Source organism: Coptis chinensis, chromosome 7, assembly GCF_015680905.1.
Source record: "Coptis chinensis isolate HL-2020 chromosome 7, ASM1568090v1, whole genome shotgun sequence".
NCBI classification, from domain to species: Eukaryota; Viridiplantae; Streptophyta; class Magnoliopsida; order Ranunculales; family Ranunculaceae; genus Coptis; species Coptis chinensis.
The window spans coordinates 58,373,030-58,445,118 of record NC_141462.1 but is presented as its reverse complement, the minus strand read 5'-3'; the positions used below and the strand labels follow the sequence as shown (position 1 = coordinate 58,445,118).

At 36.7% G+C, this 72,089-nt stretch overlaps 2 protein-coding genes and 1 long non-coding RNA gene across 3 annotated transcripts; 2 read left to right on the top strand and 1 right to left on the bottom strand.

Moving 5' to 3' along the window:
- Positions 1-22,799: 22,799 nt before the first annotated feature.
- On the top strand, positions 22,800-23,252 carry LOC147488147 (two-component response regulator ORR21-like). The gene is made up of 2 exons (XM_086574279.1): positions 22,800-22,935; positions 23,029-23,252. Exons 1-2 carry the CDS (start codon positions 22,800-22,802, stop codon positions 23,250-23,252), a joined length of 360 nt encoding a protein of 119 aa, XP_086430405.1.
- A 1,289-nt stretch (positions 23,253-24,541) lies between these two features.
- LOC147488146 (uncharacterized) lies at positions 24,542-29,222 on the bottom strand. Its single transcript, XR_015203173.1, has 4 exons — positions 29,105-29,222; positions 28,927-29,015; positions 28,538-28,604; positions 24,542-24,780 (listed from the first exon to the last, which is right to left on the bottom strand). It is a non-coding gene; the product is annotated as an uncharacterized LOC147488146 (long non-coding RNA).
- Positions 29,223-30,803: 1,581 nt separating this feature from the next.
- LOC147488145 (uncharacterized) lies at positions 30,804-31,295 on the top strand. The gene has a single exon (XM_086574278.1). The coding sequence runs from the start codon at positions 30,804-30,806 to the stop codon at positions 31,293-31,295; it is 492 nt and encodes a 163-aa protein (XP_086430404.1).
- Positions 31,296-72,089: the final 40,794 nt, after the last annotated feature.

Sequence of the window (72,089 nt, the reverse complement as noted above, 5' to 3'; positions counted from 1 at the left end):
CATACAGTTAAAATTAAAATCAAAGATTGCATCTTTCAAAAACAGATTAGTTAAAGGCCTAGCTATTTTCGAAAAGTCTTTAATAAACCGCCTATAAAAACCTGCATGGCCTAGAAAGGCTCTAATATCACGGACAGTCCGTGGTTTAGGTAGAGTCGCTATCTTATCTAGTTTGGCCTTATCTACTTCGATGCCATCACTAGATACAATGTGACCTAATACTATGCCCTTTTTCACCATAAAATGACACTTTTCCCAGTTTAAAACGAGGCTCTTTTCTTCACACCGTGTCAAAACCTTAGACAGGTTAGACAAACAGTCTGTGAAGGAGTCTCCATAGATAGAAAAATCATCCATGAAAACTTCTATAAAGCACTCTACCATGTCACTAAATATATGAAGCATATACCGCTGGAAGGTACCAGAAGCATTACAAAGGCCAAAAGGCATTCGTTTATAAGCATACGTTCCAAAGGGACATGTGAAGGTAGTCTTTTCTTGGTCATCAATATCAATAATAATCTGAAAACAGCCTGAGTAGCCATCCAGAAAACAATAAAAAGCATGACCAGCTAGGCGTTCGAGCATTTGATCTATAAAAGGTAAAGGAAAGTGATCCTTTTGTGTCATAGCATTTAAACGTCTATAATGAATACAGATCCTCCATTTCATAGGACCTTGTGTGACAACATAGTCACCCTTTCCATTACGTACCATGGTAACTCCCGATTTCTTAGGAACTACATGAATGGGGCTTACCCATTCGCTATCAGAGATTGGGTATATGATACCCACATCGAGTAATCGTAAGACTTCTTCCCTAACCACCTCTTTCATGGCAGGGTTCAAGCGACGTTAAGGTTCACGAGAAGTCTTCGCGTTATCCTCCAAATGGATACGATGAGTGCAAACATTAGGGTCAATTCCCTTAATGTCGGCTAGGGACCAACCAATCGCAGACCGATGTTCCCTAATCACCCGGATTAAACGTGTCTCTTCATTCTTAGATAACAGAGAAGATATAATTACCGGATGACTACCATCCGGATCAAGTTGAATATATTTTAACTCCGGGGGAAGAGGTTTAAGCACTGGGGTGGAAGGAAAATCAATAGATATTTCGTCGGGGTCCTCATTTTACATAATGAATACTTGCTTAGGTAGCAAGTCTTCATACTCAATATATGGAGCAACTGAAGGGTCTACAATTGGTGTGGACTCAAGGACGGTGTTGACTTCCTTTAAGTAGGAGTCATTTACAAAATCTGAAGTTCCAAAAGAAAGGAATTTGTACATATTGTTTTCGGGAAACGTGTTGTTAAAATAATCTTGAGCTAAGCTCTCGATCATGCTAACCTCCCCATCTATAGAGGAATCTGGTAACTGTTTCATCATTTTAAAAACATTTACCTCAACAGTAAGATGGCCAAAAGATAAGGACATATTACCATCGCTGCAATTTATAAGTGCGTTGGCAGTTGCCAAGAAGGGATGCCCCAAGATGATTGGTACAGAGTCGTTACCGACTTCTGTATCGAGTATAACAAAATCCGCAGGATAGTAGAAATCCTGAACCTTAACAAGCACGTTTTCCACGACACCCTTAGGATACTTAATTGACCTGTCCGCTAATTGCAACGTTATTTTTGTAGGTTGCATTTCCTGTATACCTATTTGTTTATACAAATAATACGGAGTAAGTTAACACTTCGCCCCGTGTCTAATAAAGCGGTCGTCGTGTGGGAATCTCCTAAGGTGCATTTTTACTGATGGATGGGGCGACCGGGTCCCTGTACTTTAATAATTCCATTATTTTCGGATAAAGTTGGGAACTATTCAGTTAGAAAGGCGTCTTTAGGTATGTTGGTCTTCGCGCTAGTAGTGCACAACTCTTTAAGAAACTTAAGCGTGGTTAGGTAGCTTTTAATAGCTTCGAAAAAGGAAGGTTTATCGTTAGATTCTTGAAAAACGTTCCTAATCTCCTCAAAGTTTGTATCCCCGGTTAGCATGGCTAATTTTTTAGGGAACGGTGGTTTCGCTCTATATTTTTCGTGTATGGCTCGACTTGATGTGTAACGCGTTGGGTTTCGGGTTTCTTAGGTTGTGGTTTAACCGGGTCCCTCTACGGTGGTAGGCTCTTGAGTTTCTATTTTGGGTATCTAGTTCGATATCCGTGTGTAGGAATCTTGATGGGGTAACTATAGGCATAGTTACTTTGTTATCAACCACTCTTCTTCGAGAGAGGGTGATGGCATTTAGGTCACCTACTATTGTAGTTTCCGTACTAGTATTACCGTTTACCTCAAAGGCTGTGTTTGTTGTTTTAGGGTTTGGTATCGCTTGTCCTGGAAACACGCCTTTTGGTTGGGCTTTCTCTTGGGCTAACTGTTGTATGCCCTGATTTATGGATTGTAAGATCTGTTGGTTTGATTGAGTCATTGATTGGAAAAGTTGTTGGGTAACCTGTATAAAGGCGTCGATACGATCCGGTTGTGTAGGTGTAGTTGTCACAGGTGGTGCGACTGGAACTATCTCACGTTGATTATTTATGGGTGGGTTGTGATAGTTACTATTGTTAACCGGAACGATACCTCTATTGGTATTATAACTATTATAATTACCCTGACCTTGTGCTAGACCTTGTCGGTTCAGGCTTTGGTTGTTATAATTATTATAATTTCCACGACTTTGTCCCCGTCCCCAGCCTAGGTGGAGCTTTGGTTATAGTTGTTTGCTTTGCCTAACATTTTGGTTATTAAACCACGGAGGTGTAACTTGTTGATTGTTTCTCCAACTAAAGTTGGGATGTTGTCTCCATGGGGCATTAGGAATAGGATAGCTATTAATGGAGCAAACATTATCTTGCTCGATTGTTGTTGTTCATAGGCTAGAGGACAATAGGAGTCGGGTGCTCGGGACTCAAACAAAAATTAATTGGGTTGGAGTTTACATTCATGGACGGGATAGGTTTTTGTTGAACGAAAATAGCCTCAACCTTTTATTTAGAGATTCGATTAAATTTTTAAGTTCGGATCGGATTTCATCTCAAACATACCGGGCGGCCTTAACCTGTTGAAGAAGAACTAGCAGAGGCGGGGGATATCATCACTACCCCCAATTGTTATTAGCGTTTAGTTTGATCTTCTAAAATTTGTAAGCCTCCTCAGGCTCGTTTACTTAGGAAACTACCCCATTCATTATGTCAAGGACTTCTTTATGGTGATGTTGAAGTCCTTTGAAAAAGCCGCGAACTAACGTGTCTTTTGCTAGGTTATGGTGTGGACACTCTATAAGCGGTCGGTGAAACGATTCCAAGCCTCGAGAAAATGATTCATGATGATTTTGTCGGAAAAATGAATCTTGGAAAGTATCTCATCCGTCTTTAGGGGTGGGTAAAATGTTCCATAAACAAATGAACAAGTTTAGCCCACGAGTCCACAGAGTTAGTGACGCTTGGGCGCTTAACCAAGATGTCTGCCTTATCGGGCTAAGGTGAAGGGAAATACCGTCGGTTTAATTTGTTCCGCACCAACCGTAGGATGATGGAATGTTGTAAGGACTTGTTCAATCCGGCGATGTGTTGATAAGGTTTTTCATGGTCTAAACCATGGAAAACGGATAACAAATTAAATATGTTTGGGGAATTCAAAATCCCCACCGGTTCTCGCTAGAACGATGCAAGATTTAGGGCTATCGCTCAAGGCTTTGTAAAAGTTGGAGAGAGGAGTCTCTCTTTCTTCAGCCATTATGTCGGTGTGGTTGGTGGAATAGTAGCTAGAGGTGTAGTGATTGGTATACTTTCGATAGATTTGTTTGTTGGCGTTGGACGGTTAATTACGTTCGGTGTTTTTCTCCGACCGGACCTTAATCTCATGCAAGTCTAAGTCTAAACACGACAACACTCCAAACAATCTTGATATTTTAGTATAAACCTCTAACCGGAGATCACGAGGTATGGAAGAAAGGAATACGATAAGCGTCCTTGCTTCGCTTATGAATGAATAGCGTCTTGTTTACGGCGTGTTCGATTATAAATAACAAGTTAGAACACTGAAAAAACTTAAAAATCGAAGTTCAAAACAAACTTGTAGAAATCCGGAAAATTTAGCTTAGGGCGCGGGTGCGCTCGCTTAGGGCGTGGTCGCACTCCGTGTAACTCCAAGTTACAGTGTTTTAGGGCGGTCGTCGGGTTCCAGCGTTTGAAGCGTATGTAAAGCTCAGCAGAGGGCGATGGTCGCTCAGGTGTCATTTTTCGCGGAACTTTTCAACGCTTAAACGGACAACCACAGTATGAATCAAACAAGGGTGGGTGGGTTTAATGGGACTTAAAAATGACTAATTATACTATGAAAACAATGCTAAAGTGAAACTAAGATGGCAGCGGCGCCATTTGATAAAACATAAAATGATAATTTACCTACGAAATGAAGTCCAAAGTCAAAGATTTAAACTATAACAAATGAAGTTTTTATTTATCAAAGTTTCTACTCTCAATTCTATCAAAATAGAGTGGAGTAACAAATTCGTTCCACTCCTAGTTCTCTAGCATGGAATGTTTTCTATGTCTAATTAATCGGTCTTAAGTCTAATGAGAGCTTTACGAAGGGTGTTATACTACGATACAATATGAAATTGATTATGTTGAATTTAAACTACGAATGCTATGGAAATATGATTGTTTTTTAATCTAGATAAAGGATTAGTGGGGAATTGAATCCACCTCGAATCCAACTTAATAACCTAGCATAGATTCTTGTATCTCGATTCTCACGTTCTTACGGTAAGAATTTCGAGTTCTAATCCCTAGTGTTCATGGCATTTCTACCAAATACTAACTAGCATGTGAGGTCGTCCACCCATTCTCATGGCGAATCACGACCTTCTAGAGTGGAATAGATTCTACAACGCTTCTACACTATACCACTAAGTTTTCATCAAAGCTTCATCAACCCCTCTAATGGAGGTTTTAGCCTTGAGTCATCAACCCATCATTTCCCATTGAATTATAACTACACCTCATATTAAAATTCTAACTTAACTAATTTAACTAACAATGTTTCAATCTACTTAAACTATGAAATGATAATCAACAAGAATTAAAACTAGATCTATAAATTGAAATAACAAAAATCAAAATTAATAAAATAACTATTTTATTTATCTAATCAATCAAGAACAATGATTCAAAGACTTAATCTAAAACAAGAATTTAAAATGGAACTTAAACTTAATTAATTTACTGAAAACTAGATCTAGAATTATATATATTTTTAGGTCTAACTAGGTACCATTAACAAAGAGCTAAGCTTTTGTTTTTATATGTTCAGATCCAAAAATCGTGCATGGGCATGGATCCATGTTTCGGGCCAGAGAATCAGGCCCAAAATCCAATACTTTCAGTCCAAAAAGGCCTCTTCAGCTGCAGTTGACTTTGACAGACTTTTCAACCACTTCTGCTCCTCTGATTGGGTCAAAGATTGGACCATTGAAAAGCTCTTTCCGAGCCGGTCATTTTGACGTAAGGTAGGCCCAATTCCAAGGTCTGAGTCCAAAGATATGGTCTTCGGAAGTTCTGCTAACTTTGTACACTGTTTCTGCCCACGTGGACTTTGACTTTTCATCTTTTGACCGGGCTTTACAGAGGTTTTGTCTTCTTGAAAATTGGCCTTTAATCACAGAACTCCTTAGCAACCGACCTTTGTTCCTTTATCTCGATAAAGTGGCACATTTCTGCACATAATGGACTTTGAAGCCTGAAATGCATAAAAACAAGTAATCAGTGTTAACTCTTAATTATTACTCACATAATTGGTCTAATAGTATGACTGTTACAGGGTTAAAACTACAGTTTTGGGCTCTTATCACATATCTTTAAGAGTTACCTTTTAGATCTAATCTTCCCATAGACAATGAGATATTATGACCAACAAGGAAAGCTACCTCTTATAAGAAATGGTCCAGATTTAGACTTCCATAAGGAGAGGATTCCTAATAGGAAGGTAGAGTCCAAAGATGGAAGGGAACTCACAAGCGGTGAGGTTAACCCTAACCCTAGGACTCTCAAGGTTCTTCCTATATAAACCATAGGAATTCACTTTTAGGCACTACACAAAATAGGGTTTGATTCTTCTAAATAAACAAAGAGATACGTAGGCAGCCGCCAAGTGGTTCAACCTTGAACATTAAATCATCTCATCCCTTCTCCATCAAGAAAAAGGTTCTGAATCACAAGGCACAGAGGAGGATCAGGGGATACTCAGAAAAACCCCTACATCTTTTGGCGCCGTCTGTGGGGACAAAAGCAGGTAAACTTTTGTTTTAAAGGACTAATTTAGTTTAAAAACTCTTACCATTGTGATGGCAGGAACTAAGAAAACAAAAGGTGGCACTACTACCCGCAGCATCGCTGTTAGAGAAGAAGAGCATGAGATGCCTGGGGGAGAATGTCGATCATCATAATGCGAATAATTCCCTTCAAGGACAGGTGACTAGCACCGGCAGACCAGTTGCTCCGAGTGCAGGCCCTAAAACTAACACTCATGGAGAACATCAAAATGGTGAGAATGTTGTTCTTACCATCCCAGAGTCTGTTCAGGCGAACCAGGTGGTACAGGCTCTGGAACAGCAAAGAAGCAACCTTGAGCGAGAGGTACAGCTGCTGAGGCACTTGTATCAATCTGACACAGGGAAGGAGTTGCTCATCGATCTTGATGATGACGGCCTTCCAAAGGGCGGTCGTGTTAGGAACCCAAGGTTTGGGGATCCAGTTCAACGCAAACTATCAGAGTCAGAATCTAGTAATTCGGATGAGGACTCGGATACGACATCAGAGTCGAAGTTAACTGACCAGGATTCATCAGATGCACAGGATGACTAGTAAAGGGAGAAAAATACAAGACTCCCTCGTTCAGTCCGCTATAATGGGCAGGCATATCTCCTTTCTCATCACGAGTAATGAGAAAGCCCTATCCCCGCAGCTACAGACAACCAAAGTTCAGTATCTTCAGTGGCAAGTCAGATCTAGTGGATCACGTATTCAGATATCGTGCCACCATGGGACAGTATGAAAGGTATGACCACGCCATGTGCCAAGAGTTCAAAGCTTCCCTGTCAGGGTCCACACTCTAGTGGTACCACATGTTACCTGAGCGGCAGATCAGGTCCTCAGAAGAGCTGTTTAGGACCTTCATTGATAGGTACTCGTGCAACAAGCACCAACTAAAATGGATCAATGCACTGTTCAACATTAAGAAAAAGGACGGAGAGGCACTGAGGTCCTACATGCAATGGTTTATTGAAATTTCAATCCTGATAGAATCTTGTGACGAATAGACTGCTATAATAGCTTTCAAACAAGGATTGGATGAAAACAACACCTTATTCGGGTCCCTCTCTAGGAAACCACCCCGTTATTTGGAGGAACTCCTAGACAGGGTTGAAACTCATGCATGGTAGGAGGAGGATGTTCTGAACAGACGTCAGGAAGCAAAGAAGACTAATTGGACAACCCCTATGGTCCCACGAGAGGGGAACGGGAACTCTTCACCTCAAAAGTCAAAGAGAGACTGTCATCGTGGTCGCCAAAGGGCTTAATCCCCATTAAAGGGACGTATGCCCAGAGGGCAGTACCAAAATACAGCCAACAATGGAGATGGAAAACCACAAAAGAAGCCACGGATGGAAGTAGCTGAAGAAGTTCTTCCCTCGATGGACAAGAACTTTGCCCCTCTGAACAAAATGCCAGACGAGGTCCTGGACTCTATCAAGAACCAGAGCTACCTCAAATGGCCAGCTCCATTCAAGCCAGGTTCCTTAGGTACCAGAGACCAGAGGACCTACTGCAAATTCTACAAGAGTAAGGGTCACAGTACTAGGGCTTGTAGGACCTTGAAAAATGAACTACAGGATCTTATTGAAAGGGGATATTTGAAGCAGTTTATAGCACACGAGCAGGCGAATGCAGTACAACCTGAGGAGATCAATACATCAGTTCAGGATCCCCCATGTACTGGGCCACTCAATGGCTGGGTCTAGATAAACATGATTTCAGGAAAGGCAAACACCTGAAGTGGGCAGGTCACAAAAAAAGGTGCGCAATACCAAATGCGCGTTGCTGATAAAATGATATAAGTTGAATATAATTCTACTCCGAATAAATAATGAATATCAAACATAAGTAAAACTAAGACTTTATACGTAACAGTTCTTATCAAAGATTTCTACTCTCGATACTATTGAAGTAAATTTGGAATAGAAGATTCGTTCCACTCCTAGTTCTTTAGTATTCAAGTTTTCTACGGCTATCAATCCTACCAAAGTCAATGAGAGTTTTACGAATTATACTACGATGCAATTTATACTAACAAGATAATGGGATTATAATGATTCAACAACGAAATACTACGGAATACTAAAGTTTGAATCTAGAATAAGAATTAGGGGGGAATTGAATCCACCTTGAATCCAACTTAATAAACTAGCATAGATTGTTGTAATCCAATTCTTACGTTCTTACGGTAAGAATTGGTCATTCTAATCTCTAATTATACATGGCATCTCTACCAATTCATAACTAGCATGTGAGGAAGTCCAACCCATTCTCATGGCGAATCAACGACCTTCTAGAGTGGAATAGACTCTTACAACGATTCTACACTACACAATCAAGTTTTCATCAAGGTTTCATCAAACCCCTCTAATGGAGGTTTAGCCTTAATTCATCAAACCCCTCTTATGCCAGTCATTTTGACATAAGGTACACCCAATTTTGAGGCCTGAGTCCAAAGATACGGTCTTCAAAAGTTCTACTGACTTTTGTGTGTTGTTTCTGCCCGCGTTGACTCTGACTTTTCAGCTTCTGACCGGGCTTTACAAAGGCTTTTTTCTCCTTGAATCTTGGCATTTAATCACAGAACTTCTTAGCAACCAACCCTTGCTCCTTTATATCGCCAAAGTGGCATATTTCTGCACATAATTGACTTTAATGCCTAGAATACATAAAAACACGTAATTTGCATTAACTCTTATTTATTACTCGCATAATTGGTCTAAAAGTATTATTGTTAAGGGGTTAAAACTACAGTTATGGGCTCTTATCAAACCAATCCTAAATAGTATTTTGCTTGTCCTCAAGCAAATATGAGAAATTAGCATAAGAAGATGGAAAACGTCTCGAAGTGCGTGTATGACTTAAGTTATGCGAACGAATGAACTCTAATTTCATAGATAATGTCAACCTGAATCGAAATACAATTAAACGACCTAAACAACACAACTAGAAAGTTGAACAATCCAGGACGGAAATAAACACCCCACCCCCAAACAAATTTTAGACACATAGTTTAGAAAATTTGTTTTAAAAATGGGTCTTTTAAAGTCAGATTTCCGAGACTTCCTAAATTACTATGTTTGTGATTTTAACAATTTTTATTTTTTTTTATGAAAAATATTTAATATAAGAAAAACAAGAAAACAATAATTGTATAATTCACACCATAGAGGAACATGACTCAAAATCCGAGAAAACATGCAAGAGTGGAAAAACTGAATTATGTTTAACGTGGACTTATGATCCGGTACTTACAGCCACACACTCCATAGGGAAGGCCCGATTACCTGGATGGTGCACTTACCAATATATGGAAATAAAAGGAAGTACACCAATGAAAAGGTCAGTCCGCATAAATAGGGTCCTGTAAAAGGACTTCCTCTACATCAGGAGACAAAACCTCGTGAAAATGTTTCAACCGTTGGCCATTTACTTGAAAGGTACTGTTGTCCTTGGGATTTACCAAGGTGATTGCCCCGTGAGCGGTGACTTCAGTAACCAGAAAAGGACCAGACCAACAGGTTTTTAATTTCCCTAGAAAAATATATAGACGGGAGTTGTAAAGTAAGACCTTTTGACCTACCACAAACTCTTTGCACAAGATTTGCTTATCATGAACACATTTCATATTAGCTTTATAATCCTTCGCGAGATCATAAGAATCGCTACGGATTTCTTCAAGCTTATTCAATTGCAACTTGCGCTTGACACCCACCTCATCAAAATTAAAGTTAAGGCTTTTTATAGCCCACATAGCGCAGTGCTCCAATTCATCGGGCAAATGACAAGGTTTCCCAAATACAAGTCTAAAGGGAGGCATACCTATAAGAGTTTTGAAAGCAGTCATATATGCCCATAAGGCATCAGATAGACGCATTGACCAGTGTTTCTTATCAGGATTTACAGTTATTTCTAATAGCTTTTTGATTTCCCTATTAGAAACTTCTATTTGTCCGCTAGTTTGTGGATGATATGGAGTTGCTACTTTATGTGTAATTCCATACTTTTTCACGAGAGATGCAACAACTCTATTGCAAAAATGTGTTCCGCCATCACTAATGATGACTTTGGAAATGCCAAATCGATAGAAAATATACTCTTTAACAAAAAACACAACTGTCATATGGTCATTGTTACGACAACTAGAATATAAATGAAACTGTGGGAAACTAGAAAGGGACCCATGAAATCAATGCCCCATACATCAAAAATTTCTACCACTATGATTGGATTTAATGGCATCATATTACGCTTCGTGATTCACCCAAGTTGTTAGCAACGAATGCACGTCTTGCAATGCACTTGGGCATCTTTAAAGAGAGTAGGCCAATAAAACCCACATTGAAGAATTTTAGCAGCTGTTTTCATACCACTAAAATGGCCACCACACTCTTTGTCATGGCAGAATGAGAGAACCACATTATATTCCCATTATAATGACGAATAATCTGATCCGCACAATACTTGAAAAGGTAAGGCTCATCCCAGTAGTATAGCTTAACTCTGGCCAAGAACTTCTTACATTCGTTTCTTGACTAATCATAAGGAATAACATCAGACGCTAAATAATTCACAATGTTAGCATACCATGGTGCAAAAAAAAATAGCATACAGACGCTCATCAGGAAAAGAGTCCGGTATGGACTCAGAATCACTATCATCGTCGTTTGTAAGTCTAGATAAGTGGTCGGCAACTACATTTTCGACCCCTCGTTTGTCCTTTATTTCAAATGTGAATTCTTACAGGAGAAGAATCCATCGGATTAATCTCTGCTTAGCATCCTTCTTTGCGAGAAGGTACCTAAGGGCTGCATGGTCCGTATAAACTAGAGTCTTAGAACCAACCAAATAAGGATGAAACTTATCTAAAGCATAAACGATAGCTAATAATTCTTTTTTCAGTAGTTGTATAATTCCTTTGAGCATCGTTTAGAGTTTTACTAGCATAATAAATAACAATGGATTTATTATCTAATTTATGTCCCAAGATAGCACCAACTGCAAGCATCACACATGAGTTCGAAAGGTTTAGACCAATCGGGAGGCTGTATAATAGGTGCAGAAGTTAAGGCGGCTTTTAAAGTTTCAAAAGCCTGTTTACAGTTAAAATTAAAATCAAATATGGCATCCTTTAAGAGCAGATTAGTTAACGGCCTAACTATTTTCTAAAAATCTTTGATAAAGAGCCTATAAAAACCTGTATGGCCTAAAAAGGCTCTAATATCACGGACAGTCCGTGGTATAGGTAGAGTCGCTATCTTATCTAGTTTGGCCTTATCTACTTCGATGCCATCACTAGATACGATGTGACCTAGTACTATGCCTTTTTTCACCATAAAGTGACATTTTTCCCAATTTAAAATGAGACTCTTCTATTCACATCGTGTCAAAACTTTATATAGGTTAGACAGGCATTTAGTGAAAAAGTCTCTATAGATAGAAAAATCATCCATGAATACTTCCATGAAACGCTCTACCATGTCACTAAATATATGAAGCATACACTGCTGGAAGGTACTAAGAGCATTACAAAGGCCAAAGGCATTCGTTTATAGGCGTATGTTCCAAAAGGACATGTAAAGGTAGTCTTTTCTTGGTCATCAATATCAATAATAATTTGGAAATAGCCAGAGTAGCCATCCAAAAAACAATAAAAAGCATGACCAGTTAGATGTTCAAGCATCTGATCTATAAAGGGTAAAGAAAAATGAGCCTTACGTGTCAGGGCATTTAAACGTCTGTAATCAATACAGATCCTCCATTTCATAGGACCATGCATGGCAACATATTCACCTTTGGCATTACGTACCATGGTAATCCCTGATTTCTTTGGAACTACATGAATGGGACTTACTCATTCGATATCAGAGATTGGGTATATGATACCCGCATCGAGTAACCGTAAGACCTCTTCCCTGACCACCTCTTTCATGGCAGGGTTCAAGCAACACTGAGGTTCGCGAGAAGTCTTTGCGTTATCCTCCAAATGGATACGATGAGTGCATACATTAGGGTCAATTCCCTTAATGTCGGCTAGGGACCAACCAAATGCAGAACGATGTTCCCTAATCACCCTGATCAACCGTGTCTCTTCCTCCTTAGATAACAAAGAAGATATAATTATCGGATGACTACCATCCGGATCAAGTTGAATATACTTTAACTCAGGAGGAAGAGGTTTAAGCACCTGGGTGGAAGGAATATCGATAAATGCTTCTGGAGGGTCCTCATCTTAAGTAATGAATACTTGCTTAGGCAGCATGTCTTCAAACTATGTATATGGAGCAACTGAAGGGTCTACGATTTGTGTAGACTCGAAGATGGTGTTGACTTCCTCTACATAGAAGTCATCAACAAAATCTAAACTTCCAAAAGAAAGGAATTTATGCATATGGTTTTCTGGAAACGTGTTATTAAAGTAATCTTGAGCTATGCTCTCGATCATGCTAACCTCCCCATCTATAGACGAATCTGGTAACTGTTTCATCATTTTAAAAACATTTACCTCAACCGAAAGATGGGCAAAAGACAAGGACATCGAACCATCGCGGTAGTTTATAAGCGCGTTGGCAGTCGCCAAGAAGGGACGACCTAAGATGATCGGAACAGAGTCGTTAGCGACTTCTGTATCGAGGATAACAAAATCAGCAGGATAGTAGAAATCCTGGACCTTAACAAGCACGTTTTCAACCACACCCTTAGGGTACTTAATAGATCGATCTGCTAATTGCAACGTCATTTTAGTAGGTTGCATCTCTTGTAGACCTATTTGTTTGTATAGATAATATGGGAGTAAGTTAACACTCGCTCCCAGGTCTAGTAAAGCAGTCGTCGTGTAGGAATCTCCTAAGGTGCATTGTACAGTGGGACGACCAGGGTCCTTGTACTTAACGATTCCATTGTGTTCCGTTAAAGTTGGAAATTATTCAGTTAAAAAGGCGTCTTTAGGAATATTTGTCTTACGCCTTTTAGTGCACAACTCTTTGAGAAACTTAGCATGGTGAGGTAATTTTTTAATTGCGTCCAGAAAAGGTAAGTTTATCGTTAGATTTTTAAAAACTTCCCTAATCTCGTCAAAGTTTGTATCCCTGTTTAACATAGATAATTTCTGGGGAAACGGTGGTTTCTCTTTATATTTAGCGTATGGATCAACTGGATGTCTAACCTTTGCTTTATGTTTCTTAGGTTGTGGTTTAACTGGTACCTCTACAGGGGTAGGCTCTTCAGTTTCTATTACGGTATCTAGTTCAATCTCCGGTGTAGGAACAACTGGTGGGGTAACTATGAGCATAGTTACTTTGTTATCAACCACTCTCCCAGAACGGAGAGTGGTGATGGCATTTAGCTCACCTACATTTGTATTTTCCGTACTAGTATTACCATTCACCTCAAAGGCTGTGTTTGTTGTTTTAGGATTAGCTATCGCTTGACCTGGAAACACACCTTTGGGTTGTACTTTCTCTTGAGCTAACTGCTGTAAGGAAAGTTGGATGGCTTGTAAAATCTGTTATTGAGATTGCATAAAGGTATCGAAACGATCCTGTTGTGGCGGAGTGTTAGCTATAGGTTGTGTGATAGGAACTATGTCACGTTGATTATTAATTGGTGGATTTTGATAGGTATTATTTACCGGAACGATACCTCTATTAGTATTATAATTATTATTGTTATAATTATTATAATTACCCTGACTTTGTCCTTATCGTGGTTGAGCTTGGTTGCTATAATTATAATTACCCTAACCTTGTCGTGGTGGGCCTTGGTTATAATTGTTTGCTGGCCTAACATTTTGATTAATAAACCCTAGAGGTGTGACTTGTTGATTATTTCTCCAACTGAAGTTGGGATGTTGTCTCCAAGGGGCGTTAGGAATAGGATAACTATTAATCGAGCAAACATTATCTTGTTGTGATTGCTGTTGTTCATAGGCGAGGGGACAATAGGAGTCAGGATCTCTGGACTCAAACAAAAATTACATGGATTGGTGTTGACATTCATGACGGGGATATGTGTTTATTGAATAGAAATAGCCTCTACCTTTTTAGTTAGAGATTCGATTAAATTTTTATGTTCCGGATCAGGTTTCATCTCAAACATACCGGTGGCTTTAACTGTTGTAGAAAAACTAGCGGAACAGGAGAAATCGTCACTACCCCCCCCCAGTTATTATTACGCTTAGTTTGATCTTCTAAAAATTTATAAGCCTCTGAGGCTCCCTTACTTAGGAAACTACCCCCATTCATTATGTCAAGGACTTCTTTATGGTGGTGTAGAAGTCCTTTGAAAAAGGCACGAACTAGCGTGTCTTTTGCGAGGTTATGGTGTGGACACTCTATAAGAAGATCGGTTAAACGATTCCAAGCCTTTGAAAATGATTCATGAGGATTCTATCGAAAGAAATGAATCTTGGAAAGCATTTCATCTGTCTTCAGTAGTGGGTAAAAATGTTCCATAAATTGTTGAACAAGTTTGGCCCATGAGTCCACAGAATTAGGCGCCTGGGCAGTTAACCAAGACGCCGCCTTATCGGCTAAGGTGGAAGGAAACACCCTTAGTTTAATTTGTTCAGCACCAACCGTAGGATGGTGGAATGTGGTAAGGACTTGTTCAATCCTACGCATGTGCTGATAAGGTTTTTTATGGTCTAACCTATGAAAAACGGGTAAAAAATTAAATATATTTGGGGGGATTCGGAAATCTCCTACTGGGTCTGCAAGAACGATGCAAAATTTTGGGCAGTCGTTCAAGGCTTTGAAAAAGTCAGAGAGAGGAGACTCTCTTTCTTTAGCCATTATATCAGGTGTGGTGTGTGGTATATTAGCTAGAGGTGTAGTAAGTGGTATACTAGAAAGGCGTGTTTGTTGACGTTGCCGGTTAATTACGTTAGGCGTTTTTCTTCTACCTGACCTTAATCTCATGCAAGGCTAAGACCAATCTTAACCAAATATGCCAACACTCAAAACAATCCTGATATGCTAGTATAAACCTCTAATAGGAGATGTGAGGAGTGGAAGAAAGAAGTACCTGAATGCCTCCTTGCTTCGCTTATGAATAACGTCTTGTATACGCGAGCGCAATGTGTGTAACAAGTTAGAAACACTGAATAACTTGAAGTAATGGAAGTTTGAACTAACCAGTGAAAATCGAGCTTGTCCAGAAGAGGGCATGGGTCGCGCTTAGGTCTAACTCGAGTTCTAGGCACTTTAGCATTGCGCGGGGGGGGGGGCTCAAACTAGCTTTTGTAGAGCGCGGGTCGCAGTCAAGTCCAATTCGAGTTCCAGGCACTCGAAGTTAGCCTTGTATGGGCGCGGGTCATGCTCAGGCTTGTTCTTTGAAATTTTTTAGTTTCTGAACCAAACAATCACTGTTAAAAAGAAACAAGTGTGGGTGGGTTTAATGGGAGTTTTGGGAAGACTAACAATACTAATGAAAACAATTTTAAACGGAACTAAGCCGGCAGCGGCGCCATTTGATAAAATGTAAAACGATAGTTTTACCTATGAATAAGCGACGAAACTCAAACGCAAGTAAAAGTAAAACTATTTTGTGATTATGTTATCAAAGTTTTCTACTCTCGATGCTATTGCAATATAGTTGCAATAGAAGATTCGTTTCACTCCTAGTTCTTTACAATTCTTAGTTAACTACGATTATCAGTCTATCAAAAATCAATGAGAGTAATGACAGAAATATACTGCGATTGGAAACTACTACTCAATATACGAATAACGAAATGACGGAATTCAAATACTAACTTGACAATATAGAATGAATTAGGGGAATTCGATTCCAGCTTGATTCAACTTAATCACCTAACAAAGAAATGTCGTAATCCAAATTTCAATGCTTTCGCATAACAAATTGGTATTTCTAATCCCTAATTATTCATGACAATCTCTACCAAATAATAACTAGCATATGAAGCAATCAAACTCATTCTCATGGTGAACTAATTACTTTCTAGAATTGAATAAATTATCACGACGATTTCTAAGCTAACAAAATCAAGTTTTCATCAAGGCTTCCTCAAACCCCTCTAATGGAGGTTTTAGCCTTGAGTCATTGAACTATTATTTCTATATGAATTTAAGCAGAACATAATATAAAGATTATAAATTTACTATATTGATCTAATCAAGAATTTAAAATTAAATTAACAACTAAGAAATTATTAATAACTAAATGATCGAAATTAGGTCTAAATGATTTATTAATTAAAACTAGATTATGAGTAACAAACTAAATTTATTGATCTAATGAAATAAAAGAGTATTGATTCAACAACTGAATTAAAAACAAGTTCATAAAACTAATTAATGGAGTCTAAGCTAATTTATTTTCTAATCTCGGTCTAGCTTATTAGTCTGCCTCCTCTCTTCTTTTCAACAAGAGAAAGAGATCCCCAATTTCGTGCATGGGCCTAGAGCCATGTTTTGGGCCGAAAAATCGAGCCCAAAACCCAATTTCTACAGTCCACAGAGGCCTTTTCAGCTGGATTTGACTTCAGTAGCCTTTTCGTCCACTTTTCCTCCTCTGATTGGGTCGAGGCTTCAACCATTGGAAAGTTGTTTCCAAGACGGTCGTTTTGACATAAGGTAGGCCCAATTATGAGGTCTGAGTCAAATGATACGGTCTTCGAATGTTCTACTGACTTTTACTTTTCAGCTTTGACCGGGCTTTAAAAAGGCTTTCTTTTCCTTGAATCTTGGCCTCTAATCACAGAACTTCTTAGCAACCAACCCTTACTTCTTTATCTTGCCAAAGTGACACATTTCTGCACATAATTTATTCCAATGCCTGAAATATATAAAAGCACGTAATCAGCATTAACTCTTATTTATTACTAGCATAATTAGTCTAAAAGTATTATTATTAAAAAACTATAGTTTTGGGCTCTTATCACACCGTATGAAATTGTATTTTATATTCCACGCCACTTTAAGTGGAGCCGTTTGGGTTTTTACAACCACGCTATTTCAACTCGCATGGAATGCACTCTTCATTCCTCAATAATACTCTCTATATATAGAGAGTTATATAGAGATAAGAGAAAACCACCGCAACTCCCACCAATTTTAAGAGAATACAGAGCCATTGCACCCAGCCTTATAAAATATATATTGCTTGTCTACCAAGAGAGATACAGCGAATTCCATGAGTGTTGAAAAAAAGACCATCCAATTATGAGACGGACACATTCCTTATGAGAACTTACTTAGGCACGCTACCCAAAAGTTTCAGAAAAAGACCTGCCATTACATTTCATAGCATAGTTCATTGTATAGTTGTTTATCTTGAGATAATTTGATTATTATGCATGTATTAATTTAGGAGTTAGATTAATGATCCTTGTTTAAATGCTAGTGAGATGTAAAGATATCTGAGATAAATTAGGGGACAATTACTTTTATTTCTTAGTCGTTGTAGTATAAATGAAGTTTGTGAGTATCTTCTCTAGAAAACTCTCACAAGGCTATAACTCATCCAGTAGGGAATTTATAGTAGTTTAAGGCCTTATTGCATATGTTCAAACGAGAATAGTTAGGACCACATTTTTTGCCACTTATCTATTTATTTCTCATATTTGGTCGAGGACAAACAAAATGTTGTTTAGGGGTGGTGTGATAAGCACCAAAAACTGTAGTTTAAACCCCTTAATAGTATTATATTTAGGCTAATAATTATGTTTATAATAAATAAGAGTTCGTATTGTTTACGTATTTTTTTGTATTTCAGGTCTTGAAGCTGTTTATGTGCTTAAAGACGCCATTTTGCATGGAAAATGAGTCAAGATGATTGCTAGAATAGTTTTATGTTTAGAGCCCAAGAATCAAGAAGAAAAAACTTTTTCAAGCTCAGTCAAAGCTGGGAAGTCAAAATCAATTCGTGTAGAAAAAAGGCAAAAAGCAATTAGAACTTTAAAAGGGCGTATCTTTGGACTCAGACCTTGGAATTGGGCCTACGTTATGTCAAAACAACTGGCTCAGAATAAGCTTTCCAATGGACCTAGAATGGCTCCCCAATCAGAGCTGTAAAAGTGGATGAAAAGGGCACTGAAGTAATTTCCAGCAGAATTGGCCCTTTTAGACTAAACCTAATGGACTTTGGGCTCACATTAGAGGCCCAAAGTCTAGCCTCCAAACCTATGCACGAAAATATAACCCTAATCTTCTCCTATATAAAGAGGATTAATGTTACACTTAACTTTGTTACTCCCTTATTAGTTTAGTTTTAGTTAGGTCTCTCTCTCTTTCCCCTTTCTTTAGTTTAGTATAGTTTAGAATTAGGGTTTGTAGCCACCATTAAAACCTTTCAATAAAAGCATTAATTATTATTCAATTTTTTTTTACTTTTATGTCTTTATTTTGTTGTTCTAGTTTAATAAGTCCAATGAATCAAAGCTAAACTCCCATTAGAAGGAGGTTAGTGAAGCTTTAAAAGGACTTTATTTGTTTAGCATAGATTTGTTGTTTAGGATTTAAAGTTTGGACTTTTCTTGACTTAGAGATAATAATAGAAATATTTAAACTAGAAGATTGTGAGTTTTGCTATGAGAATGGAAAACAAACCTTTCTCTCATGCTAATTTGATTATGACTAGAGATGGTATAATTGAATTAGGGATCATAAAAGTCTAAGATTTATATTTAAGTTTTTAGTGAGAATATAAAGATTAGGGTTTCTCAACATATATGCTTTCAATATTAAGGAATCATAAAGTGGATTTTATTCTCTCTCTAATTTCCATCATATTTGATTCATACCATTATATTAGTACTTAATTTAGTATTAAGACTAAATTCGTAGAATAATCATATTAGTATATTTCACATCATAATTATTACTCTCATGTGTTCTTCCCTTAGATTTAATCTAGTTGAAGTCATATTTGTTCTTGATAGTTAAGAGTGGAATGAACTTGTTACTCATAGTATATTACATGATGATATATTGAGAGAAAGGAAATAGAATTGATAACATAAGAACGGTAATATTACGTGTTATTGTTATTTAGCATTAATATTAGTGTTTTACTGTTTTTATGTTTATCATTGGTGCTCCGGTAAGTTGGAGGTCTAGTTTGCAGTCTACAGTTGCATTGTTTACGATAGAGGCAAAATATATAGTAGTGACTATGAAAGAGGTTATTTGGTTGCAGGGTTTGTTGGATGACTTTGGTATTGTGCAGGATCAACTTGAGATTCACTGTGATAACATGAGTGCTATATATTTGGCTAATAACTAGGTTCATCATGCCCATACGAAACACATTGATGGGCATTTTCACTTTGTCAAAGAAATTTTTGAAGAGTATGATATCTTTCTCACTAAGATAGACACCAAGGAGAACCCAGCTGATATGTTAACCAAAGTAGTCTCTAGAATCAAGTTTCAACATTGTTTGGACTTGATTCATATCCTTCATTTGAGATGATTTGGCCCTTAGAGGACATTAGTGAACTACGGTCGGCTTAATCATTTTACAAGGGCACATAGGCAACCACTACGTGGTACAGTCGTGTTTGGTCCTTCGGACATTTGTGCATTGAAGAGGAGATTTGCCATTCGGTTGATTGGCTCAGATTTGTGAATTCTTCACCAAGGTGGATAATTGTTGATTCAAGGACATGGTTGGGAACACTGGTTATGAATTTGGTAAAGTCCAAACTCACAATTGGAAAGAAGTTAAGCACAACTCACTTGTTTATTTCGATACAGGAAACTAACTCGAGATTCACACATGGTTATGTTTCTAACTTGGCCTTTTAGAAACCAATTAGAATTCCAATTTGATACCCACAACCTCTATAAATATGAGATCGGTTTGTGGGATTTGTTAAGCTTAAATTAGTTATGCTTAAGTTTGTAAGCTAGGAGTTCTACAGTAGTTTAGTTTGTGATAGATATTTATGAATTCTTTGGGATTCATTTGTGACTTGTACTCTATTGGTTTCTCTCTTGATTAGTAAAGTTCTCCATTTTTGCTTGGTGGATTAGGCTAATGCCAAACCACATAAATATCATCTCCACTTCTATTGGTTATTCGCTTTGCATTGGTAATGTGTGTACATATTTTAGCAAATAAATATGTGACACGTGGCAACATCTTCTTCACGCTCGGGTATGGTCTTAGTGTGGGTAGGAAGTACCATAACACACTTTAAGTCCATCTCCTGACTAACTCACTTCCTAGGTTCGGGAGTCAGTTAAGAAGAGGAGGTTCGGAATTGGTTGGAGTAGTAGGTTCGGATTGCTAACTCCAAATCCAGAACTACCAAGTTTGGAACTCCAACTCAACTCCAACTCCAAATTCGAACCTTAACATGTTTCCTTGTTGTTCAAGTCAATAAAGAAGACTTATTGATTTAGGAAACATAAGCTTCTAGAAGAGTCTGGATAAGACTTGACAAGAGATTGTTTTCTAGTTAAACACTAATTACTTAATTCACAAGTCTCTTTATATATATTATATCTCTCCCTTCCTCAATTGAGTAAGCATTGCTAGAGTGTCCACGTGTCCATACTAATTACGATAAATCAGGAGGAAAAAACTACGAACCCCACAAATAAGATTCTAAACCCCACGAGTCCCCCAAAACCTTCTTTCTCCATCTTTGAATTCACGTAGAAAAGCACAGCTAAAACTCTAAGACTGAAAATTAACACCCCTGACTGACGCAGTTTTTTTTCCGGATTTTGCGTGAGTAAAAAAATACGTAGACATTACAATTCCAGAGTAAGAATTGAGTCCACCTCTCCAATGTGTGCATTTTCTCTTATCGACACTTTGGATCATTGACAAAATTAAGAACTCACAACCACGTATGCCTTAAACTCTTAATCAATTTCTCCAAATTCTTTCCACTTAATTTATTGGTTTGGATTTTTTTTATTGAACCTTTACCCCATTTTGGATTTCAACGATTTCAAATCTAAGATTCATTTTACGTTCGCATTGTTCTTGCTGAATTAATTGGTATCATCATGGTGTTATTATTTGTTGTTATATAAAATGAATTGAATGCATTCTATTGACCACCGTGTGACTCAAATCAATCGAACATGGACAACTCTTCACATACAAACGATCGTGTCAACACTCGGGTATGACAATAATAGCAACAGCGACAAAGAATCCCATCACATGACTAAAGAACAACTCTCTTTGCGCAGAGAACACAACCCTGTTCGTCAACAAGCTAGGAAACAACAAATGGCTGATGAATAACGAGCCCTCGAACGAGAACAAAATCGCAAACGAATACGTGCTTACTATCGGCATCGAAGGAACATTGTTGCTGGTTAGCAGGTTCGTTAAACATCATAATGTGATTTCTCACATGTTCATAATTGTGGTTTTCAGTTCACTACCCCAGTTAGTTGGTGGAACCCGCAATAGATTTTTCAATAAGCCCCAATAAGCATGTATGCACAGACACCAATTTTGGTAACTGAATTTTGTGTAAAGTTTGTGTGTGGAGTTGGCAGAAAGTGGGTTGTATATGGCCAATGCCCAAACAGGAGAACTTTTGTTGGTTTGAACCAGATATTAAAAGAGAGAGAATTCGTTGCAAGGTCCCAAACGTGGAATTGCAATTTAAAACTTCATGTGTAATCTATTTTTGTTCCCTCCTAATTTTTGAGGTTCGAGCAGGGGATAATGTGAAGTTTGGTTTCCCTATGGCATTCACTACTACTATGCTTCCGTGGAGTGTTCTTGAGTTTAGGGGTTTGATGAATAGTGAGTAGCATAATGCAAAAGAAGTTATTCGTTGGGCTAGCAATTATCTTCTAAATGCTATTACTTATCCTGGAATCATTTATGTTAAGGTTTTAACTCTTTTCTCATTTCCACATTTTCCACACTGTTGTACTTTTCAAATCTTTAAGTAAATGTGGTTCTTTTGTGAACAATTTTGTCCTAAAAATGGAAAATTTCTCCCCAATTTGAAATTTATTTTGTGCTCAATATTTTTTATTTATTTATTGAGGAACTAAGTTTCTATTGGACAATTGTGTTGGACAGGTTGGTCATGCTAATAAGGACCATGCTTGCTGAGAGAGACCAGAAGATATGGACACATGAAGATCAGTATTCAAGATAGACAAAAATAGTTTGGGGTCAGATGTAGCTACTGAAACTGCTGCAGCACTAGCAATTGTGTCTTTATGAAAACTAATCCCTCTTACTCCAGGCTTCTGAGCAGAAGAACTATCAGTGTAAGAAAAAATGTCTTTTCATTCTCTGTATTTTTTTGTTATGTTTCTAACTTTCTTTAAAACTTTACTAATTATAAGTTGGATTTCAATGTTAATAAGCGATGCTCATATGCCTGATATGGATGGATTCAAACTCTTTGAACACGTTGGACTGGAAATGGACCTTCCTGTTATCAGTGAGTACCATTTCATATTATTAAGATGTCAGCTCTTGCACTTTATAGACAAATTCAAACTTTCTTTTTGCAATGATGTCTGCTGACGGGAGTACAAGTGCGGTAATGAGAGGAGTTAAGCATGGAGCCTGTGATTATTTGATTAAGCTTGTAAGACTGGAAGAGTTGAAAAATGTATGGCAGCATGTCGTTAGAAAAAGGTGGAGTGGAAGTAGAGATCCTGAACAATCAGCTAGCATGGAGGAAACTAATCGGCATAAATAAGCTGGTGATGATGTTGAATATGCTTCATATGCTAATGAAGGAACCGATGGCAGCTGGAAAATTCAGAAGAAGAGGAAAGATGCTAAAGAAGAGGAAGATGAAGGAGAATTGGAAAACGATGACCTTTCTACATCTAAGAAACCATGTGTAGTGTGGTCAGTTGAGCTCCATCAACAATTTGTCACTGCAGTGAACCAATTTGGAATTGACAGTATGAACTTTGAGAAAATATTTATGGTTAGGAAAGAATTCTGTTGTCATTAATATGTAATGGTAATGTCAATAGTTTAGTTAATGGATGTGGCTGGCTGTTGGTATAAAATTTTACTCATGTGGACAATTCTAATATTTTTTGTACAAGGTTTACAGTTCTACAGTTCTACTATCAAAATCTATCTGGTAATGGAATATTCACAAAATCACAAGTTATTAATACTTTCTTGCAACTTATATGTAGCTAACGCAGGTGATATCACAAAGAATCCTTTTTTAGAATCCAACCATGAGAACGTGGTGAGAAACTAACAATAACACAACAAATGCATAATGTCCTAGCACAACAGAAACACCGAAGGAACATACAGAAAATGCAAGCAGCAATTCAGCAAATATACGTGTAATACAATCGTCTATAGTTGCGATTGGGGTATCCCGTGAACAAGTTCGATAAAAAATGCATAATTTTGCTTTAAATTTGCTTATACCCGTATTTTCAGCATATTACCTTAAAACACTAACTGCCCAACTCTTAATGGATTAGTTAATTGACATGATTAGTTATTGGATACGGATTAGTTAATAGATATGTATATGGAGTTAATGGATCAACGATAGAATTCTTATGCTACATAACTGGCTGTCATATTAAAATATATATATAAAGACATCAATATTCACGAAGCATTAAACAAAAACCTATTGAAAGCATACGCCAATATACATAAAGAAATCATAAGAAAACACATTAATATTCACGAAGCACACACCATCATTGAAAGGTTTACGAATTCCTTCCACTAAAGGTTCGTTTTTTTTTCCTGGACTGAACGTTTTTCCCTGGTACACCATCCTTGAAAGGACTCCAAATTCCTTCCACTGAAGGTTAGTATTTTTTTCCCCTGGTAATAAGAAGAAGGAAAAAGTCTCTGTCTACCTCTTTGGCTGGAATTTTTATTATTAGTACATATTTTTTGGTACCATAAGAAATGCAAACACACTTAAACAAAATGTTTTCTCATGCTTCGACCTCATGCATGGCAAAGGAAAAACCTTTACTTCATCCTGGATTTGTTTTCCATAATGGATTTGCCTTCCAATTTCCCTTTCAAATTGATCACTGCAAGTTCTAGCTCGACAAACTCTCCTACAGATATGGATGGGTAATTGGTCACTACTAGGAACTCTGCAAAGTGGCCTAGGGGCTTCAAAGATTTAATCGAAGCAATATGTGCAAACAAAATTTGGTACATCGGAATAAACACAAGTCAGTTGCTTATAAAGTAATATGTGTCAAGTATTATATAAAGATTGAGCAAATTGGCTTCACTCACTGTTGAAGAAACTCTCCACAAGCTGCGATTTTGCTGCTTTGCTGATTCTATTGCTTCACCACTCTAACCACCACCATCATTAATACGCCCCAGTCCACCAATTCCATATTTATCCACACTGACACCTCCAATTAGCATCGAGTTTTACAGTGTTCAACTAAAATTTGGTCCAACACAACACATTTGGCTGCTTCTGAGTTAACTGACTCCTTTTCTTTCCAGGCTTCCATCAGTATTCTGTTCTACATGATTTTGGTTGATAAGAATTTATCTAGTAGAAAGCGATGGACACCAACAACAATCCAACTTGAAAAACAGCATCAAGTATTTGATCAATTCAATGGAAGTCCAAATAAAGAGATGATTAACAATTTGAAAACTGAACTAAATCAACATGGTAATGTTTCAGAAAAAAACATAGTTACTTGGTTTTGCAACATGCGTGCTAAGTTGGAAAGAAAAGCACTCATTAACCCAAAGAAAGATTCGAATGAAATTCAAGTAGAGATTCAAATTTCTCCAAAGAAGACCAAGCCTAATAATATGGAAGAAACTTCTTGTGACATTGTTCCTTCACAAGAAAGTATGTCTTAACTTATAATGATTCTGACAAGTACTTCATATATTCATCATACTAATATTACTCTTAAATTGTAGGTCAGCATTAGGTATCAGTTAGAAGAACAACAACTACAAAGTCTACCCCAGTCAAAAGAAAATAGAGGAGGAAAACACAAAAGAGAAGTTATAAATCTAATCGTCTTAGTAGAATGAAACGTAATGGTAAATATTTTCTTCTTATGTATTCAATTTATTGTTCTTATAGCATCAAATACATTATTAAATGACATATTATTATTTTTTAAATAGTATTTATTTCTGAAACAAGTGAAGAAGAAGCTAAAATAAATAGAGCTAAACGAAAAGATATGCTGAATTTGAAGAGCATTGGAAATGATAATTACATTGATGATGAAAGTGATGATGATTACCTATCACAAATGAGTGGATCTGATTCCGACATTGAAGTGGACAATGAAACTAAAGTTTCCATTTCACGTGGAATAGATGTCTCACATTAAAGTAATTTTCATACAACAATGTTTTATATTCTTATTATAATAAAAATCTTTAATTTTAATTAACATTTTGCTTTGCATGAAGTTGTTTTGAGCCTTTGGATTTTGGATGTCCAACATCCATATGTTCTCACTGTGGAGCTATTGTCTGGTACGAAGAAAGGAATGATAGGAGCAAAAAACCTATTAATCCTAAATTCTCCATATGTTGTCAGAATGGAAAGGTTCAATTGCCTCTTCTAAAAGATACTTCATAATTTTTGAAGAATCTTTTGGATTGCAATGGAGGGTCAAAATCGTTAAATTACATGGAAAACATCAGCATTTACAACTCAATGTTTGCGTTCACGTCTACTGGTGGACAAGTTCAGAGCTCAGTTGCACCCTTTGTTTATAAAATAAAAGGGCAAAATCACCACAAAATTGGAACATTGCTTCTAGCTGAAGGAGTACGTCCAAGGTTTGCACAGTTGTACATACATGATACTGAAAATGAAGTCACCCACAGGTTGAACTCTCTTAGTAAAAAAATTATTAAGAGGAATCCAAAATATGCTTTAGATTCTAGCATTGTTCAAGGATTGATAAATATGTTGCATGTTACCAACGAACTCAACAAGACTTATAGAATGGCAAGGGATAGATCTAAAGAATGTCATGTGGCCGACGTCAGCATACAATTGATTAATAGAAGGCAAAAAGATGGGAGACTTTATAATTTGCCATCATTAAAAGAGATAGCTGGTCTAATCGTTGGCAATGGTGATGAATTTAACGAGCACATAGATGTTATTGTGCACAAGAAAGGATTTAGCTTGAAGAGAATTAATGAATTGCTTCCAAGTTTCATGGCAATGCAGTATCCACTTTTGTTCCCCCATGCTGAAGATGGATACAGACTTGGCATTCCATATAGAAACAATACAGTATTTGGAAAAAGAAAAAATATTAGCATGAGAGAATACTATAATTTTAGATTACAACTCAGACGCAATGAAGGCCAGACTATAGTTCGTGGGAAAAAATTAAGACAACAACTTTGCGTAGATGTTTATGCAGCTGTTGAACAAAATAGAATGGATTGGGTTCCAAATAATCAACAAACGATTCGTGCAAAATTGTATCAAGGATTAGTAGATTCAGTTGTTGCTGGTGACACGAGGCCTGGTACTGTAGGCAAACTGTTAGTTCTTCCTTCATCTTTCACAGGTGGTCTGTGGTACATAGTACAGAACTATCAAGATTCCATTGCAATATGCAGGCACACAGGTTCCCCAGATCTCCTCATTACTTTTACATGCAACCCTAAATGGCCAGAAATCCAAAGATGTATTGACATGATAGCTCTTGGTTATAAACCAGAAGACTTTCCCGATATTGTTGCAAGAGTTTTTGAGATGAAATTGCATGAATTGATGACTAATTTACAAAAGCACAAGAAATTTGGAAAGGCTTGGGCAGGTAACCTATATACTATACTGTTTTAAATAATTTAAAAGTCAAATTATTTTATGAAGATGTTAATAAACACGGTTTTTGTTAATGTTTTGCAGCATTATACACTATTGAATTCCAAAAGAGAGGTTTACCACAAGCTCACATTTTACTTTTTCTGGACAACGCTTCGAAGCCTACTACTCCTTCACTAATCAACAAGCTCATATTAGCAGAGTTACCTGACCCAATTAGTGACAAAATTGCCTATGATTCAGTTCTAAAATTCATGATACATGGGCCATGTGGAATAGAAAACTTAGATTCCCCTTGCATGAATGAGAAAAAGTGTACTAAGTTCTATCCAAGACCGTTTAGTGAAGAAACAACTATTGACAACAATTACTTCACAGTTTACAGGAGGCGGAATAACAATCGGAAGGGGAATGAAGAAGAATATAGAAGTTGATAACAAATGGGTTGTTCCACACAATGTTGATTTGATAGTTATACCGAGCTCATATTAATGTGGAACACTGCAACAAGGGAAGATCAATCAAATACCTTTTCAAATACATTAACAAGGGAAGGGACATGGCTACTGTAATTATTGTTGAAAACATAGTTACAGACAAAGATAGTAATCATCAAATAGTAAAGGACGTTGATGAAGTTGCAAATTTCTTAGACTTTTGATTCTTATCTACTTCTGAAGCAGTTTGGAGACTATTGAAATTTGATATTCAGTACAGAAGACCAGGCGTTGAAAGGTTACCATTCCATCTTGAAGGTGAGCATTTGGTTTATTATGGTGAGAGAGATGATGCAAGATATATATTTATTAAAGCGGAAATCTTCATCAAAAACCAAGTTCACAGAGTGGTTTAAAGCAAATGTTAAGTATCCAGAATTAGCTAGGGGTCTTACGTATGTAGATTTTCCTACTAAATTCGTATGGGATAAAAAAGAAAGGAAGTGGAAGCCAAGAAAAAATGGGAAGAAAATTGGACGTGTCTACTACGCACATCCTACTTCAGGAGAGAGATTTTATCTGCGGTTGTTGCTGAATATCATCAAAGGTCCTTTATCTTATGAAGATATTAAAACTGTTAATGGAAAAGTTTATCCAACTTTCAGAGCAGCATGTCAGGTATATTTTATTACATATTACATATTAACTTTTTATTTTGTATATTGTTTTCTCGCCTAAAATATGTCACATATAGTTTTAGAAGTTCAAACTAATTCATATGTACTATTTAAAAACATTGTTATATATTATTATGAAATTAAAAGTGATGAATGCAGACCAAAAAACATATTTATTTCACAATTTTGACTGATAAGGAAAACTAATTTTATAGAATAGATGCAAACCTCTCTATTTATAAATTGATAAACACTGTATTTATAAATTGATAAGCACACATAAAAGCATGTAGCGTCATATAGAAAAAACAATACATGACAGATTATAGAATGATACCTCAACAAGGAAGTAGTCTGCATAAGCCACATCACCTATTTCCTGTGATTTCTCAATAACCAAATGACTACCAAACAAGAAATATTCAAAATGTTAGAGAGACATACTAAATAAGAGATACTAGGGGCGGATCTGATGGGTAGTCTACCTAGGCATCCTAGGGCCCCCACAGTATAACCTAGTAAAAGGGCCTCCACTTAGTTACCTTTCAAATTTTTTGTATGCAAAATTAGCATTGCAGGAGTTGAACTTGGGGTAATTCTAAGAAAACCAAGGCCATTACCGCTGGACCACACACATTTGGATGCTACAAAGGTCTACATAACACATTCTTACCCTTTAATTCTGCATATGAAGTACCTGAGGTCAGTCATATAAAAATTTAATACCTCAACAAGGATCACTTCTGTTATAACGTAGTGGTGGACAAGAACGCACTGGCTTGATAAAAGAGGAAAAATGATGTTGAACTGATGTTCTGGAATCAAAATACGATTCAACAATAAAAACTTTGATATAAGAAAATATTATGTCAAACCAACATTCATTAGAAGTTTAAATGTCAACCTGCAAATTTGGAAAGAAAACGTTAAAGACAGATTAGGATCTGGGCATTGATCTTGATCCTTCCTCAGATCCTTAGTCCAGAAAGCGCTAAGCAAACCATTCTTTTCAGAAGGTTTTGTTTCTTCCCCTTCTAGCGTGGATCCTGTGTTTTGAAAGGAAATATGGTTAAATGGTTTAGGTAAGCCGTCTAACAGAAATAAGCGCAAAGGATAACAAGAAGAAACTAGTTAGGAATAGAGCCACAATTGAAGCTAAAGAAGCACAATTGTCCTAAGTCCCTAATATATCTCACCTATAATGACTAATGAGTAACAAAAAGTGGTTGATCTCATGAAGTGGCCTTTAAAATTAAGTTTTTATTAGATAATTTTGTGCAATAAGCAATTATAAAAGCTTAAAGTCGACAAGTAAATACCTACTCGCCATCTTTCATACCAAATGCATTCTTACAGCCCTCGCATTTGCAGTTGACGGAGCATCCAACTCCACCCTTTAAAGACAAGACAACAAGTGAGAATGAGATAATAATTAGAGCATACCACCAGAAAACAATCAAGAGTCACAGGACAACACCTGGTAGCGTTCACAATACTTCTTCAGACAATTTGATTTCTTACAGTTGCATCCTCTTTTATGCATAGCAGGTGTGTTAGAAATAAAGGCCTTAACAAAAAACATATTTATTTCACAATTTTGACTAATAGGGAAAACTAATTTTATAGAATAGATGCAAACCTCTCTATTTATAACTTGATAAGAGCAGTACAATTGTTGTTGTACTCCTATTACAGAAGAACATCAATTCGAGGCCAAAGAGAACCATTAATAGTGTCATAAGAGTGAGTGAAAATGTCAGATGCAATGATATTATATTGCTCCATTTCTTGCTGTGGTAATTGTACATATGCAATTCTTTCATTGTTTTTTTAGGTGCATATTACTATTGTTAGTAGGAAATGAAATTTACCAACAAGGGCATATAGCTTTTAATACCATTTAGCATGATTTTTATTTTTATTTCAATTTTTCATTATGAAACAAAGTTTGTTATCAAGTCACTCTTTTCTCACACTATCCTCATTCACACTTCTGATCAGTTCTGACTTCCTAAACTTAGTCTATAGCTGTATACTCAGTGTTGGGCCTTGATCCTATTTATATTATCTTACTGAATTTGGGCAAAGTTGTGGCATTTGGCCCCATGGGCTACAAAAATGATCAGCTTATCTATTGTCATCACTAGATCAAACATACAAAAAACCTTTCATTTGAAAAATATATTGAAACAAAAATAAAATAGTACGTATTAGTCATAAAACCTCAGCTCTTTTATGATGGTTTACTATTAAAATGCAATTCATATTGTTACATTATTATTCTAATGTGTCATTTTTATATCAAGGCACATGGATTACTTGAGGACAACAGCGAATGGGATGACGCTATGGAGGAAGCAAGTCATTGGCAAGTTCCAAAATCTTTAAGACAATTGTTCGTCACATTGATTTTGTTTTATGGGGTGACATATCCTGAAAAACTTTGGGAAAAACATCAAAAACACCTCGGAGAAGATATTTTGTTTTGATACAAAAAGAAAAACAACAATGAGAATCTCCAACTCACTAAAGAACAGATTAAAAATGAGACTGTCTGTGAGATTGAACAAATTATGGTTGAAAAAGGATTATCTCTCGCAAACATGCCTGATTTCCAAAAGTTTAATATGTCTTCAAGAATCTCCACAGATAACAGATTGATTGCTGAAGAATTAGACTACGACTGCAATGAGATGCGAAAGGAATATGAGATTCTTAACAATGGAATAAACGCTAATCAACGTGAGGTATTCAACTTTGTTAATGATGCAGCTCAATATCAATCAAGAGGTGTTTTTTTCGTGTACGGATGCGGAGGAACTGGCAAAACATATCTTTACAAAACAATTATATCTAAACTTCGGTCTGAAGGAAAGATTATTCTTGTAGTTGCATCGTCTGGGATAGCTGCGCTCCTACTTCCAGGTGGAAGAATAGCTCACTCTAGGTTTAAAATTGTTACTCTGACTGATGAAAACACCAAATGTGGCATCTCTCAAGAGACATTATTACACAACCTTATCAGACGGGCTGATATAATAGTGTGGGACGAAGCACCAATGACTCATAGACATGGATTTGAAGCAGTAAACTGATAAAAGTAAAATAATTAGTCTACTCACGAAATGAACGATGAACTCAAAACGTAAGTAAACTAAAACTAAACTTGAGGGTCTATGTTTATCAAAGATTCTACTCTCAAGTCTATGAGATATAGTGGAGTAGAGTGATTCGTTCCACTCTTAGTCCTTCCGCATGCTATGTTCTCAAGTGTAAGTACTCTCTACTTAAAGTCTAATGAGAGATTTACGAAAAAGGCAACTAGACTACGATGCAACTACCCACGAAATGCAACTAGTCGACGATGGGAATAACTAAGGGAATGCTACGTTGATTCTATGATAAGGAGTTAGAGGGGGATTGATTCCACCTTAACTCGACTTAATCCTATTAACGACGAATCGTCGTAATCCAAATTGAATCGCCGGCAGAACAATTGGTTCTTCCTAATCCCTAATTACACATGGCATTCCTACCAATTTATAACTAGCATGTGAACGATTAAACCCATTCTCATGGTGAACTAATCGTTTCTAGAGTGGAAAGGAAATTACGACGATTCTACGATATTCAGAATCAAGCTTTCATCAAGGCTTCTCAACCCCCTCTAATGGAGGTTTAGCCGAGAATCATTACGCAATCATTTTTCGATTACATTTAAACTAAACATGATATAAAGAATTGAAATTTACTTAATTAAACAATAATGAAATCTAATTTAATGACTCAATTGAAATAAAGACGAGAATTGAAATTAGATCTAGGAATGGAAATGACAAAAATCGAAATTGATAAAAAATACTACTTTATTGATCTAATCAAAATGAAGAACAAGATTCAAAGGTTTAATCTAATACAATAATTGAAATGGAACTAAACTTAATTAATCTACATGAAAAACTAGATCTAGAATTCATTAATGGAGGCTACTAATCTAATCTATGTCTAGGTGTAACTATCTACCATTAACAATCTACCATTAACTATCTACCATTAACAATCTACCATTAACAAAGAGCTAAGCTTTTGTTTTTATACATTCAGATCCAAAAATCGTGCATGGGCTTGGAGCCATGTTTTGGGCCAGAGAATCAGGCCCAAAACCCAATTCTTTCAGTCCAAAAAGGCCTCTTCAGCTGCAGTTGGCTTCAACAGACTTTCCGTCCACTTCTGCTCCTCTGATTGGGTCAAGGCTTAGACCATTGGAAAGCTCTTTCCGAGCCTGTTGTTTTAACATAAGGTAGGCCCCATTCGAAGGTCTGAGTCCAAAGATATGTCCTTCGGAAGTTCTGCTGACTTTGTGTGCCCCGCGTCGACTTTTCAGCTTTTGACCGGGCTTTTAGAAAGGCTTTGTCTTCTCGAAACTTGGCCTTTAATCACGGAACTCCTTAGTAACCGACCTTTGCTCTTTTATCTCGCTAAAGTGGCACATTTCTGCACATAATGGACTTTGAAGCCTGAAATGTATAAAAACACGTAATCAGTGTTAACTCTTAATTATTACTCACATAATTGGTCTAAAAAGTATGGTTAAAGGGTTAAAACTACAGTTTTGGGCTCTTATCAAACCACCCCAAACAGCATTTTACTTGTCCTCAAGCAAAGATGAGAAATTAACATAAGTGACCAAAAAATGGAGTTCTATCTACTTCTCGTTTAAGCGAGTCGATTGCATTGACCATATACAACAAGGCCTTAAACCACTAGGAATTCCCTAGTGGACGAAGTTATAGCCTCGTGAGAGTTTTCGATGAAGGTACTCACAAACTTCATCTATACTACAACGACTAAGAAATAAAACTATTGTTTCCTTATTCATGCTCCAAACTATCTATACATCTCTCACTAGCTATGAACAAGAATAACCAAGTCAAAAACCTAAGCTAATATATGCATAATAATCAATCATCTATAATAAACATATATACAATGAGTAATACTATGAAATGTCTAGCAAGTCCGTTTCTGAAACTCGGAATAGCGTCCTTAAGTAGGTTCTCACAATAATAGTCAAGATACAACACTCTGATTTTTCCACTCATGTTTAGCTACTCTAGTGTCTTGTGGGCACACTTTACCTTACAATCTCAATGACAACAAGGAAGCCGGAGTCGATCAAACACATCTGCCACTTACTATCACACTAGCCTATTCCTAATTGAGCTAGAGGTCTTTATTAGGTGTTACGGGGATTAGGAGATGGTTTAAGAAGGAAGGAAATGGATATTCAAAAAGGACAAGTCTGAGATAATAGAGTCTTCATATTATGTAACTAGAGAAAACCTTGTTATTTACTTTTGCTTCTACACTTTGTTTCCATCCTTAGCCATATTTTTTTTCTTTTTCTTTTTTTTTTTTTTTCTTTGGCTTTTGACTCCCTTTTATTGGAGTTTTTATTTTATTTCTATTTTTATTTTTCTTTCCTTGGATGGAAACTTCTTTTATTTATTTTCTGAAGCAATTAACTAACTTTTGTTTACACAGGTTTTTCTCTTCTTCTTTCTTCCTCATTCTATTCTCAGACTTATTCTAAATTGGGTAGGTTGATTTATTTATTTTTTATTTTGGTTTTGTTTTTGTAACAGGGTAAAGGGATTTGTGGTTTATGGAAGGCTAAAGAAAGGCTCAGAGGGGCGACTAGCGGAAAATAATTCATAGGTTTAAATTTTTGGCTATATCGATCCAAAAAGGGCCTAAATTCTCGCTTAGGATATGGCATAGTGATCAAGCAAGTGGACGTGTGATTTCTCTATCCGGATTTTACTTCTCCCTTGTGTCATTTCTCAAATGTTTCGCTCATATAAGGCTTTAGGCTATATTCTCATAGGATTTGTAGAATAAGTACTCTAGCCTAGATTTCAGAAACTTACTGCTAACAATCATAGATACTCATGTAATATATTTATAGATAGATGCAAAGATTATTACCTACATATTAACCTAAGTTTCTAACAATTATTCTAATGCAAAAGCTACGTGAGACTTCTAGATTGTTAAGAGCATAGAGAAGGAAAACAATACCACTATTCCTAAGTGTATAGCATGAACTTATTTATTTATATTTTTGAATTTTTAAAATTTTAACTAGAAAACAAATGCATATTAACTCTATCTATATCCTAACAGATGCCTTAATTAAACGTGTTTCTATGCCCCCCAAACAAGAAGCATGCTTTGTCCTCAAAGCATTTAAATAAAGAGGGTAGGAAAAATACCATTGAAGCGCGTGAAATTCAGGAACATATGTAAAACAAGGTTAGAACGTACTAATATAGGAAATAAAAGCCCACACAACTCTATCTGAAGTTCTACCCATTATGGGGTTAACAAGAATGAAATTGCTTGGGACATAAGCAGACACTAACTAGAATGAAAACTTACCTTATCCCCCCGCATTACTCATCATCTTCCTCATCCTCTTCTTCCATAAAGAAGTGAGGTTCCTTCGCGTCCTGCCATCCCATGATAATTTGTCAGGCTTCCCGCCATTTATCATCTATTATTGCTAACCTATTAAGAGCCACTTGGTCTGACGGGGTGTAGGGTGCAATTAGATGAGGTTGTATCCTCCACCCTTGCCAAGTCATTTGCGGGAAAGATCGAATAATACTATTGGTGGGTCGCATGCGATTAATGTAATCGTAATCCAATCCGTGAAGCGTGTACAAAAACAGGAAAGAAACATAGCATAATGCGAGAAACTAGAACGGGCATAAGAAGGTACTTATGCCTCATGCTATGGGATCGAGCTAAACTAGACATCAAGGTTCGGGAAGGTCATGACACATACATCGTCCCGGCTAAAGCAAGGAAGACGGCGCAAGTGGCATCATTCACGTAAGAAAACGCCATTCCCCTAAAATGTTTAGCATGATCCAAAACATAACAGTTCCTATGTTCATGGACAGGCTACCAAAGGCGACGTTATATTCCCCTTGGTCCTCAATACGAAAATGCCTGCGCGATACGACTCATGCAAAACTTCGTAAGTGTAGACATACATATTATCGACCCAATAGCACCATGGGTCTTGTATTTCAGCCGGGCATAGCAAGTCCAAGAACAAATGCTAGCAAGAACACGGTAATTTCCATTGGTTCATTATCAATGTTGATGGAGAACACTTGTTCTCCATCCGGTTTTCAAAGAAAATGCAGTTATCGTAAAAATAAGATGCTAGAGTTGGAGAATAAAGTGCATCCGTCTTACCATAAGCGGCTCCCACCAACGAATGTGATAAACCCGCGAAATAAGTAGTGCTTTGGAACTAATCTTCGAAAAGACTGTTCGGTATCAATGTTGGAGATGTCATCTCAAAATTATGCTTTGGAATAGCTGCGAATGATCCGGATACTACGCATCGAAAAACCTGGAAATTTTCTGGTCCACGGAAGTCGGTGCGAAAGGCTCGATAGAAGCGCTGATCGCTCTGAAAAATTGAAATTTCCAGTGTTTGAGCGTGGGTCGTGCTCAGCTTGAAGGCCTTCGACAAAACTCAGAAAAATATACAGAGCGAAAAGCGCTCTCCTCAAGAAAGAAAGTCTTCGGAGTTGCGTAAACTTCGGAAAATGAGCGAAAACGAGGGAATCGCGGGGAGTGAAAGGTGAGTGATGGAGTTTAGGTGTAGTGTGAGTTGTGAGGATAGATTGTATCAAGTTTATATAGGTTTAAAGTTGCTAAAATGGATCGAAGTTGCCAAAACTAATTACGACGTTTTCAAAATCCTAAAATTTCCAAACCCGAAAAACGTAAACAACTCATTTTCTTGATTCTAATTCAAACCCAGTATCTTTTAGGTTGATTTTATGATAGAATGTACCTATTTAATCTAGATTTCATCCTACAATGATACTCAATCATAGATATGCCTAAACGGCCATATTTTCACCTTGACTCCGCAATAAATTCTAACACGAGGGTTATAAAAATAATGCTTGAATTGATAAAACCACCCCCAAACAAGTTGGGAAGGTGGAATCAATATGAAACAACCACGCACACTGAAAATAACCCCTTATATTAAAATTTTCATTTGGAGTACATTACACTACAAAATTCAAATTACGGAAATAAACTTGCATTAAAATAAATAACAATAATGAAATTACAAATAAAACATAAAACATCAAACTATACTATCCCTAGCTACTCCGGAACTGGTGGCGGAAGGCACACGCCTTCGAAATCGCTCCCCGAAGCTCTGAAGAGCCGGCACCATTAGCCCTTCGGCGACGGCGCTTCGCCAGCTTCGATGGTGTGTCCTCGGAAGGAGAGTCCCCGTGAGGTGGGAATCTAGTCGCTGACTTCGAATCGGGCCGAGCTTCTAGCTCGGGGCTCATCTGTTCCCACCTCTCGTCCTCTCTCTGGGTACGGAGCTCGAAGTTGTGATGCATCATTGCCTGTCGAGTCCGGAGGTCTTCACAGATAGTGTTAAGCGAATGCATGCCTCGATGGATCACAGCCATGCGTTCTGCATCTGTCCAGCACCTCTCCAAAGCATCCGTGTCAAAACAGGTCAAGTCCTCCTCATCCTCGGAGGCATCCTGATGTCCCCCAGCCTCCTCGGCATTCTCAGCTCCTCCATCCTCTTCTTCTTCTTCTCTATCCTCAGCCAATCTCCAAACCCGTTGGACACACTCCTTATAGATCGGAGGTTTACGGTGGAAGTGATGTATGTCCGATCGATGCGCTGAGTCGCTCTCAACTTGAGCATGATCTTTGTTATCAACACGGGGGAGAGAGGGCAACAGACCTCCCTACTCCCCTAATCATGCTCGGTAAAACTCTAAGATGCGAAGTCATACTTCCGCTCTGGAGTATCCATAAGATATGGAGGCGTTCAGCCGATATCGCCGACCTTCCCTTCCCCGATCGTTCCGACCAATCCACTGGGTCAGAAGTAGCCGGGTGGTCCTAAGGAAAGCCTGTCGAACACAATCGCGATCTTGCATTATAGTCCCCTCCAATAACGTCTCGTGCATCAATGGTTCTACCCCATTATCTTTGGGACTCCTGCGGGGTGACATCGGATGGATTCTAGGCGGAATGCCTAGAATCTCGACCAACAACCCAACCCGTCACTTCCTTCCGCCTCTTACAACAACAAAATCCTCGTCCCTTCCAACTCCCTCAGATCATTGAACCGTCCGGACTAAGTCCTCGTGGTAATAGGCTTCAGTCGAGTACCACAAAGCTATTCCAGTCTCGACCGATCATCTCAATCATTTAATAAAACGGTAGCGAAGTGGTCGGCGGTAAAAGCTTGCTCCGGCAAAATTCGGCATTGTTGAGCCATTGGAAGTTTGGAATGTAGTGGGGGTTTAAATGTGATGTAGTGGTGGGATTTTAATCGACCGGTTGAAGCAAACCGTGGTGGTGGTGGACTGGTGGCGCAGCAGCACCAAAATTTGGTATTTTGGTGGATTTTTGGTGATGTAATTCGGTAGTGGTGGTGGTCGGTGGTGCTTGGAATCGATTTGGGTTGGGATTTGATTTGGGGCGTGGGTTAATTTTAGTTTTTTTTTATTTTGATTTTGTTTTTTAGGTTTTTGGAGCTTGGGCGTTAATGGCGGATGGAGAAGAAGATCGCGAGTGCTGCTAAAGGTAAGGGCGCGGTCGCTGTCGATTGTGGCTGGTTGGGGTTGAAGCCCAAAATCGAAATTTGTGATTTTTTTTCGATTTTTAAAACTTCAAATCAAAATTGCTGCTTCGTTACGGTCCGATTTTTGAGAATGAGATATGGAAATGATCAGGAGAGAATTTCAAATCCAATGATCCATAAAACACTCCATTCCGACCGTGGATGACATATAAGATAGTGGAAAATGCCTCGAAGTGCGTGCATGACGTACGTTATGCAAACAATTGAACTCTAAATTCATGGATTATGTCAACCCGAATCGTAATACAATAAAACGGCCTAAGCAACTCTAATGGGACATAAATATTTAAATGCGAAATATTTAACACCCCACCCCCAAACAAATTTTTACAACGAAGCTTAGAAAATTTGTTTTAGCGATGGTCTTTTAAAGTCGATTCGAGACTTCCTAGGTTACTATGCTTATTCTTTAATATATATATATATATATATATATATATATATATATATTTATTTATTTTTTTAATTTTAAAAAGAAAACAATAAACAAGAAGGACATAATTCACCCCATAGAGAAACATGACTCAAAAATCCGAGAAAACATGCAAGAGTGCAAAACGTGAATTATGTTTAAACGTGGACTTAGGTTCCGGTACTTACAGCCACACACTCCATATAGAGGGCCCGGTTACCTTAATGGTGCACTCACCAATATATGGAAATGAAAGGACATGCACCAAACACAAAAGTTGAGTCGTTTATAGTCAGATACTCGAGACTTGTCTAAACATATGTGTGAACATGCAGTTTATCATATATCAACAACCGAAATAATTGTGGATCATTCCATAAATAAATATCACAGAAAACATATCCAAACACAATCAAGCACCAAGATTTCCTATGACCCAACCTAGTGAAATGAAAGCGAAGTCGGATAACCCTATTATGTAACCTATCATGCACCTTATTTTTCATTTTTGAATGAGTGGGTGTTCTAGTAAATAAGGGTGGAAAAGTGAATGGTTGTGAAGAATATGGTGGATATGGATAAGTTGTAGAAAGACAGCCTGTAAACAATAGGAATGTGGTTTTAGCACAAAACTCATTCATTGTGTGTATAGGGATTGTCTCAATTCTGAAAATGAAGGTGTCAAGTGGTTTGTCCTTCTGTAGTATTTGTTTACTAGGTGGATTTAAAAAATTATAGAGCACGGGAGAAACAAAAGGATCAAGTGCAAACTCGAGATTCCTTTGAAAGGGTGGAAGGAGGGGAGATGAGGTGGATGTTGTGGAAAGTAGTTCTTGATAGGGTGAATTATCACTTGCTCTAAGAAACTCATCGAATTGCTCATCTAGATTGGTCATATCCTCGTTACTATGATAGTCCTCTACATCTTTGAGAAAGTCATCTATCTCATTCTCATCCGTAATATGTGTATCGACTAGTGTAGGGATGGAAATGTTGGAGTCTGAACTTCCAAAGGAAAGAAATTTGGGCATATGATTATCCGGGAACGTGTTGTTGAAATAATCTCGAGCAAAGCTCTCGATCATGCTAACCTCTCCATCCATAGACGAATCGGGTAACTGTGTCTTTGTTTTAAAAACATTGACTTCAACAGCAAGATGGCCAAAGGACATGGACATTGAACCATCACGGCAATTAATGAGCGCGTTGGCGGTTGCGAGAAAAGGGCGCCTAAGATGATCGGACGAGTCGTTAACGACTTACGTGTCGAGGATGACAAAATCGGCGGATAGTAAAAATCCTGAATTTTACGGAACATTTTCGGCGACACCATTAGGATACTTAATAGACCGATCAGCTAATTTCAACGTCATTCTAGTGGGTTGCATCTCGTCTAGACCTATTTGTCTATACAAATAAAACGGGAATAAGTTTACACTAGCCCCCAAGTCTAATAACGCGGTCGACGTATAGGAATCTCCTAAGGTGCATTGTACAGTAGGACGACCAGGGTCCTTGTACTTAACAATTCCATTATGTTCAGATAGAGTTGGAAATTGTTCTGTTAAAAAGGCGTCTTTTGGTATATTGGTCTTACGCCTAGTAGTACACAATTCCTTAAGAAACTTCGCATGGTGTGGTAGCTTTTTTATAGCTTCGAGGAAGGGAAGGTTTATAGTTAGATTCTTGAAAACATCCCTAATCTCCTCGTAATTTGTATCCCTAGTTAACATGGCTAATTTTTGTGGAAACGGTGGTTTCGTCTATATTTAGTAATGGTATTACACGGGTGTTTAACCGTGGGCTTCCTGTTTCTTAGGTTGTGTTGGACCGGGTACCTCTACAAATGGGTAGGCTCTTCTTTCTATTTCGTATCTAGTAATATAGCGGGTGTAGGGGATCTTGGTGGGGTAACTATAGGCATAGTTACTTTGTTATCAACCATTCTGCCGAATCGGAGGGTGGTGATGGCATTTAGCTCACCTACATTTTCATACTTTCGTTACTAGTATTATCGGTTTACCTCAAAGGCTGTACTTGTTGTTTTAGGATTAGGTATTTCGTTACTGGAAACACACCTTTGGGTTGGGCTTTATCTTGAGCCAACCGTTTGGTTAAATTATTAACGGATTGTAGAAGAAGCCGGTTAGATTGAGCCATGGTTTGGAAAAGTTTTGGCTCACTTGTATGAAGGTGTCAAGACGATCCGTTGTGTGGGTGTAGTAGTCACGGGTGGTGTGGACTGAACTATTTCAAGTGAATTATTTATGGGTGGATTTGGGTAGTTATTATTTACCGAACGATACCTCTACTAGCATTATAATTATTATAACTACTTTGACCTTGTGCTTGACCTTGTCGAGATTGCACTTGGTTGTTATAATTATTAAAATTCCCCTGACCCTCTCCTTGTCGTAGTGGGGCTTGGTTAAAGCTGTGCGTAGGCCTAACATATTGGTTATTGTACCCTTGAGGTGTGACGTTTTGGTTATTTCTCCAACCGAAGTTGGGATTTTGTCTCCAAGGGGCGTTAGGTTCACTATTAATGGAACAAGCCTGTTCATAGGCTATAGGGCGGGAGTCGGGATGCTCGTGGCTCCAAATGTAAACTACATGGATTTGAATTTACATTCATGACGGGATTAGCTTTTGTTGTACGTAAATGGCCTCTACCTTTTTGTGAGGGATTCAATTAGAGTTTTAAGCTCAGGATCTGATTTAACCTCAAACATACTTGGTAGCCTTAATTGTTGAAGAAGAACTAGCGGAGCGGGAGTAATCGTCACTACCCCCAGGTGTTTATTTCGCTTAGTTTGGTCCTCTAAAAATTTATAAGCCTCCTCAAGCTCCTTTGCTTAAGAAACTACCCCCATTCATTATGTCAAGGACTTCTTTATGGTGGTGTAGAAGTCCTTTGAAAAAGCACGCAAACTAACGTGTCTTTAGCTAAGTTATGATGTGGACACTCTATAAGGAGATCGGTGAACGATTCCAAGCCTCTCAAAATGTTTCATGAGGATTTTGTCGAAAAGAAATGAATCTTGGAAAGCATCTCATCCGTCTTTAGGGGTGGGTAAAAATGTTCCATAAACAAATGAACAAGTTTAGCCCACGAGTCCACAGAATTAGGCATTTGGGCAGTTAACCAAGACGCCTTTATCGGGCTAAGGTGAAAGGGAATACCCTTAATTTAATTTGTTCCATACCAACCGTAGGATGGTGGAATGTTGTTAGGACTTGTTCAATCCTGGCGTAATGTTGATAAGGTTTTCATGGTCTAATCCATGAAAAATGGGTAACAAATTAAAATATTTGGGGATTCGAAATCCCCGGTGGGTCTGCTAGAACGATGCACGATTTGGGGCTATCACTCAAGGCTTTGTAGAAGTCAGAGAGAGGCCTCTCTTCTTCGTCAGGCATTGTGTCAGGTGATGTGTGTGAAATAGTAGCTAGAGGTGTAGTGGGTGGTATACTAGATAGACTTGTTTGTTGACGTTGTTGTGTAATGACGTTCGGTGTTTTTGTTCGGCCAGACCTTAATCTCATACAAGGTTAAAACCAAACTTAGCTAAACACATCAACACTCCAAACAATTCTGATATACTAGTATAAACCTCTAACAGGAGAGCGAGGTGTGGAAGAAAGGAATACCTGATTGCGTTCTTGCTTCGCTTATGAATAGCGTCTTGTTTACGCGTGTTCAGTGTATATAACAGGTTAGAACACTGAAAAATATGAAAAATCAAAATTCGAATCAAAACTGTCGAAATCCGACAAAATTTGCTAAGGGCACGGGTGCGCTCGGATAGGGCGCGGTCGCGCTCCGGGTAATTTTCAAATTACAGTGTTTTTAGGGCGGGTCGCGCTCTTGCTCCAGGCTATAGGGCGGGTCGCGCTCAGTGTAATTTTTACCCGAAATTTTTCAACTTTGAAATGGACAACCACAGTATGAATCAAACAAGGGTGGGTGGGTGTAATGGGACTTTAAGAACAGTACTAACACTACGAAAACAATACGAAAGTGAAACTAAGATGGTAGCGGCGCCATTTGATAAAAGTAAAATAATTAGTCTACTCACAAAATGAACGATGAACTCAAAACGTAAGTAAACTAAAACTAAACTTGAGGGTCTATGTTTATCAAAGATTCTACTATCAAGTCTATGAGATATAGTGGAGTAGAGTGATTCGTTCCACTCTTAGTCCTTCCGCATGCTATGTTCTCAAGTGTAAGTACTCTCTACTTAAAGTCTAATGAGAGATTTACGAAAAAGGCAACTAGACTACGATGCAACTACCCACGAAATGCAACTAGTCGACGATGGGAATAACTAAGGGAATGCTACGTTGATTCTATGATAAGGAGTTAGAGGGGATTGATTCCACCTTAACTTCGACTTAATCTATTAACGACGAATAAATCGTCAGAAATCCAAATTGAATCGCCAAGGAACAATTGGTTCTTCCTAATCCCTAATTACACATGGCATTCCTACCAATTCATAACTAGCATGTGAACGATTAAACCCATTCTCATGGTGAACTAATCATTTCTAGAGTGGAAAGGAAATTACGATGATTCTACGATATTCGGAATCAAGCTTTCATCAAGGCTTCTCAACCCCCTCTAATGGAGGTTTAGCCGAGAATCATTACACAATCATTTCCGATTACATTTAAACTAAACATGATATAAAGAATTGAAATTTACTTAATGAAATAATAATGAAATCTAATTTAATGACTCAATTGAAATAAAGATAGGAATTGAAATTAGATCTAGGAATGGAAATGACAAAAATCGAAATTGATAAAAAATACTACTTTATTGATCTAATCAAAATGAAGAACAAGATTCAAAGGTTTAATCTAATACAATAATTGAAATGGAACTAAACTTAATTAATCTACATGAAAAACTAGATCTATAATTCATTAATGGAGGCTACTAATCTAATCTATGTCTAGGTCTAACTATCTACCATTAACAATCTACCATTAACTATCTACCATTAACAATCTACCATTAACAAAGAGCTAAGCTTTTGTTTTTATACATTCAGATCCAAAAATCGTGCATGGGCTTGGAGCCATGTTTTGGGCCAGAGAATCAGGCCCAAAACCCAATTCTTTCAGTCCAAAAAGGCCTCTTCAGCTGCAGTTGGCTTCAACAGACTTTCCGTCCACTTCTGCTCCTTTTATTGGGTCAAGGCTTAGACCATTGGAAAGCTCTTTCCGAGCCTGTCGTTTTGACATAAGGTAGGCCCCATTCCGAGGTCTGAGTCCAAAGATATGTCCTTCGGAATTTCTGCTGACTTTGTATCTTTGTTTTAGCCTCACGTCGACTTTTCAGCTTTTTGACCGGGCTTTTAGAAAGGCTTTGTCTTCTCGAAAATTGGCCTTTAATCACGGAACTCCTTAGTAACCGACCTTTTGCTCCTTTATCTCGCTAAAGTGGCACATTTCTGCACATAATGGACTTTGAAGCCTGAAATGCATAAAAACACGTAATCAGTGTTAACTCTTAATTATTACTCACATAATTGGTCTAAAAGTATGACTGTTAAAGGGTTAAAACTACAGTTTTGGGCTCTTATCATAAACCGTACACTGGAGGACCTTTTTAAATCACAAGGCAAACAATTTGGTGGAAAAACATTCCTAATGGGAGGAGATTTCAGACATATATTACCAATTATTCCAAGAGGCACAAGAACTAATGTTGTTGATGCTTCTATCAACAAGTCAAAATTATGGAAAAACTGCAAAGTTTTTCACTTAACTGAGAACATGCGACTGAAGAATGGAAATATATAATCAACTACAACAAAGTCTATTGAAGAGTTTAGCAAATGGGTTTTAGACCTTGGAAATGGAAATCTTCCTACTTCTAGAATGAGTGACGAGGTGGAATCAACTTGGATCAAAATTTCCGAAGACCTGCTTATTCCGGATAGTGATAATCCAATAGAAGATATTGTGTCATGCATATATCCGAATTTGATCAACAAATATACAAATATTCAGTATCTTAAAGAAAGAAGCAGTCTAGCCCCAAGGAACGAAACAGTTGATTAAATTAACTCCACAATAATTTCAAAACTCCCAACAAAACTAAAGAGATACTTAAGTGCAGACTCACTAAGTCCAATTCAAGGTAAAAGTGTTGAACAAGATGTTTTATACCTGACAGAATTCTTAAACACTCTAGAATTTTTCGGCATACCGAACCACAAACTGGATTTAAAAGTTGGTGTTCCGATCATGTTAATGAGAAACATTAATCAGAGTCGAGGATTGTGCAATAGGACTAGGATGATCGTCACAAAATTGGCTTCCAAAGTGATATATGTAGATATTATTATAGGGAACAGAGTAGGAGATCCAGTTTTTATTCCAAGAATAGTTTTGTCCCCAAGCGATACGAAATGGCCATTTGAATTCAGAAGGAAGCAATTCCCTGTTAAAGTTTGTTTCGCTATGACCATACACAAAAGCCAGGGACAAACATTAGAAAAAGTTGGAATATATTTGCGAACGCCAATTTTCACTCATGGCCAGTTATATGTTGCAGTTTCAAGAACAAGCTCACGAGGGGGACTGAAGTTTTTAATCATAAGGGATGGAGACGAGCCTGAAGGACATACATAGAACATTGTCTATAAAGAAGTTTTCAATTCAATCTGAAGATTATTACACTCAAAGGTATTTTCTTAAAACAAATGATTATTATATTTTTGTATTTTAGACATTGATTTTAATTTTTTTACATTGTTTAATAGGAAAAGCTGGTGCACTGACTAAGCAAAGAGATTGCATATATGATTTTTGGCACCTTTCAACGAAATATAGGGAAATGAAGTCGTAGTAATTGTCATGAGGATTACTAACCATAATATTCATCATTTGAGAAGGCTAATCAAATAGAGGCAGTATGGGCATAAACAGCACAGAGATCAAATCCTCCTTACTTTAGTGTAATTGATTATCTCCTAAGTGCTTTGCTACTAATCCTTTTTTATTAGCCATGTAGTACTAGGGATAGTAGGAGATAATGTTAGCTACCTTAACGTTCCCTTCTACTATGTCTTCTTCATGGAGATAATAGTAGCTACTGTAACTTTCCATTCTATTCTATGTTCACAGGGATAATATTGGCTACCTTGACATTCTCTTCTATAGTTATATTCTATGTACTATTAATCTAGAAGTACATGGTGGTGTCTGGTGTGGTAGAGAGTGATAAATCCCTACAGTTGTTTTGAGCCAGGTCTCTTAAAATGATTAGATTTTAGTACTGATAGCGATCTACGGTGGTGTGGAAAAGCATATATATATAAAACAGATGACAGACCAATAGGAAGTGGAGCCAAGATCGATGTAAGATACTTAGAAAGAGACACCTTAGAATTTTGAGCACTAGCCAGGCTGCTGGAAGAAAGAGATAAAAGTTTGTGTGTGTGTGAAAGAGAGAGAGAGAGAGACTTAAAAATACTCCCAGCAGTGTGCTCACCATAAATAAATAGAAAAAGTTCAGAATAAGCTTTAAGACGGTGTTGTAGTTGATGTTTGTCATATCAAAATTCTGGATTGCATTGAAAAGCACTACTGATGTGGCATCATTACCAATGCCTTTGCCAAAGACCCGCTCTAAAGAAAAGGTGTCTCATCCTGATCAAGAACCTATACCAGCAGTTAGCGAAGAAACAATAATACAAGCTGAGAAAGCAAAATGGGACACACCTAAAAAGAAGTTGTTTTTATAGCTAAATTTTCTACTTTTATGCAACTCCTACACCTAACTTGAAATCATTTTGTCTTACCAGCTCTTTGCTGCGTCGGGTGTGTGCCTGTGTGGACCTTATTTATGCACCCCAAAATAGTGTTTATGCATGTCATAACCGGTCTAGGTCTGCGCAGTGAGCTAACCAACATACTGTGCAGTGAGCAATCACATTTCTGGCAGAATACCTAAAGGAATATATGTATTCATGCTCATAAACTCAATCTCTTACAGTCAGCGATATTTTCTGTTTTGACTTTATTTAGGATTGTTTAAAGGGTCTTTAAACCAAGGTTCTACTCTTTGGAAGCTCGCTCGCCAACATCCATATAACAAGTCAATCTTAAACTTTTCGCAGTTCCAACTTTGCTCCACCTATTTGTCTATTTAAGGAGTTAAAACATATCGCTTATTTGTATCAAGTTGAACTTCGAAAAATCAAGAATTGGAACTCTTAAAAACATAGAAATCTGTTAGAAACCACGATTCAATCCAATATGACCCTGAACGAAAATCAGTGAAACTTCCATACATTTAAACTTCTTATTACAAACAGGCCCTAAACTTCTGACTTCAGGGATCACCTTTTTTTTTTGTGCAAATGATCTTTAACATGGTAAGGCGGGGCTAATAGATATTACCAAACATATAGCACTTTCAAAGTAGTGGTACATCCTCTATTCTAGTGTTTATCAGTGTTATTTCCAGGTGTGGTCATCATCGTGATCTAAACGTAATACTGGCTATGGGCTGATGGGCGTTAATTGGACTGCCAGAACTCATGAAGGAAATGATGTTTACTGGAACTGAAAGAATAAGGATTGATAAAAGAAAGAAGTAACGTGTATTAAAGGTATCTCGACCTCTCTCCCATTTTCTTTCTTTTTTTTTTGACTAAAAACATAATTTATTAGCTTATAGCAAGGAGTTCATATAATGAGTGCTGGACTCGACAGAAAGAGATTTGGACTGTCATGGGAACAGCCAAATTACAACCTAGATCAATATTAGACTTTCCTAAGTCAGCTAGCAAGTGTGGATGCTGAATCATTTCTCTAGGACAAAAGACAACTTTACAAGACTCAAAAGACTATTATTGCATAGTGACCGACTCTAACAAAAGACTTTGTCATTGCCATGAAGTATCTTCGATAGACCCATTTACACCTTTCACCAAAGACTGACAATCAGAACAAACTATTACTTTTTTAATACCTTCATGCAAGGCTCTTTGAAGTGCCCACTTGAGAGCAAGAATAGAGTTAGAAAGTCACTTCAATAAAAGCTCACATATCAAATGGACTCCTACTTAGAGTTTTCATAAAAGAGAAACACTATAAAGATGAGTTTAACTAAACTTCTAAAACCATATCACAATAAATCCTTATAAATTTAACAACAGAACTTCCCGTATACCATAATGCAATAGCAGAAGTTAAAAAAAAAAAAAAAACTTTTTATACTGACAATTTTTATACAAGCTTATCATAAGTATCGTAGTGAATATTTTTTTAAAACTTACACAATTTTTATTTTCTTTTGCATATTATTAATAAGAGATAAGATCATTTACGAGGTAATTTCATAATCTACCATGGTATTTATTCGCTGTATTTGTTCTTAGCAATAGAAATAATAGTGCATGTTTTACAAGCTAATACGGTTAAAAACCTAATTCAAATAATAAGAAAAAGATAGTTCAGTATCATATTCATATTTTCTGTTATATATGAATCAAATTTTATATTAATTGTGACTAAAATTCTATAAAATAATGCAGGTAAACCACATGGATAGCATAGATGTTGACAAAAATAGTTTCAGCTGCAATGGAATGATGATTACTCAAAAATTAAGTGATCTGTGGATTATAATTGAGCAAAACAGACTCTGCTACTACATGATACACAAGAATATTATTTATTATGAAGACTACAAAAGATTGACAGATGAAGTGAAAAATAAAGTCCAGGGAGATCGTTTAGAAAAAAAAGAAGAAAAAAAGAATTTAGAAGAAGAATAGGGAGAAGAAGATGAAATACTGATGAAAAGGAGCAAATAAAAAGTTGTGATGTTAGACTTACCTTTCAGAACCGATTAATTAAGATCTTCTGTACCCATTACTTCTTCTAAGTTCTTTTCTTGCATTCAAAACTCTTATTGTTTCAGCTACATTGCATAGAATAGGGCTGTGAATTTTTGTGTCTTGATAGCAGAACTTGAGATACACATAGTTACTAATAAGCAAAAATAATATAATAATAACAAAAACTATAAATAAGAGAATTTAAAGCAAGTTTCCATATAATATATGAAAATTAACAGCGCGAATACTAAATCTGTTATAGTAAAATTTTGTTGTACTGTCAACCTTACAGAAAGTTACTTAGAGAAAGCATAAGACTGCACCTTATAGAAGCAACTTATGAGTTGGCTACATCATTTACAATGCTTTTGGGTGAAATCTCAATATACCATGCTAAAAAGTCGTTAACAATACTCTTTAAAATAGAAAAATAAAATGTACAGCCCAATGAAACATTTACTCAAACAATATACCACATACTATAATTCACTTCAATATTTTTTTTAAAAAAAAGTACTAACCAATCGCTCTATATTTAACAGATCATTCTTCCTTCCCATGAGAATATTCGTCAACAAGACTTTCATCGAGAATCTCAACAAAGCAATAATCCAACGTGGGTGCAAGACAAGCACAAACACCAAACAACAACCAAGCCGAATCCAAACTATTGGGGTTTTTTGGGGTTTCAACTTCAATGACTTTATTGGGGTTTATTGTTCATTTCCAATTTGGCAGGTAATAACTCGGAGGAAATGAAGTTGACTTACTTTGGTCAATGTGTCAAAAGTAATATATAATGGTCTTGAAGCCCAAGTTAAAGTTAAGGACGCAAAAAATATTTGGGACCTTAGCCCAAATAGAACAATTATAGATATACATGAAGTTAGAATAATACGCAAACTAAACTTCTAATCACATAGGGAAGCCTAATCAATTTACATAAATAGAACTCATTCATATTGAAACCAGAGTATACACATAGTAAACAAACGGTTAAGGTAAACAATTCTTCTTATCTTCCTCAATATTGTGTAACTATATAGCAAAGAATTCAATTTAATCCAAATATCTATATTTATGAGTTTCATATATTTAATTGTGTTTTCCTATATAAAAAATTCTATTGTAGAGTCATGGAATATGAAAATTACAACTTACGTAAAACTAAGTTGCTAAAAGAAATTCTAGAAGCAGTTCTTGATGTTCAACAAGATCCAGTGTACAACACAAAAATAGAGAACAGACGATTCATCAGCAATGTAACACTACATGTACCAAAAGACATATTCTTTAACAATGAAGACGTCATAGTTAAAGAATTCTCTGGAAGCTCTGCATATTCTTTAGAAAAGGCACAAGATTTCGCTGCTTTTAATGCAATAAAATTTATAAAAGATGAGCGTGAAATAGAAATTGAAGACTTCAATTTCAAATAGTTGTTGAAGAAAAGAAAAGAAATTGAAGAAAAACAAAATCAACTTGACACCCTCAATGACCTTATGCTAGATTGTATGATTCAAGACAAAGAAAACAGAGACAAGATCTTTGAGCTCAAGAAAATAATTAAACAGATGAAGGAAAAGGAGAAAAATGCTTGGAAGAATATTAGCAGCAAAGATGAGAAGAAAGATTTGAGAATAAAGAAAAGGAAATCATCACAATTAATGGTGAGGTTTAGCGCTTCTTATTTATGAAAGTTTGTCACTATTGAGTCCTTTAATTTTTAGTTTAAATTTATAATATTAGCACACTCGCTTTTTTTATTCGACTACTTCAAGTTATATTGTGTTCGATATCGAAAAAAATATAAGTCATTTGTCATCTTTGGAGTAGGTATTCGTATCATAGCTTTGTTTTGTTTGCTGACCTTCCAAAAGAAGTGACTAAATGTAATCATTCTTTTAGCCAAGGTTTTGTATACAGACCAATTGTGAAGAGTGGCAAAAGCTCAAAAGAAAAGGTCACAATGTCTTCTTTGTGCATTGTTACATGTCCTTTCTCTGTTTCGTCTACAAAAATCTTGACCAAACCATTTTTCGTATACTTTCCCAGTATCCAAGCTATATCAAATTTAAAAGAAGGGAAAAAAAATGAGATCAGCGGAAAGTAACTTTACATGAGATCAGTATAGCATCCTATCTACACCATATACAACCCCCCCCCCCCCCTACAACTTCTACTGCAACTACACTACCGACAATCATACATACTTCTTATGTACAATACATGACAAATTTGCAAACATCACATGTTCTTGATCATTTTTGCATACCAGAGTCCATGCACATTACATGACACTGTTGCTACAACTACCGAACCTCTACAGCATTCATTAACTTTTCAGTAAGAACAACAACCCTAATGCACCAAAGTGCTATTTCTGCCAATTCCTTACCTTTCAACCCACTTCTTCCAAAGGCAACCGCCCTTGCAGCAAAGTAAACTGCACGAGATCCACTTGAAAACACGAGGTCCCCATCTCTCAAGCTTTTTCCCAACATATTTGCCATGACCTCCTTCCTCGACCGAGTTTCTCGGCGTCCACGATCACATGAAGATTCACGATTGTTTCAACAATTTCTGCTATACCCACATCTTCGACTAGGTCCAAAGCAGCTCGGTTAGTCGACTAACGAGTTGCGTCTTGCATTTTCTACATCTGCACTCGGGTTGCTAATTTCTCCGACAAGAATTTGCGAAAAACCAATATGCTGCACATTTCATTAAATTAACATTACGAGAAGTATAAGATAAACAGCAATATATGGTTGATTAAATGAAGATCAAGAAATAACTAATCCACCCCCTTTCCCACACACACACACACACCCCGATTACAAGTATTCTCATTACTAAAAAAAACTTAAGATGATCTGGTCACCAAGGGTTTTCACCAGGGTAGACATCTTGCAATTAGAAGTGGGGTACTGTGTTACACGAACACAGCAAACCATAAACTTTGCAAACAAGAGAACAACCTATGTCCTTGAAACCCATTGTATGATTCTCTCGGCGGGGGACATTCGTCCTATAGTGAACTTGCTTAGGAGCTGCAAAAAATCATCAAAAACAACTAAGAAATGCACTGCTCTCTTCAAACCACGGCGCCATAGAAGCTAGGTAGATCATTAGATTATAAGTCAGAATCCCATAACTTAATTTATAATTTGCTCAATGCATATAGGAAACACCACTGTTTTATGTAACAGAAGCCCATAACTTAATTATTGGTCCGATATTTTTCCTATTCATTAACAGGGGTTTAGTCATTGATACATGAAGCCTTGCAGCTGTACCTCCAGACATGCATCATTGTGCATCTCAAAGTAGCATGGGTTGTCAGATTAGAAGGTTCCATCAACTTCTTCATCAAGGTAATCCGCATGTTGTCACATAAGGTAGAACTTCTGCTGTTTAAAATTTCGAGATAAGTTGTTCGTCCAGTCTCTTATAATTATCCACATGACTCATTTTATACAAGCTAGAAACATGACCAATTTGTTACAAGAATAGTGTATATCCTCTATGAACAAAGTAACAAACATATAAAGTAACCTTCATTAAGAGATTATTTGCTATAGGAACAATATATTTCAAACAATAGTGGCCAAATGCTTATCCAAAGAAAAAGGTTTTGTGCAAACCTCCCTAAGAAAGATCACAAGAAATTATTAACAGTGGTAATAAGATGTATACTAGCCTCCCCAAGGAAGATACAAGAAACTCTTGACAATGGTAATATCATGCATACCAGCTAGCTTCACATCGCCTTGCAAAATACCCAAACATACAATCCTACAACTTAAAAACACCTCAAATATCATTATTAACTACTAGCTATAGTAATTTGTAGAACCAAAATCACGATTAACCATGCAAAACAAATGGCTTCCATTTATTCACCCAGTTTCATTCTTCTTCAAGGCTTACTCCTTCCACCACCACCAACAATTGTTGTAGTCCTGATCATACGCTTGGCATGAACAATATATTCAGTAGACTTTTAATTGATATTAGCCAGTGTACCGTTTTTCCCATCTTCCTCTGTTGTTGGTGTCACTTCCAGTGGCTCAACCTTACTAGAGATCTTCTGTTCTAGCTTAACATCTCCTAGCAGAGCTACTTTCCACCAGTTTCTTTTCCCAGCTCTACATCTACCTTTTTCGATGTATTTCTATCCACTTTATTCTTGATTCTTTCTACAACATGGTCAAAACTAAATCTTGAGCTAAATTTATCTTTCGACTACTAGTTTCTTTTGGACTATCATGGATAGATACAGATGGTTTTATTGGCTTCACTCTCACTTTTGCAGTTGATGGATGTGGCGGAAATAGCAGAGTTTGATCAGTAGCTAGAACTACTTCAGCCACTTTCCTCTTTCCCACTATGTCAGAGCGATATGTCTATATATAGAGAACCCTAGTCTTCTGGTGCTTACCATCCAGGGCATGCCCAAATCTCAGTCAAAAGCGCATACTCTTTTGCGATTGCTGAGACTCTCCCTACCCAAGGTCAACCTAATCCAATATCCAGAGTGAGATTAGTACAAAATGAAATATGAATTCTTCTTTTAGACCATAAAGAGAAATACTTATGAACTGACCGGGGTTAGCCAAATAGCAGTAGAGTCTCTCCATAATCCTTCTCAAGCCTTTTGTAGATTTCTTTATAGATTTACCATCTTGAATTTCATTACGTATAATCTACAATAGTGAAACAAACAATAATTAGTACACTAGCAAGTAGCACCAGTACACATATTAGAAAGACATATCTGTTATGTCCGATCCGACTCTGAGAACTTTCCTATTTTTTAGGAATTATAAGAGTCAAACTTAGATTAGATACATACTAATAATAAAATTACTGCCGGACATAAATCCAAGCCAATTTAGAAATAAATTACAAATCAAATTAGAAAACCTTATCTAGAGAACAAACACAATCGCCTATATAAAAGGGATTAAGGAGAAGTAGTATCTTCTAACTTTTGTGACCTCCGACTTAACACAATCGCCAATATAAAAGGGATTAAGGAGAAGTAGTATCTTATAACTTTTGTGACCTCGGACTTATTCATCTTCAATATCTAGCAGCCATATTCTTATCTATTATTGATTGTCTGCTAAAAGGTACATTTTCTCTCTACTATTCTCTAACCTACTACAATACTGATTAAAAAAAATCATAAAAAAAGTCAAGGAGATACAAGTTTTTCTGTTCTTAAACTTACTAATAAACTGATCTTTCCTACATCACAATTAGACTATACATTGCATCCACAATCATCTTTTATATCATTGTTAGTTGTTCCATATGTGACACTTTACAATAGACAATATGAGTCATGCATCCCATCATAATCAAGCATCCCATTAGAATAACGAATGTTTTGATGTAAACTATTTCTTTTAACATGACTGTTTAGACATAATTAAACTTGCACAATACATAATTTTGATGGATATAGTGATTGATAATTGTTCAATCAGACTTTTTTTGTCAAGATTAGTGTATATGTATAATAAAATGTCATATCTTATTTAATATTCCTGATTTGAATACTTGGAATTCTCTACACATGCACCAAGTGCAATTGCATGCACAGATCTTTGGTTATTGTTCTCATACTTATTATCTATCACATTGGACAACTACTTTCATATTATTAAGTCTGAAATTGCAAATTTCCATATGGAAACAGAAGAAGCACAAAAGGTACAACTTTTATTAACAAATTACTACACCTTGTTATTTCAATTTAAATATTCATCCATTGCTTAAATTACTACTGTGTGAACATAACACTTTTTTTTTGTTATTTTATATATCAAAAAATAGAAAAGGATCACTATAGAGATAATTGAAGACCAGTTTTCAAGACAAATGGAAGTCTCATTTAAACCCATGCTAGAAACAATCATGAAAAAATCTCAATCATGATCCACCTATTTACACATATTCTTTTCAAAACGGATTGTACAATGCAAGTGTCGATGTGATGGCTGGCGTATTGGATATGGAAGATATGAAACAAATCACAACTTTTAAAGGAGAACCATCACCATCACTCGAAGAGTTTGAAAACACTGCAACAAGAAAAGCAATTAAATTAGCACATACAATGAATCTTTTCGAAGTTGTTGACTACAACTTTCAAGAGTTGAAAAAAAAAAGCGGAAGTTCATAAAAGAACAACAAGAAAGAATCGAATTTCTTGAGAAATCAATGAATATCAAACAACGAATCAAGGCAAGTTTTTAATTTAATGTTATTTTTCATATAAAGTATATATCACTAACTTCTAAAACTTTAGGTTGGCAGAATTAAAGCACGTTGTGGAATATCCAGTACAAATATTAGAAGTATTATTTTAGACAATACCAAACTCATGATCAAGGAGAATAAAGAACGGTACTCGAGTCTCAATAGATTCAATAAATAGGTAAACAAATTCAAAATTCATATTTTTTTGCTTAATTGTAATTTTTAAGTGTTTTACTAACTATAAATTAATCTATAAATTGATGCAGCGAATTCAATTTCGAAAAATTATCTCTCTAAACTTCAAAGATATGCTGATGTACTACACCAAAATATTAAAGATAGATGACCCAGAATTTAACAACGAAATATTGGGAGAAAATCAATACAGATGTAAAATATCAATTGACGTTCCAATCTTTAACATCAAAGACAATCACCAATTCGAAGGAAATTCAACAACAACTCAAGGAGATTCAGAAAATTCAGCATCAAAGAAAGCAATTGATTTTCTGCGCAGTGAGGTAGGCTTCGAAGTAGTAGACTATAACTATGAACAAATAGAAGAAATTTGCAACAAACTTGAGATTGCATAAAAGAATGACACACTTAGAAATCAGTGCATACAAATTAAGGAATAAGAAATTATGAGTCTAAAGAAGAGATTGAGTATCTAAATGCAATTATGAAGTGGGAATGGGGAAACAAATAGTAGTTTTTAAAATTAGGTGAGTTATTTTTTTGTTGCTTAAAGTAATTATTTAATTGAACTAACCTCTGTGGTTCAACACTATCTTTTTTAGTTGAGTTTTTTAATAATTCTACCTATGTTTGTTGTTATTATGCTACATTTTCCACTACTTTTTGTTTGAGTATATTAGAACTTTGAATGGATGCATCTACAGTAGTTTGAGATAAACCACATACTATAATTCACTTCAATATTAAAAAAAAAAAAGGAAAAAAAGAGTACTAACCAATCACTTTATATTTAACATATTCTCCCATCCTAAGCTCATTGTCATCATGTCAGACACTAAACAAACACATACCCAAAAAACATGGTTCTGAATAGACCCTATAAGAAGCTATACAGGCAAGTACGCAACATGGTTGCCATTTTACCAACTACAAATTACTTAGTAAATTATGGTTCCAAGGTTAGTGAGACTAGCACTTAAGCAATGCTCCGCACTAAAGACCGGCCTATGCTAACATACAAGCCAATCAGACTGCATCCATCATAATAGCATTTCTAATGAATAGAAGAGGAATGTCTTCTAGGAAATCATCTGATCCTTAAGGATATCCATTGCTTCAAGCTATTACATTTTGTGACCTTCCATCTACATGTGTCCTATGCATATAAATGGCATCATATTTCCAATAAAGATATGATGCCCAACACAGAACATGACCAATAAATAAGCAGCATACAGCCTCGAAAGCTTACTTGTGATATGTATTCTTTTAGTCTCTTATTCAAACACTCATCCAGCGCTCTCTCAGCAAGCTCATAAAAAAATGTATTGCCTTTTGGACCATTAACTTTGTCCTTCTACAAATATCTACACACAATTCTTTTTCTCTTTAGTTTGATGATGCAACGGAAACATCTTCCACATTTTCTTATCACATTTTAGAAACTGCACAAAGATTGTCATGGTTCAAACACTTTAACCTTTGTTGAACAAGAGCCTTTACTACCTACTTGAGGTTACCAAGAACTGGATGACTTTAATCAGTTTCCTGTAGTCCCAATCACTTCAAATGATGCCACAGATTTTTTGAGAACGTCTCACATACCAGATAACCTAAATAAGCCATAGGACAAAGTTTTACTTTAACTCACATACAACAATTAATACAGGAGAAACTGAAAGTGCTTGAACTTGCAATTAATAATCACATTTCTCGGCTTTCTAAGCCTAGACAGACAACTGAAGTTTCTCTTTATAGAGAAGATAGTATCTTAAAGCCGAGCACTGTAGCAGATTCGGAGTTGGCTATCAAGGATGAAGAAGTGTTTCCTACTTTTCAGAAATCACAATCTTCTCCCAATGTTGATACATGAGTAATCCAGGAAGAAGCAGAAGACAAATGTAACCTCAATGATGTCAATAGCACACAGATTTTGTCATCTGTATCTCCTTCTAGACCTCTAGGCGATGTTGCAAAACAACACATTAAAGAAGTCAATGAAACTGGTCTTAAATCTGCACCTCCTACTATTGAAGATGAGGACATGGAAGTTGAGTATAGAGTCTATTCCGCACATTATGAAAGTCTTCCTATTTTTTAGGAACTATATAAGAGTCCAAATCATATTTGATATCTACTCTCTAATAACATAACTCTGCGGGCAACAATCCTAATAAATTTAGAATTTAGATTACAAATCAAAATATAAAACCTTCTCTAAGAAAAAAAAAAAAAAAAATGGTTTATATAAAGGGCATTAAGGAGAAAGGGGAAACAATTTATTATAACTTATGTGACTTCCTACGTGATTAAACTCCAGTATCTCAACTGCAACATAATCTTGGTCTATTAATTGACTACTCAAAGGTACGTTTTCTCAGTTCTCACTATTATTCTATGATCATCAAACCTATTAATATATTACTTTTATGTTCCTTGGATATCAAGACTTACAAAGTTTGGGAAAATTGTACCAACCCTGTTAGTGTATACTCACAATTCACCTAGATCTAGACAGATATACAAAGAGGTTGTAACTAATCCAAAAATAAAATTTACACTTTTGTAACTGAAGTGAGCCAAACTACTAATATAGTTTAGGCTCAAATCTTCAATGGTATTGTAAATCCACTAACACAATAAATCCAATTGGTGATAATTAAATATTTAATCGATCAAAACCTTCACTGAATTAGAGGAAATGAAGTTGACTTACTTTAGTACAAATCATGCAAAATATAATGGGCTTGAAACCCAAGTTAAGGACACAAAACTATATTTGGGACCTCAGCCCAATAGTACAAATAGAAATTTCAAAACACAGTATGTGATCTACCTTACTTTCCAATTTTAGATATATACGAAATTAGAATAATACATGAACTGAACTTCTAATCACGTAGATAAGTCTAATAAATTGACATAAATAAACCTATATATGTAAAAATTTACAATCATTCTGCCTTTCTCATTGCATAAACTAAAGTGTATTGGATCAAGAGCTTACGCATAGTAAACAAATGGTAAAGGTAAACAATTATTCTTATCTTCCTCAATATTGTTTACCTATATAGCAAAGAATTCAATTTAATCCAAATATCTATTCTTATGAGTTTCATATATTTAATTATGTTTTCCTATATACAAAATTATATTGCAGGGTCATGGAGTACGAAAATTACAAATTATGTAAAAATAAGTTGCTAAAGGAAATTCTAGAAGCAGTTATTAATGTTCAACAAGATCCGGTGTACAACACAAAAATAGAGAACAGACGATTCATTAACAGTGTAACAGTACAGGTACCAAAATACATATTCTTTAACAATGAAGACATCATAGTTAAAGAATTCTCTGGAAGCCCTGCATATTCTATAGAAAAAGCACAAGATTCGGCTACTTTTAATGCAACAAAATTTATAAAAGTTGAACGTGAAATAGAAATTGAAGACTTCAATTTCAAAGAACTCTTGAAGAAAAGAAAAGAAGTTGAAGAAAAACAAATTCAGCTTGACACCATCAAAAACGTTATGCTAGATTGTATGATTGAAGAAAAGGAAAACAAAGACAAGATCTTTGAGCTAAAGGAAATAATTAAAGAGATGAAGGAAAAGGAGAGAATTAGTTGGAAAGATATTAGCAGCAAAGACAAGAAGAAGGATTTGAGAATAAAGAAAAGGAAAGCATCACAATGAATACCGAGGTTCAATGCTTCTCATTTATGAAAGTTTGTCACTATTGAATCCGTCTTTAATTTTTTATTTAAATTTCATATATGATTAACAACTATGTTTGATATTCTTTTCAAGTTTATATGCATTAATTTTATTTCTAGCTTGATTTCCAAGACCATATTGTCATGTATAATGTTTTCTTAAATAGAGGAAATTGGCTGCCTACATGTGCCTGGAAAATGGGGTTGCATTGGGCCTTGGGGGGGTTCATTTATTTCCTTTATTTGAGTGTTGGGTAGGCATTCCACCTTCAGAGGCAGGTGGCCCAGGTAAACGCATAGAACAGCCATCAGGTCTTTACAACTGTTTTAATCATGACAAAATTACAAAAATAGCTAACTACTCATGAGTCATGATCATAAGTAGAAATTTACAAAAAGGAGACGAACCATATGTACGAACCATACCATATCTACCAAAACATGTTGATCTGTCAGAAGCACTAAGTAGCAAGTGTCACTCTGAAGAGTACTAGCCATCCCGGCCCATCCGTATATATAGTGGAACAGAGACGCACTCTATATTATTTGTGTTATACATTACTTTGAAGTTTGACCTGAGTATCTGTAGCTAATGTTCACATTTGGCAAACACATTCACATTGATGTGTAGTAACTTTTCTGAGTATTGGTCACAACCAAAGCAATCAGGACTATAGTAAGCTTCTAGGATTTTTATTTTTTTTTTTTTTATTGGCAAGCCTGTTTTAAATGAGATCAGTAACTCTTTGATGCTGGCGGGGTTCAATCCCTAGACCTCTGGTATCATCACCCAAAGGTTTTACCGACTTTTCTAGTTGACACCTGCCAACATTGGATTTATTGGATTTATACATACAAGTACCCATTGTATGTTCAGAATTTATATTTCTTAATGAAATAATTCAAAATAGAGGAAAGGATACCTGTAACTATTGTAATTGAGTTATTCAGAAAAACAAAATGCAATCTCTTAACCAATTTGATTTTCAGAAAATGAGGAAGAGAAAGGATGACCATTTACTTTACTCACTTCAACAACTCATATACGTGTTAAACATCAACCAAAAATTGTCTTACTTGATGACACGGTGCTATTCATTCGTGTATTATATTTGGGCTTTTTATTAACTAACTATGAGGCCCAATCACACGCAACGTTTGGGCTTTTCTTTTAAGATCTTGGGCTTTGTGATAAAAAAAACCATGAGGCCCATTGCAAATTTGGGTTAGTTTGGGCATTTTTGCTTATCAAAAGTTGTTCGGTACTAATAAGTGAACTAATCATGTTTAAATTATATGCCAATAAATACTTTGTTCTTGGGTTTGGCAAATTTCTTCCCTTTGAAGAGGCTTATGATTGTACCTCTTTAGCTTTGTTGTTAGATGTGGATGGAGCTTTGGGTATTCAATAAAGTTTTATGTGGCGTTCAATGGGCAGTTGATTACAAGTCGTTTGTTATAAGAAACTGTATCTTTTAATACAGTTATCATACATTGTCAAATAAGGACTAATTTATTGCCTTGGAAAAGCATACAAGGCTTATTCAGATGTGTATTTTGTGCATTACATACAAAGTGGCAATATCATATTCGCTTCATTGAACATTTTCAAATAACTTCAATCAAAATTCTATTATTAAGCAACAAAAATAAGTCCAAGAGATTTATCAAATGAGGGTTTTTTCTTTTTATGGACAGTAAGGTTTTCAAGTTGGATAAAATATAGATGAGTGATCAATATAATATTCATATCTCTATATAGTTACTAATATTTTTCATAATAATTTAATATAAAGCAAGATCAGCAAAGTTAAGATAGTTGGTAATCCTAATAAATCAAACTAACAATCATTCGTTAGACTTTAAACCATGCTCATGCTAAGTATTCCCCGGTATAAGAATGAGAAATTCATTTGGCATTGCAAAACACTATTTATGTTTCACAAACGGGGAAATTATATGATAAAACAGAACATGTGGATAACAATTAAACAACAAAACTAGAAAAGACAAAGAACCGTCCACATCAAAAATTTAGTGAAAGTCAATATAATATTCATATCTCATAGCTCTATATAGAACATGTGGATAACAGTTACACAACCGAACTGGAGAAGACAAAGAACTGTCCACATAAAAAATTTAGTAAAAGTCAATATAATATTCATAACTCATAGCTCCACATAGTTACTAATAATTTTTATAATAATTTAATATAACGGCACCCATTCGTAGGATGGGTTCGAAAACTAGTAATTATGGAAACCTAATCTATTCTTATAAATAGGATAGTTGAACTACGCTTTGAGTTTGATTCCTCTTCACAGGATACGTAGGCAGCCATTAAAAAACGTAGTTCAACTCATCATCTTCTAGATCCCTTCTTCTTCTTGATCCAATACTTCTCATTGTTCTTTGATCATCAACAAAATATTTGTGTTTCTAGATTAGGAAAAATCATCACACAATTGGCGTCGTCTGTGGGGAACCATACATAATTACTTTGATTTCTTGGTCGATTTTTTTTTTTCAGTTTTAGGTTCTCCTACCCACCAATTTTTCTTGGGTTTTTTGTTCTCATAAAAAAAATCTTCTTTTCTTCACTTTGATTCAAAATCATGGTTACTACAAGAGCCAACACAAATCAAATTAATTAGGGAAATAATGATATCAATAACCCACACGTTACTAATCAAAGACAATTGGGACGTAAAGGAGATCGTCATTTTAGGCAATGGCATGAAGAAGATGAGCCTAACAATGATAATCTCCAATCTGCCATAACCAACCAAGCCATCATGATGCTGTGATGGCCGAACGTGGTCGACAGGAGGCTCGTTTGCATTTTTTTTCCAAGACTACTACCTCATGAAAGAGGGTTGTTCACCTCCAAGAGTGTTGCCTGCTGATGGAAACTCGAGGGGGCAGTTCCAGCCACCAAGTCTCGACCATGGTGAGGGCTACGTCCCTGTGCCCTATATCCCTTACTTTGTTGGGTACCATAGCGACCAACCAGATTAAGATTATAATCTAGAATTGGATCCAATTTGACACTTGAGTTCACACGGAACTGACTTCTCTTAGTATTCAAGTTCTCGAGGTGCTGGGGATGGACGTCCGAATGTGTTTGCCTGGAATCCACAACTCTCAAGGTCATTGATAAGAGCCCAAAACTGTAGTTTTAACCCCTTAATAATCATACTGTTAGACCAATTATGTGAATAATAAGTAAGAGTTAACACTGATTACGCGTTTTTATGCATTTCAGGCTTCAAAGTCCATTATGTGCAGAAATGTACCACTTTAGCGAGATACAGGAGCAAAAGTCAGCAGAACTTCCGAAAGCCGTATCTTTGGACTCAGACCTCGGAATTGGGCATACCTTATGTCAAATCGACCGGCTCGGAAAGAGCTTTGTAATGGTCCAAGCCTTGACCCAATCAGAGGAGCAGAAGTGGACGAAAAGTCTGTGGAAGTCAACTGCAGCTGAAGAGGCCTTTTTGGACTGAAAGAATTGGGTTTTGGGCCTGATTCTCTGGCCCAAAACATGGCTCCAAGCCCATGCACGATTTTTGGATCTGAATGTATAAAAACAAAAGCTTAGTTCATTGTTAATGGTAGATAGTTAGGTTAGAAAATAAATTAGATTAGTTAGCCTCCATTAAACCTTAATTCTAGATCTAGTTTTCATTAGATTAATTAAGTTTAATTTCATTTCAATTCTTGTTTTAGATTAAACTCTCAAATTATTGTTCTTGATTGATTAGATAATAAAAATAGTTATTTTGTCAATTTCGATTTATAGATCTAAATTCCATTATTGTTTGTTATCATTTCATAGTTATTAATTAGATTTCGATTATTGTTTAGTGAAATCGCATAAAGTTAGAATCTTTTCATTATGTTTAGTTTAGATTTAATGGGAATTGTTAGTTTGATGAATCAAGGCTAAATCCTCCATTAGAGGGGTTGATGAAGCCTTGATGAAAACTTAGTGGTTAGTATAGAATTGGTTGTAGAATCTATTCCACTCTAGAAAGTCGGTTTTAAGCCATGAGAATGGGTGGACGACTTCACATGCTAGTTAGTACTTCGGTAGAAATGCCATGAACACTAGGGATTAGAACTTCGAATTTCTTGCCGTAAGAACGCGAGAGAATCGAGATACAAGAATCTATACTAGGTTATTAAGTTGGATTCGAGGTGGATTCAATTCCCCTCTAATCCTTTATCTAGATTCAAAAACAAGCATATTTCCATAGTATTCGTAGTTAAATTCAACGTAGACTCATTTTAGTTTCATCGTAGTATAACAATATTTCGTAAAGCTCTCATTGACTTAAGAGCGACTAGTTAGACTTAGAAAACAATCCATGCTAGGGAACTAGGAGTGGAACGAACTTCATACTCCATTTAGTGCAATTCGCATCGAGAGTAGAAGCTTTGATAATCAACCACGTAAAAGAATAGTTCTAGTTTACTTACGTTGTGAATTCATCGTTCATTTCGTAGGTAAACTACTCATTTTACAGTTATCAAATGGCGCCGCTGCCATCTTAGTTGCACTTTAGCATTGTTTTCTTTGTAGAAGTAGTTATTTTTAAGTCCCATTAAACCCACCCACCCTTGTTTGATTCATCTTGTGGTTGCCGTTTTCAGTTTTGGAAAAATTCGAGAAAAAATACACTGGCCCGCAAAGGAGAGCGCGACCAGCCGCCATGTTACCGAATTTCATCAATACACTCGAAGCCCCGCGTAAAAAGAGAGCCACCAGCTAAGTTAATGGAATTTCTAATTTACCGAGGCCCGCCACCAGCAGCTTTTAGCTGAAATTTCGGTTTCCCGAGTTTGATTCGAACTTCGAGTTGTCAAGTTTTTCGTGTTCTAATCTCTTATTTACAATGAACACGCGTAAACAAGACGCTTATTCAAACGCGCAGAGCAAGGAGGCATTCAGGTACTCCTTCTTCCACTCCTCTTCCTCGTCGGAGGAGTTTTAATTCTAGTATAATCGGGCTTGTTTTTCGTAGAAAATAAATACAACACGCCTATCTAGAATTTCACACACTACACCCTGATATTATGGTGAAGAAAGAGAGACTCCTCTCTCTGACTTTTATAAAGCTTTGAGCGATAGCCCTAAATCTTGCATCGTTCTAGCAGACCCAACGGGGGATTTTCGAATTCCCCCAAACATATTTAATCTGTTACCCGTTTTCCATGGTCTAGACCATGAAAAACCTTACCAACACATGCGTAGGATTGAACAAGTCCTTACAACATTCCATCATCCTACCGTTGGTACGGAACAGATTAAACTGAGGGTATTTCCCTTCACCTTAGCTGATAAGGCGGCGTCTTGGTTAACTGCCCAAGCGCCTAATTCTGTGGACTCGTGGGCCAAACTTGTTCAGCTGTTTATGGAACATTTTTACCCACCCCTAAAGACGGATGAGATGCTTTCCAAGATTCATTTTTTCCGACAAAATCCTCATGAATCATTTTCTGAGGCTTGGAATCGTTTCACCGATCTGCTTATAGAGTGTCCACACCATAACTTAGCTAAAGACACGTTAGTTCGTGCCTTTTTCAAAGGACTTCTACACCACCATAAAGAAGTCCTTGACATAATGAATGGGGGTAGTTTCCTAAGTAAAGGAGCCAATGAGGCTTACAAATTTTTAGAGGATCAAACTAAGCGAAATAACAACTGGGGGGGTAGTGACGATTACTCCGCTCGCTAGTTCTTCTTCCACAGATTAAGGCTACCAAGATGTTTGAGGTTAAACCCGATCTAGAACTTAAAAATTTAATCAATCTCTAACTAAAAAGGTTGAGGCCATTTCTGTACAACAAAAGCATATCCCCGTCATGAATGTAAATTCAAATCCATGTAGTTTCGTTGAGTCCCGAGCATCCCGACTCCCGGCCCTATAGCCTATGAACATTCTTGTTCTATTAATAGTGAACCTAACCCCCTTGGAGACAAAATCCCAACTTCGGTTGGAGAAATAACCAACAAGTCACCTCTCCGTACAATAATCAATATGTTAGGCCAACACACACGCTTATAACCAAGCTCCTCCGGGACAAGGGCGAGGTCGGGGTAATTATAATAATTATAACAACCAAGCACAACCTCGACAAGGTCAAGCACAAGGTCAATATAGTTATAATAATTATAATGCTAATAGAGGTATCGTTCCTAAATAATAACTATCACAATCCGCCTATAAATAATCAACGCGACATAGTTCCAAATACACCCACCCGTGACTATTACACCCACACAACCGGATCGTCTTGACACCTTCATACAAGTGAGCCAACAACTTTTCCAAACCATGGCTCAATCTAACCAACACATTCTACAATCGTTAATAATTTAAACCAACAGTTAGCCCAAGAGAAAGCCCAACCAAAAGCGTGTTTCCAGGCCAAGCGATACCCAACCCTAGAACAAAACCGCACGCTTTGAGGTAAACGGTAATACTAGTACGGAAACTACAAACGTAGGTGAGCTAAATGCCATCACCACTCTCCGTTCTGGAAGAGTGGTTGATAACAAAGTAACTATGCCTATAGTTAGCCCATCAAGATTACTCCAACGGATATCGAACTAGATACCGAAATAGAAACTGAAGAGCCTACAACTGTAGAGGTACCAGTTAAACCACAACCTAAGAAACAAAAAGCCAAGGTTAAACATCCTGTTGATTCATATGCTAATTATAGAGAGAAAACACCGTTTCCCCAAAAATTAGCCATGTTAACTAGGGATACAAATTATGAGGAGATTAGGAACGTTTTCAAAAATCTAACTATAAACCTTCCCTTTCTCGAAGCTATTAAAAAGCTACCACACCATGCTAAGTTTCTTAAGGAGTTGTGTACTACTAGGCGTAAGACCAATATACCAAAAGACGCCTTTTTAACGAACAAATCCCCACGGCTATCTGAAAATAATGGAATTGTTAAGTACAAGGACCCTGGTCGTCCTACTGTACAATGCACCTTAGGAGATTCTCACACGACGACCGCGCTATTAGACCTGGGGGCTAGTGTTAACTTACTCCCATTTTATTTGTATAAACAAATAGGTCTAGAGGAGATGCAACCTACTAAAATGACGTTGCAATTAGTCGACCGGGTCTATTAAGTATCCTAAGGGTGTGGTTGAGAACGTCTTTGGTTAAAGTCCAAATTTTTTTACTACCCACCGACTTCGTTATCCTCGACCACGAAGTCACTAACGACTCTGTACCTATCATTTTAGAGCGTCCCTTTCTTGGCTCTGCCAACGGCTCATAAAGCTGCGCGATGGTTCGATGTCCTTGTCCTTTGGCCATCTTTACGTTGAGGTAAATGTTTTCAAAGCGAGGACCGCAAGATCCGATTCACCTACAAATGGAGAGGTTAGCATGATCGAGAGCTTAGCTCAAGATTACTTCAAAAACATGTTTCCCGGAGAAACAAACTAACAAATTCCTTTCCTTCGAAATTCCGACTTTAACAATGACTCCACGGTAGTAGGCGAAATCGAAGAAGAATTCCTGCAACTCTTTTTTGCACCACTTCTTTACCACTTCATGAGTCCCCTTGCCAACAACCATTCATCCCTTGATCCTATGGCCGGAAGATGAATTTTTCAATCTTTATCCCAGTGATCCTTTTGACCCACCTATTGAGGAATGTCTTGCATATATCAAGATTTACGATGATATGGACTTGAGAGCTAGTAGCTGAGAATCATTCACCTTCCATCACCAATATTCCCCACCCTCCACCTTTTCAAAGGAACCTCGAGTTTGCACTTTCGATCCTTTAGTTTCTCCCCCCATGCTTCATGATTTTTAAATCCACCTAGTAAACAAATACTTCCCAAGGATAAACCACTTGACACTTTCATTTTCAGACTTGAGACAGTCCCTAACTACACCATGAATGAGTTTTGTGCTAAACCCACATCCTCATTTTTTCCATGCTCTCCCTCTAAAACTTATCCCAATCCACCATATCTTCCACAACCATTCACTGTTCCACACTTATTCACTAGGACACCCTCTCGTTCAAAGATGAAACATAAGGTGCATGCTCGGTTATGTTATAGGTCTATTCGACTTCGCTTTCATTCCACTAGGCTGCGTCGTAGGAAATCTTGGTGCTTGATTGTGTTTGGATATGTTTTCTGTGATATTTATTTATGGAACGATCCACAACTATTTCGGTTGTTGATATATGATAAACTGCATATTCATACATATATTTAGATAAAGTCTCGAGTATCTGACTATAAACGACTCAATTTTTGTGTTTGGTGCACTTCCTTTCATTTCAATATATTATTGAGTGCACCATTCAGGTAACCGGGCCCTCCCTATGGAGTGTGTGGCTGTAAGTACCGGATCCTAAGTCCACGTTTCACATAATTCACGTTTTCCACTCTTGCATGTTTTCTCGGTTTTTGAGTCATGTTTCTCTATGGTGTGAATTATGTCTTTACTGCTTATTGTTTTCCTTTATATTAAACCTAATTCATAAAAAGTAAAAAAGTTTAAAAATAGTAATCTAGCACGTCTCGGGAATCGACTTTAAAAGACCCGTTTTTAAAACAAATTTTTACAAACCTGTTTTCAAAAATTTGTTTGGGGGTGGGGTGTTTGGTTTTTCCATTCTTGATCACTCAAATTCCTATTCTTACCCCCACCTCGCTCCCTTGAAGAGTAGCTAGATTTCTACTTGTTTGTTGTTTTGATGTTGTCTTTTATTATTTTTTTAGATATAGGATGTTACGTTGTTAAATTCCGTAGTTAATTTTGACTTTTGTAGTGAAATGTTGTTTGAATGACAATATGAATATAATGTCGTTATTTTCATTGTGCGTGATTAGTTAATGTTGATCCCACCTTCCCAAACTGTTTGGGGGTGGTGTTATCTATTCCAAAGATGATTTTATATAAACTTCATTCATTCTACACTCACAACCCACACTACACCTAATTTCCATCACTCACCTTTCACTCCCACGTTTATGTCTCAATTTTCAATTTTCAGCAACTCCGAAGCTTTCTTCCTCACAGAGGCGCTTTTCGCTCTGTATATTTTGTTCTGAATTTTGCTCGAGGCGCGCCAAGCCGAAGCGACCATCCCTCATCTATCTATCGGACCTAGAGCGCCAGCCAGCTTCAAGTTGAGCGACCAGCTAAAACACTGGAATTCTAAAATTTCAGAGTCGCGACTCGCACCACTATAATGAAGCGCGCCAGCGCGACTTCCGTGGACCAGAAAAAAATTCCAGTTTTCCGCGAGTTGTGCCCGGTTGTTTTGCAGCTGTTCCAGGCGTAGTTTTGAGATGACATCTCCTATAATAATACCGAACAGTCTTTCAAAGATTTGTTCCAAAGCACTACTTATGGTGCTTGGTTTTGTGAGGTGATCACACACGTAGGCTATGAACCGCTTATGGGTCTTGCTAGCAATTGTTCTTGGACTTGCCGTGCCCAATGAAATACAAGACCCATGATGCTATTGGGTAGATAATATGCATGTCCGGGAGTGGAGGTAAGTTTTAGTTTCGTTAGTGTCCGCTTATGTCCCAAGCAATTTAATTACTAACCCCATAATGGGTGGAACTCTTATATAGAGTTCGTCAATTTTTATTTCCTATATTAGTATGCTCTAACATTGTTTTGCAGATGTTTCTGAATTTCACGCGCTTCAATGGTATTTTTCCTACCCTCTTTATTTACAATGCTTTGAGGACAAAGCATGCTTCTTGTTTGGGGGCATAGAAACACGTGTAATTAAGACATCTGTTACGATATAGATAGACATAATATGCATTTGTTTTCTAGTTAAAATTTCAAAAATTTAAAATTATAAATAAATAAGTCATGCTATACACTTAGGAATATTGGTATTGTTTCTTTCTCCATGCTTTTAACAATCTAGAAGTCTCACATAGCTGTTGCATCAGAATAATTGTTAGAAACTTAGGTTAATATGTAGGTAATAATCTTTGCATCTATCTATAAATTTATTACATGAGTATCTATGATTGTTAGCAGTAAGTTTCTGAAATCTAGGCTAGAGTACTTATTCTACAAATCCTGTGAGAATATAGCCTAAAGCCTTATATGAGTGAAACATTTGAGAAATGACACAAGGGAGAAGTAAAATCCGGATAGAGAAATCACACGTCCACTTGCTTGATCACTATACCATATCCTAAGTGAGAATTTAGGCCGCTCTTTGGATCGATATAGCCAGAAATTCAAACCTATGAATTATTTTCCGCTAGTTCGCCACTCTGAGCCTTTCATTAGCCCTTCCATAAACCACAATTCCTTTACCCCTTACAAAAACAAAAACAAAATAAAAAAAAAAATAAATCAACCTACCCAATTTAGAATAAGTCCGAGAATAGAATGAGTGAAGAAAGAAGAAGAAAAAAAAAAAACCGTGTAAAACAAAAAATTGTTAGTTGCTTCCAGAAAATAAAGAAAAGAAGTTTCCATCCAAAGAAAAGAAAAAATAGAAATAAAATAAAAAAAAAATAAAAAAAATAGAATAAAAGGAGTCAAAAGCCAAGGAAAAGAAAAAGAAAAATATGGCTAAGGATGGAAACAAAGTGTAGAAGCAAAAAGAAAATAACAAGGTTTTCTCTAAGTTACATAATGAAGACTCTATTATCTCGGACTTGTCCTTTTGAATATCCATTTCCTTCCTTCTTAAACCATCTCCTAATCCCCGTAACACCTAATAAAGACCTCTAGCTCAATTAGGAATAGGTTAGTGTGATAGTAAGTGGCGGATGTGTTTGATCGACCCCGGCTTCCTTGTTGTCATTGAGATTGTAAGGTAAAGTGTGCCCACTTGTATTAATTAGAGTATGCTAAACTTGAGTGAAAAATCAGAGTGTTGTTTCTTGACTATTATTGTGAGAACCTACTTAAGGACGCTTATTCGAAGTTCTCGAAACAACCCCGCTAAACATTTGATAGTACTACTCATTGTATATATGTGTATTGTAGATGATTGATTATTATGCATATATTAACTTAGGGTTTTGACTGGTTATTCTTATGTAATTGCTAGAGATGTATAGATAGTTGAGCATGAATAAAGGAAACAATAGTTTTATTTTTCTTAGTCGTTGTAGTATAGATGAAGTTTGTGAGTACCTTCAATTTGGAAAACTCTCACGAGGCTATAACTTCGTCCACTAGGGAATTCCTAGTGGTTTAAAGGCCTTGTTGCATATGGTCAATGCAATCGCACTCAAATAAACGCGAGTAGTTAGAACTCCATTTTTGGTCACTTATTCTAATTTCTCATATTTGCTTGAGGACAAGCAAAATCTTTGTTTGGGGTGGTTTGATAAGAGCCCAAAACTGTAGTTTTAACCCCTAATAATCATCTTGTTAGACCAATTATGTGAATAATAAGTAAGAGTTAACACTGATTACGCGTTTTATGCATTTCGGGCTTCAAAGTCCATTATGTGCGAGAAATGTACCACTTTAGCGAGATCGAGAGCAAAAGTCAATGAGAACTTCCGAAAAGCCGTATCTTTGGACTCAGACCTCCGAATTGGGCATACCTTATGTCAAATCGACCGGCTCGGAAAGAGCTTTGTAATGGTCCAAGCCTTGACCCAATCAGAGGAGCAGAAGTGGACGAAAAGTCTGTGGAAGTCAACTGCAGGTGAAGAGGCCTTTTGGAATTTGAAAGAATTGGGTTTTGGGCACGATTCTCGGCCCAAAACATGGCTCCAAGCCCATGCACGATTTTGGATCTGAATGTATAAAACAAAAGCTTAGTTCATTGTTAATGGTAGATAGTTAGGTTAGAAAATAAATTAGATTAGTTAGCCTCCATTAAACCTTAATTCTAGATCTAGTTTTCATTAGATTAATTAAGTTTAATTTCATTTCAATTCTTGTTTTAGATTAAACTCTCAAATTATTGTTCTTGATTGATTAGATAATAAAAATAGTTATTTTGTCAATTTCGATTTATAGATCTAAATTCCATTATTGTTTGTTATCATTTCATAGTTATTAATTAGATTTCGATTATTGTTTAGTGAAATCGCATAAAGTTAGAATCTTTTCATTATGTTTAGTTTAGATTTAATGGGAATTGTTAGTTTGATGAATCAAGGCTAAATCCTCCATTAGAGGGGTTGATGAAGCCTTGATGAAAACTTAGTGGTTAGTATAGAATTGGTTGTAGAATCTATTCCACTCTAGAAAGTCGTGTTTCACCATGAGAATGGGTGGACGACTTCACATGCTAGTTAGTACTCGGTAGAAATGCCATGAACACTAGGGATTAGAACTCGAATTTCTTGCCGTAAGAACGTGAGAATCGAGATACAAGAATCTATACTAGGTTATTAAGTTGGATTCGAGGTGGATTCAATTCCCCTCTAATCCTTTATCTAGATTCAAAAACAAGCATATTTCCATAGTATTCGTAGTTAAATTCAACGTAGACTCATTTTAGTTTCATCGTAGTATAACAATATTTTGTAAAGCTCTCATTGACTTAAGAGCGACTAGTTAGACTTAGAAAACAATCCATGCTAGGGAACTAGGAGTGGAACGAACTTCATACTCCATTTAGTGCAATTCGCATCGAGAGTAGAAGCTTTGATAATCAACCACGTAAAAGAATAGTTCTAGTTTACTTACGTTGTGAAGTCATAGTTCATTTCGTAGGTAAACTATTCATTTTATAGTTATCAGTCATCCTCGGTATGATGAAGACTTTCAGTTCCAAGGGAACCTCCATTGCCTCGGAATCCCTCAGTTCCCTGATCCAGTTTTGCAAACTCCTCCACTCGATCTTGGGAACCTGAACTGCATCATCATCGAGATGAGAACTACGAGAGTCTAAGTCCGAGGTACAACAACGAGAGAACTCCAACTCATGAACCAACTACTCTTGCACAGCTCAAGGTGCAAATACAGGAGGAACTACGAGGTTCGGAACCAACCAAGATGAATGAGTCAATCGTTCAGTCAGCAATCAAGGGAGACATTGGAACTCCTGTTTCATGACATGTTATGAGCAGATACATCCCCCATGATTATAAACCATCAAAGTTCTCTTTATTTAATGGCAAAGGCGATCCAGTCTCTTATGTGCTCGGTTATCATCAAGTAATGGTGGGTTTTTCTATGGAAGATCATTATTTGTGCCTATTTTTTGCTTCAAGTTTGATAGACTAGGCACTCATCTGGTACATGAAGCTATCCAGGGGCAACATTCCCGAATTTAAAGAGTTATCCATCAATTTCATTCCGAAATTCAGTTGCAATCGGCCTTATAAGGATTATTGATGCACTGTTTGACATGAAGATTCAGAAAGACGAGCATATTAGGGATTTCACCAAAAGATTCAATGAGGTTCAATTGAATGTTAACAACATCGATGAGACCTTCGACATAGTTGCCTTTAGGAAGGGATTAGATCCTACTTCTAGTCTATGCACGTCCTTGAAGGAAAAGAAGATTGCGAACATGACAGAGTTGTAGGCTAGGATCGACAAGTATGTGGGACTCGAAGAGGACCAATTGGATAGGGAATATTCCCACAAAAGGGTGATAACCAATGTCACCTCCGCTCCTACTAGTAAGAGCTCTACTAATCATTATAATGATAGGAAGTCCGAGGGACTACAGTCGGAGCAA

Bases quoted from the DNA above. Each gene is read 5' to 3' on its own strand.
- LOC147488147 (XM_086574279.1), top strand. From the start codon at position 22,800: ATGTCTGCTGACGGGAGTACAAGTGCGGTAATGAGAGGAGTTAAGCAT. The intron at 22,936-23,028 runs GTAGAGATCCTG...ATGCTAATGAAG, and splicing joins TAGAAAAAGGTGGAGTGGAA to GAACCGATGGCAGCTGGAAA.
- LOC147488145 (XM_086574278.1), top strand. From the start codon at position 30,804: ATGCCTGATTTCCAAAAGTTTAATATGTCTTCAAGAATCTCCACAGAT.